The sequence below is a fragment of the Gymnodraco acuticeps genome, unplaced genomic scaffold (genome assembly GCF_902827175.1).
Source record: "Gymnodraco acuticeps unplaced genomic scaffold, fGymAcu1.1, whole genome shotgun sequence".
NCBI classification, from domain to species: domain Eukaryota; kingdom Metazoa; phylum Chordata; class Actinopteri; order Perciformes; family Bathydraconidae; genus Gymnodraco; species Gymnodraco acuticeps.
Window position 1 is genome coordinate 30363 of NW_022989767.1, and position 72089 is coordinate 102451.

At 41.1% G+C, this 72089-nt stretch overlaps 4 protein-coding genes across 11 annotated transcripts; 3 read left to right on the forward strand and 1 right to left on the reverse strand.

Moving 5' to 3' along the window:
* Nucleotides 1–10897: 10897 nt before the first annotated feature.
* On the forward strand, nt 10898–16026 carry LOC117546316 (enteropeptidase-like). Its single transcript, XM_034216507.1, has 6 exons — nt 10898–11014; nt 12572–12595; nt 12704–12866; nt 14196–14452; nt 14540–14673; nt 15332–16026. Exons 1-6 carry the CDS (start codon nt 10996–10998, stop codon nt 15674–15676), a joined length of 942 nt encoding a protein of 313 aa, XP_034072398.1. The 5' UTR covers nt 10898–10995; the 3' UTR covers nt 15677–16026.
* A 9777-nt stretch (nt 16027–25803) lies between these two features.
* LOC117546329 lies at nt 25804–34836 on the forward strand. Of its 4 annotated transcripts, none has more exons than XM_034216534.1 (12): nt 25805–26273; nt 27290–27344; nt 29548–29750; nt 29921–30032; nt 30424–30572; nt 30734–30787; nt 31504–31560; nt 31979–32038; nt 32398–32552; nt 33108–33337; nt 33793–33952; nt 34479–34836. In XM_034216534.1, the coding sequence occupies exons 3-9, from the start codon at nt 29549–29551 to the stop codon at nt 32547–32549; spliced, it is 786 nt and encodes a 261-aa protein (XP_034072425.1). In that variant the 5' UTR covers nt 25805–26273; nt 27290–27344; nt 29548; the 3' UTR covers nt 32550–32552; nt 33108–33337; nt 33793–33952; nt 34479–34836. The 4 variants fall into 4 exon arrangements, with proteins under 4 accessions (XP_034072403.1, XP_034072425.1, XP_034072431.1 ...); XM_034216540.1 differs by having other exon boundaries at nt 27290–27339; XM_034216512.1 differs by lacking the exons at nt 30424–30572; nt 30734–30787; nt 31504–31560; ... (3 more) ...; nt 33793–33952; nt 34479–34836 and having other exon boundaries at nt 25804–26273; nt 27290–29750; nt 29921–29975.
* Nucleotides 34837–51584: 16748 nt separating this feature from the next.
* Nucleotides 51585–64238, reverse strand: ccnb3 (cyclin B3). Of its 4 annotated transcripts, none has more exons than XM_034216548.1 (11): nt 63698–64238; nt 63494–63612; nt 63205–63288; nt 61533–61808; nt 61354–61452; nt 59863–59955; nt 58123–58260; nt 56699–56854; nt 54629–54778; nt 52420–52550; nt 51585–52196 (listed from the first exon to the last, which is right to left on the reverse strand). In XM_034216548.1, exons 1-11 carry the CDS (start codon nt 63870–63872, stop codon nt 52127–52129), a joined length of 1491 nt encoding a protein of 496 aa, XP_034072439.1. In that variant the 5' UTR covers nt 63873–64238; the 3' UTR covers nt 51585–52126. The 4 variants fall into 4 exon arrangements, with proteins under 4 accessions (XP_034072439.1, XP_034072457.1, XP_034072452.1 ...); XM_034216566.1 differs by having other exon boundaries at nt 63494–63609; nt 63810–64228; XM_034216561.1 differs by having other exon boundaries at nt 63810–64228.
* Nucleotides 64239–67034: 2796 nt separating this feature from the next.
* Nucleotides 67035–70857, forward strand: si:dkey-171c9.3. Of its 2 annotated transcripts, XM_034216610.1 has the most exons (4): nt 67042–67130; nt 68319–68425; nt 69154–69451; nt 69702–70857. In XM_034216610.1, the coding sequence occupies exons 1-4, from the start codon at nt 67073–67075 to the stop codon at nt 70205–70207; spliced, it is 969 nt and encodes a 322-aa protein (XP_034072501.1). In that variant the 5' UTR covers nt 67042–67072; the 3' UTR covers nt 70208–70857. The 2 variants fall into 2 exon arrangements, with proteins under 2 accessions (XP_034072505.1, XP_034072501.1); XM_034216614.1 differs by lacking the exon at nt 68319–68425 and having other exon boundaries at nt 67035–67130.
* Nucleotides 70858–72089: the final 1232 nt, after the last annotated feature.

Consider the following 72089-nt stretch of genomic DNA (forward strand, 5'->3'; position numbering starts at 1 on the left):
AAGTACATTATTGAAATGAAAATACTATTTATTTACTTTTACAAACAGTGAGCAGCTGCAGCATGTGTATTGCAGGACATGTGTAAGCGTATTTGAGTTGTAGAAAAGCGCTAGGCCTATACATCTAATGTGTCATTATTATTAGGTTATGTCCTATGTGTTGGACATGTGTGGTTGGACTTTGTCTCACAGGCAGGTTGCAGTGTAACATCAGAGGAGACTGGGCCAATTGTACATTCTCAAACTGCACCACTTAGAACTAACTAAACAATGCAGAGATTATTTTTATATAAATTGTATTCAATAACCGTAAGAAATGCAACAGTATGAAGTGATTTGTAAATAGGAATACAGATTTGACTTAATCTTTTCATAAATATATTTTTCTCCCAGTTTGACTTATTTTTACCCTCTCAAAGAACCGAAAATAACCGGAATCGAAAAGCAGCACCAGAATCGATCAAATCCAAACGATACCCAACCCTGTGTGATGCAGTAAAATCTTACCGCTCACTTACGTTAGCGGTGTCGTAAAAACCGTGGGAAAATGTAAAATACGATGACGAAGAAGAAGATTCCAGTGGCCCCAATTTTTGTCCATTCTGGACAAGTGAAAAATGTATTCGGACAAGTAAATTGCCAAACTCACTTGTCCATGGACAAGTACTCTCTAAAAACTTTTTCTCACACTGCACATGGCTTATTTTTTCATCAATGCATACATGCAGTAAATACATATGAACTCTCTTTTTATTATTTAGAAAGTGCTTCAGAAATCAATAACATAAATGTCTTGACATTCATTTATAAACCAAAATAAATGAATTGTATAGGTCTAGCCTCCCTATATCTGTGTGTGAAATTGTTCCATCCTCAAAAACCCAAAAATAATGCTTCTGCAGTCTAGCTGCAGCTTCTAGCAACGGTCTGCTGTTAAAAAAAGGACACTGAATGTCCTGAATGTGGCATCACACACAGGACTTGAGTCTGAACACAGAAGACAACATGAGTATTTACAACAGCATATAACAACTAAAATACTGCATGTGGGTGCACACTTACATTCTCTGTCTTACTGTTGCATACATCCCATGAATGTATGAGATTAAATTAGCTTCATTATATCTCAGTGATTAAGTGAATAATAAAGTTTCTATCGGGCCACTATCAGCCTGTCACTCATTATTTTCAGGGAGGGGGCGGGGTTTGGAGGAACGGAGGAGACGGTGATCGCGGGAGCTTTTTTCCTCCTGCCTTCACAAACTTTACACACGTAGGCCTATATCGTCTGAAAATTGCTAGAGGACATTCATACTCTGCAATCCAAGACTTAATTAAATCCACCAAAAACCTGACATGATTGTAACGCGATTATTTTTGAAAAACATAAATCCCTGTGCCGCAGCGACACGGAGTGATTCAGAGCGGGTCCTTCTGCTGTTGGTTCTGGACTGGTGGTGTTGGGTTGGTGGATAAAGCAGACTGCTCCGTGTTTGGTGTTGCTGTGCCGCTGTCACGTCTGTTCCCTGATCTCTGCGTCACCGACCGATTTGATATTAAAGTGACAGAAAAAAAAACGTTATAGTAAAGCCGCGGCCAGAAAATCAGGAAGCAACGTTACTACGCTATAACCGATTATCTTCCGTCACTGCATCGAGACCGAATCGTCCACGTCCGCATCGCAATGCATCGTAGAAACGATTATTTTCAACACCCTTAATGTGCAGCAGGTTATATTGTTCTGTAATCCATCAAAGCAGTGTCTAGAACAACGGCTTGTGAAAGACGAACCCTTGAACAAAGCCGTTTGTTATGAGGAAGGACTGTTCACTAGAAGCCTTGTGTGGACAAAAACAAAATTGTAGCATCCTTCCAGTAAGAGGAACGCAATTTATATATATAATCATTAGCCCGCATGGTTTTTCATACCACAGCTACGACACCCAATTCATTCTGTCCTTTCCCCGCTCAGAGACCCAGGTCGTCGCACGCATCTCTGCTTGTCTAGCTGACATCTCTCAGTGGATGTCTACTCATCACCTCAAGCTCAACCTTGACAAGACTGAACTGCTTTTCCTTCCGGGAAAAGATTGTCCCACTCTTGACCTGACAATCAACATTGGCACCTCTGTTGTTTCCCCGACTCAGACTGCAAGGAATCTGGGTGTGACCCTAGATAACAAACTGTCCTTCACTGCAAACATCGCTGCTACAACCCATTGCTGCAGATACACGCTTTACAACATCAGGAGGATACGTCCCCAGCTGACCCAGAAAGCGACGCAGGTTCTGGTCCAGGCTCTCGTCATCTCACGCCTAGACTAATGCAACTCCCTCCTGGCTGGTCTACCTGCATGTGCCATCCGACCTCTGCAGCTCATCCAGAATGCAGCGGCTCGTCTAGTCTTCAACCTTCCTAAATGTTCTCACACCACTCCGCTCCTCCGCTCCCTTCACTGGCTTCCAGTAACTGCTAGAATCCACTTCAAGACACTGGTACTTGCTTACCATGCTGCGAATGGATCTGGCCCTTCCTACATCCAGGACATGGTTAAACTGTACACCCCAGCGCGTGCACTCCGCTCTGCATCAGCCAAACGGCTTGCTGCACCCTCGCTGCGAGGGGGACCCAAGTTCCCATCAGCAAAAACACGTCGGTTTGCTATCCTGGCTCCAAAATGGTGGAATGAGCTCCCCATTGACATCAGGACAGCAGAAAACCTGCACATCTTCCGGCGCAGACTGAAAACTCATCTCTTTCGACTCCACTTCGAGCGATAGAATTACTAACAAAGAACTGCTAACAAAGCACGTATATACTAATAAAGGACTGGCTTATGTATATGTAGATGTAGATGTAGCGCTTCATTTCAGACAGTTTGAAACGCGAGGGCCGTGATTGGTACGTGATCTGCCCTCGCTCAAGGGAAAACCTCCAGCTTGACTTGAGACCTCCCCCGTGATAAATAAATGTAATTATTATGAAGCCAGCTGCAATGGATCATTGATCCACCAGGGGGTGCAGTGGGGTTCCACAGTGGAGCTCATGTGAAATAAAGTCAGATACAGTACGCTGGATGTACAGCGGAACTTTGTTAAGATCCATATGTCACGGATATCATACTCTGTGCTAAATAAGAGACATGTAATCATTTACAAAACATCACCATGTTGTTATTTAACTAAATATATGTTGTTTAGTCGAAAAAAACGAACGGGAGGAAATGCAGCCCGGCTCTCGATTTTGAATCCTAATTTAATCATCATCTTCACCACGATCATGTATGTTTATGTTCACCGAATTGACATGAAATCACTGACACATATGAATATACTGTATTCAACTTCATTAAAACGTTATTAACGTGCCTAAACTCAGTAATTCACTAAAAATATTTATATTTTAATGGAGCCTCGTCGGCAGGTCAGGATCCCGACGCGTAGCGGAGGGATCTTGATCAGCTGAAGGGTGTTATTTTCCCCATAAGGAACAAGTCGCTGCAAATTATCCCGCTTGACGACATGACTCCCAATATTAATTGAAATGCTTTTATGGATTTAGAAAATGTTTTTATTGATTTAAAAGATAGTTGTATTGATTTAAATTGACATGCATCCGCTAAGAACAATAGTCCGTTGTTACCGTTTTTTAAACAGTCTAAACGGCAGCTCTCAGCTGTGTGTTTACACACCTAATGGCCCATCAACCACAGATCTCTCCCCCCCCCCCCTCCCCCCTGATCTTTCTACTCCAGCAGCTAAATTAACTGTAGGTTACTCTTACCTCATTCACACCAACGGTGTTTCAGGGCCGGTTCGGAGCTGGAGCTTGAAAAGCACCGGGTTTTCCTCTTCACACCGCAGCGGAGCAGCCTCTTAACTCCGGAATCCGGTTCGTTTCAAGCACCAACAAATTGTCCGGCCAGAGCAAAAGCACCACATACGTCACGCTTACGTCGAGGCGGGGGCAGGGGCAGAGACACATCCATGGCAGAGATATATCAACTCCTGAACAACAACAAAAAGGCCGCGTTTTATCCAGTTTGTACACAACGATGGAGAAACTTAACAAGAGTTTCAGAGTTTCAGTGTTTCTGCCATAGACTGTATATATAAAGGTTTCTGCTCATGGTGAAGCAACGTGTCTGCGTGTTAAGGTGGAACCTGAGCATTCACGTTGATCACCTCTCATTATAACTCATTATAAATCTATAAAACTATAAATATTAAACTTTACTTCACGTGTTCATTTGAGAACAGCTGTTACATACCTGGGTGAAGGTTACAGTTCATTTAAATGAAAGAAACAACGTTACTCCACACTCATGGTTCAGTCCACCTTAAGAAATAAGACCGACCTCGGAAGCAGTTGTTTTAAAAAAACCTTTATTGACACGAGTACACTTTTTTATAAGAATATAACTAAACCACAGAAATGACTCCGGAAAAGCTGCAGATAGAGCCATAAGAAATTAATGCAACTGATTTCATCCGCGCAGTTTGGCTTTATGAAGCAGGCACGCAAACGGTTACGTCATGACGCAAACGATGACGCAACGATGCATTACCAGTCGGACTCTGGGCGGTGTGCAAAGAGCCAGAGCTAAACCGAAGAACTGGTTCTGAACCTGAAAAGCTCTAGCACAAAGCTTGAACCGAGTTGCGTTGGTGTGAATGAGGTATGAGCTTACAGTTAGACACAACACTGTCATTGCAAGTGACCCTCAGTTAGTTGACTTTTATGTTCAACTGCTAAATTCGTTACTGATAAAAAAAAAGGGCTATACTGTACCTAATTACCTTAACACTAGAACCGCCTGAGGTTTTTGTATAGGCCTACCTAAAACCGTCAAATCCCGCTATTAGAATGCAATTTTTAACAACATAAGGTGCTACATAACACACTTTCAGGAAAAGTCACGGACTGGGAGACTTTAATATTTTATTGAAAAAAAGTTACACACACACACACACAACACACCAGGGCTCTCGACTAACTTGTTTCCCCATCCTCCCGGAACCGTCCCGAAATACAATCTAAGCCGTCCCGAAATTAATGTGGACCGTCCCGAATTTAAAATGTTAATTTTTCTACATTATCATTAGTTAGAATCATTCAAAGTGACCTTTAACATAAATAAAACATCATACAAATCATTAGATGATAATTCATCAACCTTTTTATTTGAGTAAATCATTCAATCACATAAACAAAGGCCAAATATATTTAAACAAACACACAAACGAGAAAATTACTCTAATATTGAATCCAATCAAGTCCCTCCCATCCAATTAACAAAAAAATCCAACACTCTGTCCTGAAGAGAGACCCCAGAGTAACCACTAACCAGGAGGACAGTCTGTAACACAGTCAGGAGGCCTTTACAAACTGCCCCGCCCCCTCGCACACAGACGGCAGAGAGAGATCTCGTCTGGATTGGAAAGCTCGAAAATACATCAAAATGCATATTAGAAACGGAGTTGGTGAAACTAAAACTGCGATATAATGTGTATGTAGCAATAATACATATGTAGGGTTGGGTATCGTTTGAATTTCCACGATTCTGATTCCGATTCCGATTCTACTTTTCGATTCCGGTTCTTAACGGTTCTCAATTCCGATTCTTTGAGGGGCAGGGTAAACAAATTATAAATGTCTTCTTCCACCAAAAAAATTACATTTATTCGAGAAATGTTTACACAGGTTAGTTTACAGTAATATTCACATTAATCAGTCTGTTTATATTCACTGCTATGTAACTGTAACCTGAGAACCACTGAAGCTACAACAATGAAACAGTCCAACTTTTAAAGGAAACCCATTTAAAAACAGTTTTTGTTGAGAAAAACAAGCATATCTGCCTTCTCAGGCATACCGGGAAGAAATGTTTGAACATTTGAAAGTAAAATGCTTCAATCTGGTGCACTTTAAGCATAATTACTAGAGACTAGATCTAGGGGGTACAACTCTAAACACCCAAAGATCGGTTTACATTTTAATAATCAAATAAGTATGTGAACATAACCAGTAACTACCATAGCCAATAACAAATACATGTAACGTATTTTATTTTTGTTGTTCATTCATATCTTATTTTACTATTTTATTAATGCATATTTTTTTATCTCTCCAGTTTAAAACGATATGTCTGGTTTACTGTCCTATAGTATACATTGGAATGATTTCAAACCTGTTTTATCCCAATAATTATAAAGGAGTGCCTTGGAAATATGTGTTTAAATAAATTGTGATCAAAACGTTTGAGACCCACTGAGATAACTTAGACTAAAGTGAACTATCTAAACACTCAGAGTCAGAGTCTCACTGAGCTGAAGTTATCAGTCTCTCAGTCTGACTGGAGAGGACTCTCCCTCCATATCATTGTAGAAACATCTTCTTCTTCCGTTAGAGCAGCTAGCACCAGATGCTAATAACAACAGCGCCCTCCCTTTCTCCCTCGCTTGCTCCCTCGCTCACTCGCACTTTGGCTGTGAGCTGCGGGTGCCAGATAAGCCAACATCCCCCATTTTCATCATTTACAGCGCCCTTACAGGGCAAATGAAAAGTGTAACCGGGATGAAAAGGGTGTTACATTTACTTAATTATGAATGTTGTTACATCAAGGCCGAACATTAGGATGAACACCAACGGTCAAAACATTTTTTTTTCCCTCCCAGAACTGTCAGCGCAGCGCCTCCACAGATCTGGCGCCCTAGGCGAACATCTATAACGCCAGTGCGATGGGCCCGGATGGGCCGGCCCTGGTCTCAGGTTACGCTGTAGGAAGTGTAGGTACAACGCTACATTTCCCGCCCCGCCGCAGTCATACAGTGGGCTACGGAGAGCGGCGAGAAACATTTCCTCAGGCATCGAAAAGCGGAACCGAAATTCACATGTCTAAATGATGCCGTTGGAATCTAAATGTTGGAACCGGTTCCGAACCGGAACCGGTTTGGCAGTCGGCCAAAGGCAAATCACTCTGATTGGCTGTTCAGCTAGCGAATCAGTGCATGAGAAGCGAAACGGAAGTCAGGGACCCAAACAAACTATAAAGAAGGCAAATCTGAGATCTCACTTAACTCCAGCTCTCGACTCAGGTTCGGGAAAGCCCCGTGAGCTTCTCGCTGTAGAGTGAAAATGGAACGCACACGCTATTTGTTGTTTGTTTATATCACGCAGTCTGTTCTTCTTCTCTCGGTTATCACGCAGTCTGTCTTCCAGTTGTTGCCTCTTTTGAATGACGAATACACACTACCGCCGCCTGCTGGTAAGGATAGTTATTGCCACTCACGCAGGCGCAGTTCGTACTTGGCCGTCGGCTGAAGTCTTTGCGGTGTGTGCCAGAACGCAGAGACGCGAGGCGACGCAACAGTCGGGGTCCGTCTGTGTCAGAAGGGGACGGGTAATAACCGGAAAAGCATGACATCGGAACTTTAAGTAACATAACTTCCAGATAAGCACAGATACATCCAACAAATAGGTACATGTCATTAGACCAATGTTTTCAGATAAAAATAAATATTGTGGCTCAAAACTAATATCTGTCAAGCGCTCTGTAATAAAATAATATGGACCTTTTGTCATTATCCATAGCGCTCATCAGATAAGAATAGAGATTAAACTCTCCCCTGGCCTGCAGGATCAATGGTGTGAAAAATAGCATGCACTGATTCTAAGGGTTTGTGAGCAGTGTTTATGTGCGTGTGTGTGTGTGTGTACATTATTATTTCATTCCCTTTTTTACTCTGAAAACGTTCATTTTCAAATATTCACACAGGAATGCGACTCCTATCCCCAGCAGGCCGCCGCGCATCGTTTGTGAAAAACCTGCAATATGTTCTGCGTGGCTGATCGAAAAACTAACTAGCAAGCAGCCCGGAGCGACAGTCTCATTGTTATTCCGTGGATGGGATTACTTTAGTCTCAGTGGTGTCAATTGTAAATCGAGAGAGCTTTCTATTGGTTTAGAATAAAATCACCAATTTTGCACTTGATGCTGAAGATTCTCACTGAATTGAAACTCCTAACAGGCACAAAAAAAGGAATTTGTCGATTAACTACAGCAGTGGTCATCAACTTTTTTAAGCCCAAGATCACCGACCTCGGCCTAGGTGAAAGGCGAGATCTACCTATTGCAGAATTGAGTGAAAAAGACGGCCCAGACAGTGCTTCCAATTTGAGGCCTTTTATATAGGCTAATTGCATCTGAATTACTGTTACAATGAAGGCTCCATAATCAGCTCACGGCATATAGGCAGGAGTAAAGTGCTATTTTTTATGAGTGGGGGGCGGACCTCACCTCCTCTAGCGGGGTCCTCACCTCCTCTAGGGAGGTCCAGGGGGATGCTCCCCCGGGAAGATTTTTTTTTTTAAATATTGAAGTTGAAAGCATCAATCTGGTGCACTTTGAGAGCAACATCAGGAGATCTATGGATACATCTCTCAACACCCATATGAAACAGAACTGTAAACAGATTTTCTTTTTCTTTATGGATATTTTACAAATCACTCCCCTTTTAAACTGTATTCTTGTTTTACTGCCATATAGTATTTCATGCCTGTTTTTCATTTATTCTCTTATTGTTTGTATAACTATAATGATCATATGAAGGTGTGCCTCGGAAATAATCTTTTGAATAATTTGTGACAAAACCGTTCTAATCACTCAGTCCTTTAGTTCACCTGAGCCCCTCAATCTGACAGGGGAGGACTCTCCTCCAGCTTGTTGTGGAAACAGCTCCTTATGTCCGTTAGTGCAGCTAGCTAACCAGATGCTAACATCACGGTCCCCGCTAGCAGCGGTCCCTCTCTCCCTCTCTCTATCACACTAAATGCGCTATTGCCACACACACACAGAGCCGAGCTTGAATGACACAAGCACATGTGTATTTCCATGCAACTCTCTGATTGGTCTGGTGACTTGCCTCTGTTGCATTCACTGAACACGGGAAATCGCAATCTTGCCGTCCTCTCTTGTGTCATGATGAGGTTCACGTAAAGCACGGTTAATGTATTATATTATTGAGGTGTCTCAATATATACGTCAATCAAGTGGCACCTGCTAACGGGGTGGTGGATGATAGGTTTACATCTAAAAACGTATTTTTCAAACATTATTATTTTTATTTTCTTTCTTGTGTTACTTTTTTTTTTGTAACGGTCCGCGATCTACCCGCACCACACTCGATCGACTGGTTGGCGACCACTGAACTACAGTCATTAAACGCATAGAAATAGTCAGCCATTACAAAAGAAATACCTATAAGCTTGACAAACATTACGCAACACTTTTTATCTACTAAACTTGAATTATTGAACAGTGACGTCCAATAGAGTAAAAGATGGAAGAAAACAAAGGTCATGGTTTTTTACTTACGCTTGTATCTCGGCCGCGGATACAAGCGGCCGAGATGGGTTTTCTCCGCAGGGTGGCTGGTGTCCAGGGCCGCCCCTGGCCAACTTGGGGCCCCAAGCGACATTGTGAGATGAGGCCCCCCCCCCCAACCGACAGTTGTTTTTGGAAACAAAGTAGGCTACTTTGCAAATATAATTCCTGTTTATTATTATTATCAACACAGTTACTTTTTTATACAGTGAGGTAAATGGTAAATGTGCATGTATGTCATGCGTTTACAGGTGAATACGTCTGCATTTCCTGCCAAATACTAGCCTCAAAAAGATTAAAATATAATGAATGCAAATAAACTACTTCTACTAATAATAATAATAATCATAATCAATTCAATAATATAAATACTATATTATTTTATTATAATTTAGTTGTAATATAGTCAAGACAAAACATGCTTATGACATGCTCAAAAACTGATATTTCTTAAATCTGTATTCAAATGTAGTTCCCTCTGTCAGCAATGTATCAACAACTACACACACATTTCTATCAGTATTTCTCTGTGTTGTGGTTGACATGATGATGACTGTTAGGAGTTAAGGGGAGAGGCTGAGCATCACCATGAAATGTGCAAATTGACATAAAAATGAATAAAAGGAAAAAAAATGCTCCATATTTTTTAAGCTGTAAACTTTAACTGTTACATAAGCCAACTAGACAGACAGTGTATCACTCTTCCTCCTGTATATTAGCAGATAAAAGGCATAACATACTTGAATGAATGGTAAATAAAGAATGCTGGAAATAACTGCATCTCCATTAGCCTGTATGCTCTGCAGAGACTGCCTTCTTCATGTCGTGAAATGCAGCTGATGTTTTAATATGGCAATTGGCAATTTGACTTATACAACATTCGCAAGTTGTACATTTGACTCATACAATAACCCACCTTCGAGTGATGCTCTAGTTTATTCATGTTTTGTTTTTTTTCCCCCCTTGTTTGCGCCGGACTGAAACTGTCTTTTCATCGACATCTCTTCACCTGCACTAGTGGCCGTATCAAAGCCGTGATTGGTCAGATGTCGATTCATTGCAACGGTGTCGGGTTACAGACGTGCTCCCCTTGTCACCTCTCACTCTCGCGGGGGTTGCACGGAGAACTGAGTGGAGAACTAGGCACAGCAGCTGAGGCCCTCTGGGCGGGGCCCCCTGCACAAGGCGGGGCCCCATGCAGCCTGCGTGATTGGCCTGTAGGGAGGGGCGGCCCTGCTGGTGTCTCACAGAGCCATATAATGGCTCTGGTGTCTCCCTTAGGGATAAGTTGAGAAGTTCAGTCATCCGGGAGGGACTCGGAGTTGAACCGCTCCTCCTTCGCGTCGAAAGGAGCCAGTTGAGGTGGTTCGGGCACCTAGTAAGGATGCCACCTGGGCGCCTCCCTAGGGAGGTGTTCCAGGCACGTCCAGCTGGGAAGGGACCAAGGGGTAGACCTAGGACCAGGTGGAGGGATTATATCTCTATGCTGGCCTGGGAGCGCCTTGGGATCCCCCAGTCAGAGCTGGTTGAATGTGGCTAGGGAAAAGAAAGTTTGGGGCTCTCTGCTGGAACTGCTACCCCCGCGACCCAAGCGGGAGAAGATGGATGGATGACTGAACTTTCTAATGGTGAGAATTATTGTTTTTTTCATGTTAGACTAAAAGGAATCGTACAAGTTAAAACACAAAACTGGTGAAATTAATATGAACCATTTCATTTATATCTGAGTGAACACTGCAACACTGGGAGCTTCATGCATGCTGCAGACACAAAGGCATCAAGAAAAACAAGTTAGACTCAAGTTAGGCATGAAGAAAAACAGGTTAGACTCAAGTTAGGCATCAAGAAAAACAAACAAGTTAGACAAAATGGCAGTAAAAGGTGAACGGTTTAAAGTTGTGGGCGGAGTATGAGGTTTAGGGTATTAAATGATGAGCACAGAGGGAAGAAGGCACAGTGAAAATGGCTCTCTACCAATTTCTGTGTGGTTCAGCGGTGATGATCATCCTGTGCTGGTAATCAGTCGCTAACCGTGCGGCTTGATTTGGATTTTTTTTCTTGCACGACATTCATTGAATCTAGTCTCTCTCTTTCTTTATTTAAAAAAGTATTAATAACATGGTTAGCAAAAGTATTGGTACTTTGATTTGGATTAATCTTTGAAATAGTTTTGTCTGCTGGAGAGGCAGTGCAGAAGTGAAATATTTCAAACTACGTTTACCCATCTGGGTCAATGGACCATAAAGTAATATGAAACCCATTGTAGTCATTGTGTTTTGTTTTTTTAAATCCTCTCAAAAACACAACAGGAATATTTGTTGTCAGCAAATTAGTCGAAAAAACCCCCAAAAGAATGGGATTTAATAGAAAATGTAACTGGTTGAGCTGATTTTTTGTTGTTGTATTTTATTTTGCACTTATGAGTTCTCTGGTGTTCTGGTGTTCACTTGTTCTGCTCGATTGCTGAGAAAAAAAGTGTGTTATTGGACAAAGTGTGAAGTTTATCAAACTAAAGTCAAAAGTAAAGCATTATCAGTAAGTACATCAGGAGTTTGGGATGGGCTAGACTGCAGATTTGGTGACACGACAAGGCAGACTTTAAAGTGAACTGATAGGATTTGTTTTAGTTTTCAAAATATTTTGGAAGAGTCCATTTCTGCCTTCAATAAAGCAGACCCTCTGTTAAACTACCACATCTCAGGTCTATTGTTGATGTGTGCTCATAAAGGCATGCAAGGGTGGATCGTAAGTGCATTTACTGAAGTACACTGATGAAGTACTTTACTTGAGTATTATCTTTTCATTCTACCTTAAACTTCAACTCCACTACAAATCAATGGGAATATATTGTGTACTGTAATACTTTCACTTATCTAGATATTAGGTAGTTTACAAAATAAGATTTTTAAGATAAGTGAATTTATTTAGGAACTAGCAAAGTCAATCAATCAACAAGCCATGTTCTATGAATGATCAATTACACATTCATCTAACTATAGTCAATCATCTGAACTCAGTAAAATGCCAATACAGGAGCTATGCGTGTAGTTTTTTCACAGTGTGGTATTAGTAAGTGTACTTTAAAAAAAAAAATAGTTGTTGAAGATAAATTGTTCCACCACTAAATGCTTGCCATCCTTGGTTTCAAGCAAGACGTTTGCATAACATTTTGTTCTCAATTTCAGGATGTCATTCACAACAGCAGCCAGGTAAGCGTATATGAGCAACATAACAAGTTCTTCAAGATTCCTTCAGTGAGTTATGAAAAGGACTGGTTCTACATGTCCATGTCTAATCTGTTCTCTTTTCTCTGTCAGCATGTGGCCGGGCACCAACAAAAAACAGAATTGTGGGAGGTCAAAATGCGGCTGCAGGAACTTGGCCCTGGGTAGCCAGTATACAAGTGAATGGCAAGCACCGTTGTGGAGGGTCCCTAATCAGCGCTATGTGGGTTCTGACCGCTGCTCACTGCATCTCAGAGTAAGGAATCACCATTGATCAAGTTTTCTTTTAGATGTTTTACAGGAATTGTTCATTTGTTGCTTCCTAGTTGAGAGCGGGATAGTGTTAATTTCGTCAGCTATTTTTCTGTTTAGTTTTAGTCCTGTGTTAAATTTCCTTTTTAGTTTTAGTCATATTTAGTCACCTTCATCCTGTTTTTATTTAGTCAAGTTTTAGTCGACTAAAAGTCTGAGCATTTTAGTCTTATTTTAGTCGACTAAAACAGTAAACATTTTAGTCAAGATTTAGTCGACTAAAAGTCTGAGCATTTTAGTCAAAGAAAACTAATTATTTTAGTCTACTTTTTGTCAATGAAAACTGTTGAGTCTTTTTTTTGTCATCAGATTATATAGAATATTTCAGTCAAACTGGTCTAGCCAAAACCAATCATTTTAGTCAAACGTATTTCACAATAAGATTATATCTTGTCCTTATTTGATGAAAAACACAGGTTGAATGATTAAGAATGCAGCTTTGCAGAGAGTATCTGCTCAGCTGTGTTATGGCCACATTGCTTCCCTTCTGATAAAACAATGCATTCGCTTTTTTTCTCCGCCTCATTGTAGCGAAAAAGGGCCCAAATATCACATTGTTTCTTTCTCCCAAGCAGTGGTGGGTTTAGACTTTTTCGTTGTAAGTCATTTTGACGGACAGGATCGTAACATTTCCGTAATAATCCATTATTATCCGTCGAGTGCACAATTTATCACTCACTCGCGCTGACGGGGGGTATTCGGTTAACGCGAGTGCGACCACTGCTCCCAAGCCCTGTTGCCATTTTATTTTCTGTTAAATAAGGTTAGTTAGACCATGAGTTAGATCCGAGTCTTCCTGACAGTTCATATTTTTCCGCTGCCCGGTGTAATTCAAATCTACCGCCGCGCGCAGCACAGACACACAGCTGCTGCCCAGCCGCAGCACCGGAAATGGAACTGCTGGGAGAAAAACTGACTATCAGAGATGTAACGTTATCTTTGATAATATTTCGTCTCCTCATTTTTCGTCAACGAAAGTAAAAGAGAGATTTTGGCATAGTTTTTATTTAGAAAACTACATTTTCGTCTCGTCACTTTTCGTCAACGATATTGCATGATGATTTCGTTACAGTTATTGTTTACTGCCGTCGGTGCCGTCTCGTCATCGTCTCGTTTTCGTCATGGAAAAAAAGGTCGTTGACGAACATATTTCGTCATAGTTTTAGTTAACGAAATTAACACTAGAGCGGGATGAGATAATTGATATCAATCAGTACTCTGGATGCTTAAAGTCACAAAAATACATTTACCATGTTGATTCTTTGTCTTCAAGTCGCAACATGACGGTTGTTCTGGGCCTCGAAAGCATGTCTGTTCGAAACTTGAACAACGTGTCAAAGGCAATTGATAAGATCATAGTCCATCCTATGTACAACTCCTTCAATTTGGACAACGACATGGCTCTTCTGAAGCTGTCGAGCCCGGTGAACTTTACAGACTACATCCAGCCGGTGTGCTTGGCCTCTGAAAACAGCACCTTCTACACCGGTGTCAACAGCTGGGTCGTTGGTTTTAGTTTTACATCAAGTGGTAAATTCACTGACTACAGACACAATGATGTCTTTTGTCTTTTTCAACACCAATTGTAATCTTAACGTTTGAATCATCTCTGATTAGGTGCCAAGGCCGACACCCTGCAGGAAGTGAGGGTCCCAATCGTGGGAAACAATGAGTGCACATGTGCCCACCACGATCTCACAGACAACATGATCTGTGCTGGGTTAAGAGCTGGAGCGAATGATTCATGTCAGGTAACCAACTTTTTGTGTATTTACTTTGTGACACTTTCTTCAAAAATGTATTGTACAGGGGGATGAAAGAGAGAAAGAAAAAAAAATGTTTTATTTCATTTCATTTCAAACCTTTATTTAACCAGATTGGTCCCTTGAGATCATAAATCTCTTTTTCAAGGGAGACCTGCAGCAATTTCAATAGGTGTGTGGCTTTTATAACCAGTAGATACGTTTCAAAATAATCTTAATATGCATCCCTGAATTATGATCTGTAATATCACATAAATGAGCTGCAGGTCATGCATGTTTATAAGCTTGACTTTTTACTTTTGCTCTAGTTATGTTAGAATTACTTTATTTACAAGAAATGTTGACTTAAGTTTAAGCAATATAACGTCACTGAGGGAAAAACCTCCAGACTTTGTGTTAAGCTAGGCTAAAAACATCAAAGACACAGCCAACAAATAAACACACAAAGTTGAAGCCAAATGAAGTTCTCGTAACTTTCATTCAGACATGGAAAAAGCCAGCTTTCGACATAATGACTAAGATAAAGCTTCATACATTTATTTTAAGTCAGGTTAGACTGAAACAAACAAAGAGCCTTAGGGGAATCAAGCTTTAGCAGGGTGGATGCTTCTATCATATAACCTCAACCATCAATTTCTTTCTACAGGGAGACTCAGGTGGACCAATGATGATCAAAAAGGGTTCAGACTGGGTCCAGAGTGGCGTCGTGAGTTTTGGAGAAGGCTGTGCCTTGCCGAAGTTTCCTGGAGTTTACGCCCGTGTGTCCAACTACGAAGATTGGATCAAAAATCACACTGGCTCTAGCCAACCAGGCTTTGTTGACTACATGTCCTCAGGAGTTGATAGCGACTTGGACTTTGTCTGTCCATCAATCCCCACCCATCACCCCCACACCACAGAGGACGGCAGTGTGTTTGGCAGTGGTGAGAGAGTGATCTCCTCACTCGGTCTTCTCCTTATGTCTTTCTATGCGCTGGTTGGAGGCATATAAACATGGAGATCTTGAAGCAAGACAAGTTTAGGGTTTCTGTGTCCAAATGGCTCATTCACTTGATTTGAAATGAGCCCTAATTATTCTTGTGATTTAAAATAATATAATAATTCAAATGTTATTTTCCTCATTTGTTACTTTAATCAAAGTGTTACATTTATCTTGATTCCATTTCTGGTGGAAAGTCAATCATTTTGCAGATGACTGGATTAAGATTTTTAAAAAAAATTCAAAGATTTTGCATTGTCTTGTAAAGATTGTTTTCCATACATAACGGGATAAAAATAAATAAATGAAGAATTATCTTTTGTGTAATAAAATCGTTTCATTTTTGGGTCAGAAGCCCTGAATAAGGCGACTAGTTTGGGTTGATGAGAGCCTTGAGAATGAATCAAAACAGTAAAGTTTGGGATACCAAAACAGTGCGCTGACAGACACTAAAACTCTAGTGCTAACTCTTTCTAGGTTAATTCCTGTATTGTATTATGTAGGGCTGCCCTCGACTAAAGATTTTTCTAGTCGACCAATTAATGCGATTATTCGACTAATCGTGTACACATGATACATTATGATTCTAAATGTTTTGGTTTTTTTTTCTCCCAAAATGGTTTCAGTCTCAAAGGCTGATAAAGAGCGTTATTATAACAGCATGGTACGTTGTGCTGCGCATAAAATATAAAATAAAACTGTAATAATCAACAACAAGCATTGAGGACACACACAGAACATTTAGTTCTAGTTTCTATTAATCATATCTGATTATAACAACCCAATAAGAGGAAACAGAAACATTGAAAATATGAGCGTCGGCAAAAATCCCTCCATGCAAGCTTTATCGTTTTGAGGTCAGAATGATTATATTGTAGCGTCTCCCTATAAGAAAACAGGGAGGCTTTGTATGTCTTTTATCCGGGAGTTTATTAATAACGATCACAGGTTACTGTTGGCCGTAGCCACGCCAAAACAATGAAATTACTCGGTTAAATCCTCACTCACATACTCCGTCAGCTCTCTCGTAGCATTCCCCAGCTCTCTCTCTAGGAATCTCAAAACAGTGACACATTCGCTGATATTCTGAAAAATGTAGGTTTTTAAAAAAAATGTATATCATTTTTATTTTTCAACTAGGTGATTGTTGCTATATGACAGATGTGTGATATTTAATGCAGCCGAACCATTTATTACAATGCATTCATGTGATGACTTTCAAAGAGTAAAGCAAGCACTGCTGAATAAAGTATGATTTTATCTTTTACGAAACTTTTTTTTTTTCATATGGAATGCAGTTGGAGGTCAACCAATCACAGAGCTTGAGGCAAAGCGGAACAATAGCTGAGGATTCTGGGTAGTGTAGTGTCTTCGGCCATCCTAAACTCCGAAAAAATATTTGTTTCTCCAAATCGAAGGGGAAAAATACAAAAGCATTGTACACAATTTAAACCAATCAATGTTGTGTAATTAACAAGGATAATCTGGTGTTTTTGAGTTGATGAGTAGTTCAGATATCACTGTAAAATCAATCGACAGTAAAGAGAATACTCCGTTATCCAATGGGAATGGACGCTCACATTGCCTTGAAGAAGAAGAAGAAGAAGAACCTTTCTTAATCCCCCGAGGGGGAAATTCAGTTTCCACTCTGTCGTACACACACATGCGTTTTTATACAGGTCATGCAGTACACACAGTACACACTTTTTAGAATGCCGCCAACATGGACCGATGCGGTGCTTCCCTGATACCGCCGCCGATGGGAATACATTGCAATCAGTTGAAAGCTCTTTGCGTCCGTTTATGAAGCTGAAAGAGACTCGGCGCGTCACACCTGCACGCCATAGGACCCTGACCAAGCGTCGCTCCTGGACGTTCAGGGAGTGAGACTGTGTTGCTCATTGATGTCATCAAGAGCCATTGTGTCTACCTTTTGTAGTCGGCCTCTTAGAATGTTTATAATTTCTTTGTCTCTTAACATTCCTATAATAATTAGTTTTTTCATTGTTGATATTGTTTTGTTCTTTATGTTTGTTGTGAGAATCACTTTGCAATTGTGTAAGTGCTATATAGATAGTTATATTAATATTATTATTGTTACCATCATTACTATCATTACAAATGTTTTCCTTGTTTTCTTTATTTATCGCTGCAGAAAGGATCATGCCAGCCCACATCAAACACCTGATCAATAACTTGAGAATCTTCAGGCAGAAAATATGAAAACACCTGTTCAAAGTTCCAGTTTCCTGTACATCGAACCATGCCTGTGCTCTGTTCCACATGTCTTCAGTCAGTTCTGGACCCCATGACTCGGACACTAGTTGTACCAAGGCTCATTAGAGGTAAGCAGTGGTAGGAGAGTGAAAGTTATCTTTGTATTTAGGCTGCAAGTCGACAAGAATAGATTACAAATCGCTTAAAAAATGGTTCAGACAAGAGGCACCATGTGTTACGCAGGTGTGGCGCTGATATAGTTTATATAATATGCGGTTGAACTTTGCAGAACGGTGCAGAGACAAACACTTGAGGTGGATGTATAAAATACATACTGGTGTTAATCAAATATAGCGTATTTCTCGACAATAAGAATGACAATACATTCCGGGTATAAATTCATATATCTATCAAACTGTAGATCCTACACATCCACTGGAGGTAGATTCTGAAAGTAATATACACTTCTCACTAGAAATGTAATCATAAAGCATTATTATGGCCAAACTATCCTACAATTTAGGATTTTCCACAGAAAAAAGTGTTGGATTCAAGATTCAAAGGTTTTATTCTCATATGCTCAGCAGCTACAGTGTAGAAATGTCAATGAAATTCTTCTGACCTGAGCTCCTCCAACAATGCAACATATATAATAAAATACAAAAATACAAAATAAAAAGTAGTGCAAAAAGTTTATTTACATAGAATATGATATTTACAAGAACAGAATATGAAATTAAATAATGTAAATTAAGAAAAACATTAAATACGGTGTATTGCGTGGATAATAGACCCAATCACAGTGAATGTTCAAGACTAAATTATTGTTCATCTCACAGTGCACATATTTAAGTAATCACAACACAAAGCTAAAAGTGAATCTGTTTTTCCTTTCTCTTTTCAAGAGTGCTTCAGAGGATGGCTGAATTCACAAAAGACCGAGAGGGAGAAGCGGAAATATAGGACCTTGTGAAAAGCGGAAAGAAACAGTTGAAGGAAACTGCTTAAAAATATGAAGTAATGGGTGTTTTGAAAATGTTTTCAAATTTGTTTTAATGTTCATTGTGTGTTATAAATTATTTTCCTGCTTCTAATCATTTGATGTATGAGTATTTATTTACAGACAATACATTCTATACATTCTGGTACCTTTCTGGTAAGGTAGGTGCTTTGATCTGAAATGATAGATGTTCATTGAGCTACTGCAATTGGGTGAGAGTGTTTCATCATCATATATGACCAGCTTAACCATCAAGTAATCCCAGTGAAAGTTCTACTCAAGATCATACCAGTCTGACCAGCAAATGGTGACCAACTAGACCACTGTGACCACCAGCTTTTACCAGCTAAACCAGCTATCCCGACCAGCTAATGGTGACTAGCTACTAGACCACTGTGACCACCAGCTTTTACCAGCTAAACCAGCTATCCCGACCAGCTAATGGTGACCAGCTACTAGACCACTGTGACCACCAGCTTTTACCAGCTAAACCAGCTATCCCGACCAGCTAATGGTGACCAGCTACTAGACCACTGTGACCACCAGCTTTTACCAGCTAAACCAGCTATCCCGACCAGCTAATGGTGACCAGCTACTAGACCACTGTGACCACCAGCTTTTACCAGCTAAACCTGCTATCCCGACCAGCTAATGGTGACCAGCTACTAGACCACTGTGACCACCACTAGACTAGCTACTAGACCACTGTGACCACCAGCTTTTACCAGCTAAACCAGCTATCCCGACCAGCTAATGGTGACCAGCTACTAGACCACTGTGACCACCAGCTTTTACCAGCTAAACCAGCTATCCCGACCAGCTAATGGTGACCAGCTACTAGACCACTGTGACCACCAGCTTTTACCAGCTAAACCAGCTATCCCGACCAGCTAATGGTGACCAGCTACTAGACCACTGTGACCACCAGCTTTTACCAGCTAAACCAGCTATCCCCGACCAGCTAATGGTGACCAGCTACTAGACCACTGTGACCACCAGCTTTTACCAGCTAAACCAGCTATCCCGACCAGCTAATGGTGACCAGCTACTAGACCACTGTGACCACCAGCTTTTACCAGCTAAACCTGCTATCCCGACCAGCTAATGGTGACCAGCTACTAGACCACTGCGACCACCAGCTTTTACCAGCTAAACCAGCTATCCCGACCAGCTAATGGTGACCAGCTACTAGACCACTGTGACCACCAGCTTTTACCAGCTAAACCAGCTATCCCGACCAGCTAATGGTGGCCAGCTACTAGACCACTGTGACCACCAGCTTTTACCAGCTAAACCAGCTATCCCGACCAGCTAATGGTGACCAGCTACTAGACCACTGTGACCACCAGCTTTTACCAGCTAAACCAGCTATCCCGACCAGCTAATGGTGGCCAGCTACTAGACCACTGTGACCACCAGCTTTTACCAGCTAAACCAGCTATCCCGACCAGCTACTGGTAAGCTAGACCAGTGATTCTCAAATGGGGGTACGTGGACCCCTAGGTCAGGCTGGTTGTTGGTCTAAGCTGTTTTTTTCAGCAGGGTTCAGCAGGATGTCTGCTGGAGGCTTAGAGTAAAGTTGTTATATATATATAATACATATAATGGCACTGTTCTAGTGGTAAACACACAGAACATGTCAAGCTATGTGCTATCAGAAACAATGCGTGTTTTGGGAGTAATATGCTGTGTGTTTACATTAGCAAGCATGCTAACACTCAGAGCTAACGCTGTATAGGCTACTGGAGAGAATATGTGTAACGTAAATGTCCTTGTGGTAAACCCTGCGAGAGAGAAAGGTTTGAGCTCCATACTGTTTCAGAAATAAAGCTTGAAGTGGTTAGGAGCATAACATGGTATCACCGAAGCGTTTAGCTGAGATCTCCCGGTAGAAATCTCTCTCTAGCAGAGAAATAAGAAGAAGACATAACTTCCAGCATGTGTGCTGAGCTACATATGTAGCACCTCATTTCAGACTCCAGTTTACAGCTTCCTGCCTACGACCTGCCCAAAACCAGTATCGAGGAATGTTAAGCCCTCCCACTATTTTCCAAGAGGGCGTTGCCAGATTTTCAATTTCAGGTTTTAACCAGGAGATGGCACTTCATTCACAAATACAGAAAGACAAGTTTCATGGACTTTCTGTTGTGTTTTGAAGAGCATTTGAACACATCAATATTTTAGATCAACTAAAGTATATCTAATCTTGTAATTCAATAATATATAGTCTTTATATATTAAATAATCATAATAATAATGTAAATGTTTACATTACACTTCTTTATTTGTTATGCTCATACTTTTACCTTTACAATCGTTTGCTTTATATGCAGTATATTTTTTGTATATTTGTGTGTTTGCTTCCTCCTGCTCCCTTTCGGACACATACTGTATGATTTATTATTATTATTAATATGAAGATATTATTAAGATAAGATGTTACTTTATTGATTGAACATTTTAGTTTAGAATGTCCCACGGTAATTCAGAAGGCTCACAGGTCACATTCCGACCATTATTTAAAACAATAGGTGCTTTCACACCGTCTACAGTTTGATTTTGGGAGCTCTGTGGCTGAATGGCCAGCGATTAGGTGTGGCGCATTTATCATAGGTGATCAGAGCTAACTGCCTGCCGTCAGATTTCATTTAAAAAACAGGTCTGATTTTAAGACTATTTCTGCGCTCATAAAGAATGATAAGAATAAGAATAATGCGTATTGAACTGGTTTCATTCATTAGTGAGTTTATTTAACACTAGAACCGCCAATCGGGTCAATTTGTGTGATGTGTGTTGTGTGTGTGCAATGTAACTTTTTTCAATAAAATATTAAAGTCTCCCAGTCCGTGACTTTTCCTGAAAGTGTGTTATGTAGCACCCTATGTTATTAAAAATTGCATTCTAATAGCGGGATTTGACGGTTTTAGGTAGGCCTAAAAAAACCTCAGGCGGTTCTAGTGTTAAGGTAATTAGGTACAGTATAGCCCTTTTTTATCAGTAACGAATTTAGCAGTTGAACATAAAAGTCAACTAACTGAGGGTCACTTGCAATGACAGTGTTGTGTCTAACTGTAAGCTTGTCACTCAGAGTAACCTACAGTTAGGCCCCGGCCACACGAGGACGAAAACGGTCGTTTGCGTTACTGTTTAGTGTCATATAGACCGTTCGGCCACACGAGGACGACCGAATACGGCACTAAACGACTGCGGAAACGATAACGGGTCCCAAGGTGGATAGAACGGCATACACAACGCTCTGGGGGGTCCAACGGCTCCGTGTGTACGCCCTATACGATCATTTTCTGATAATGATGAGGCAATAGCCCCGCCTCTCCCCACCTCTGCTGCTCACTCCCGCGTCAAAGTAAACTGCACACTGAATTCAGATTATTTATCTTTCTCTCGATATGGACATAAACGCGAGTGAAGTCTAATCTGACAGGACGGAGACACGCAGCTCTGCTCACCTGCAGCTCCTCCCGCTGTGATTCGGCGGTGAACGGAGTAAAACACACACTTCAAGTCAGATCATCACCCTTAGCTATTTTAATTACCTCTCAAACTACCTAAGCTAGTTATAAATATGTTTATTTTTACTGTCGGCCGGGTCACTCATTACTGGATCAGCTGCTGCATGAGACAGACACTGACGCTGTCCAAAGAGAGGGAGGAAAAAGAGAGGCTCCGTGTATTTTATTATTATATTATATAGAGTCGTTATTCATTTGTTTTAAAGCTCAATAAATAACAAAGAAGACCTTTGACCGGCACTTTTATAATTTTGTCGGAAGGTTTAAACTTTAATTCACGTTGACTGGCGAAAAACTCTGCCCGGTTCCCTCGGCCCCCACCGCGGAGAATAAACAGAAGGGCAACCATGACAACCATGCTTCTTCGCTGCTTTTGTGGAGGAAGTTACAGCGCCACGTACAGGCTCCTGCATATGTACTGCAGCTTCTCCAGCGGTTGGAGCTAAACAGAGCTGTCTCGTGTGGACAGACACTAGGGCTGCTTCTCAGGTCGACTATTTTCATTTCCTCGCTCCTCGGTCCTCGGTCTCACCGGAAGTTGATTTGCCTGCGCCATCTTGAGTACCGTCCCATGGCTCTTATTTCTGCCGGAGGACCGAGGATCGAGGAGCGAGGAGCGATCATGGAGGAGCGATAACCGAGGAACCACCAGACCATCCTCCGATGAAATCCTCAGATACTCACCCCGCCCCCTTACTGTGTATCGCTCACTGATTGGACGAAGCAGTGCATGCACTGATCTGATGCTTCTTGACATGAGAGCAATACCCCAGCGGAGTGAAGAAAATACATGAACCTCACGGGACTCACTCCTCAGTTTATACTGTGTTTTGTTGCAATTCATGTATCATTTAGTTACAAATATGTGATATATCTGAACAACAAAGTGGTCAAACATTTTTTTATTCATTTATTGGAAACATTTTCATGATCGCTTTTTTCATTTATACATTTTAAGAATGGCGTTTATCTTTTTTGAGAATGACTTCTTATTTTATTTCATGTATTTGGATCTACAACAGATGATACTAATGTTTATGTCAGTAAATGTGCACTAACAGAGGCGGGGGTGTTTGTGGAAATAACAGGTACAGAGCTGGCTGCTGCCAGACGAACAGCTGTGCAGCGTCATCACAAACGGACGTCGCTTCACGTGACGCTCCGGAGGAAAGGACGTCCCATTGCTCTTAAAACTCATTTCCCTGCTTCTCGTGGTTTCCTTGCGTCCCTCCATGCTTCCCTGGTGGGAGGGACTAAACGCAGGGAAACGACGCAAGTGAGGGAAGCAAGGATTTCATTTAATCGACCTGAGAAGCAGCCCAGGCTTGTTTGAGACAAGCGAGACCTGCACAATTTCGATCAACGTCTTGCTCGTGCGTTGCATGATGGTTAGTCATTGTGTCCGACTTGCTCTGGAGGCTGGCCTACATGAGACGTTGAAATCTCGCGGGACAAAGACGCCCGCAGCCTTGAGAGCGAGGTGCGGCGAGGCGGCGAGGCGGCGCAGTTCCTCTCCACGGGCTGCGGAAGCGAAATGCTTGATGGGAAACGACTCGCTGGTATCTCGAGCTGAGCGCTCATTGGTGGTTTTTACCACGTGCTGGTGATGAAACTCTCCAATTGGCTCGGCAAAAGTTTGTTGTTGTTTTGTGTCAGTTTTACGTCGCCACTTCCATTCACATTTTTCATCATTGTTCCACAATGTTTATCATCATGAAATTAATATCCATATATTTTATACTATACTTGCACTGCTTACCGTTTTCATACTTTATATATCTTAGCATATTCATTCACACTGTTCATACTGCTCTCAGGCTGCTGTGTATATCTAGTGTATTCATACCCCTCACTGTTTATTCATCATTTAATTCATTCTATATTTTATTCTGTAGATTTTGTACATTACTTTTCACTTTACTGCTTGTTGCACCTGGTTAGAAGCTAAACTGTATTTCGTTGTCTCAGTACCTGTAATATGTGCAATAACAATAAAGTTGAATCTAATCTTGAGCAGGAACAAATGTATTTACTTAGTACATATCTGACATTAACGATTAAACACATGTGTGCATTCTTTATAAATGCAAACCGAGTCAAGCCGACTCCGGAGGTGGCGGTATGCACCTTAAAGTTGTTTGCAATCCGCCAAAAAACCGAGAGAAGAAGAAGAAGACGAAGCCGACTCCGAGCTGTCCGACTTCAGGCGAGCTTTTTGAGACCTCCCCCGGCTGCGATCGGCTATTCTCGTCTACTTTCGAGGCGAGCCGCAACGCGTCTCAAACAAGCCTACTATCCGGTGAATATTGCGTGTGGACCGAAGCTTTTTTGCGATTGCGTTTGCGTTAATCCTATGCGTTTAGCCGACTATTTTTCTTAGCGGATGCATGTCAATTTAAATCAATACAACTATTTTTTAAATCAATAAAAACATTTTCTAAATCCATAAAAGCATTTCAATTAATATTGGGAGTCATGTCGTTACTTTGTTGAGAATGTGGCCATGTAATAAGCGGGATAATTTGCAGCGACTTGTTCCTTATGGGGAAAATAATACCCTTCATGCCGATCAAGATCCCTCCGCTACGCGTCGGGATCCTGACCTGCCGACGAGGCTCCATTAAAATATAAATATTTTTTAGTGAATTACTGAGTTTAGGCACCTTAATAACGTTTTAATGAAGTTGAATACAGTATATTCATATTTGTCAGTGATTTCATGTCAATTGTGTGTGTGTGTGTGTGTGTGTGTGTGTGTGTGTGTGTGTGTGTGTGTGTGTGTGTGTGTGTGTGTGTGTGTGTGTGTGTGTGTGTGTGTGTGTGTGTGTGTGTGTGTGTGTGTGTGTGTGTGTGTGTGTGTGTGTGTGTGTGTGTGTGTGAATCTGGCCTTTTTGTATGTATACATCACATTGCCTTTAAATGCCTTTCAAGGTTCACAAACTTCTGATGATTAAATGAAAACCTAACTTGCTTTAATCTTCTTATGTGCAGCCTCAGCTTCCTTGTCAGGATAGTGTTTGCCATAAGTGTCTCACACACACTCGCACACACACACACAGGTATGCTCATTTTACTCTTCAGGTTGCTTTGTGATAAATCATACCGATCCATATTGTCTAAATTCACTGAGCAAGGCTACAGTTTTCAGGTATGCAAGCTGACTCCGAGACCTTTTAGCAAACACCTCCCATGTATTCAAGAAAGGGTTCGCACACAATTAAAGAAAGCCTCTGCAGTGAATTAAAGGAATTACAGTGCAGCTGATTCTGCTCAACATTTATGCGTCTGCACTTCGGTTTTCTCCAGATACATACAATTGAAAAGCATTACATTCTTTACTAAATGTGCTTTATTGTCTGGGTGGCATTGTCCACATAACATACCCAGATAGCAAAAGATATTAATTCAACATTGGATTTTGGTTAGATTGGTTATTTTTGGTTGAGGTTGAAAAATCAATGTTGATTCGATGTGTTTTTACAAATACCATTTCAACGTTTGAAAAAATGTTGTTGAATCAATGTAATATAGATGCCGGTTTTTCAACGTTGAAATTCCCTACATTGAATTGACATTGTTTCAACGTGTGGCGCTATCCCCTCTCGGGCGAGATCATGATCCAGCGTCGGAGGCGGGGTCTGGTTCTTTCCTATGAGAGCTGCTGTGCATGAAGACAAAATGGCCCAAGTTTTGAGAGAGCGAAACGTCACAGATTACCCGTCATGCCTGTTGCACGTTGCACGTTGCACTTAATCTTGAAAGCACGTTGGTCACGTGAAAGAGCGAAAGAGGGTGTGGAGGAAGGCAGGCAGTTCAGTTGCCGTCAAGCCGCCTGAAGAGAAGAGACAGATATCACAAATCGGTAAGAAATGTAACGTGACCGTTGTGCATGCCTACTCTATATGTTCACCTCAGTTACACCCTGTTATGTTTTTTTAGGCTATTCAGAGCGCAAAAGTGGGAACTAATTACTTATAATAATATATATCATCAACGAATTTAACGTCGTTCATCCCATGACGCAGTTGATATTTTATTGCCCTGACTAGCACCTAGCTAACGCAGCGCTAGCTAACATAATCTGACATTAAACTCTACCATCCTACAGAAATTACATAAAGTGTCCACTGATGCAGTCAAGCTAAAGCATTATTTAGGATATTTGGGTGAAATTGTGCATATTTTTTGTTATAATATAGCCTATATCATAAATTAATTAAACAGTTCATCGCATGACGCAGTTGATATTTTCTTGCCCTGGCTAGCACCTAGCTAACGCAGCAGATACACTAGCTAACACAATCTGACATTAAACTCTACCATCCTACTAGGGATGCCAGCGATTAATCTATTATTCGTTACAGTCTCCATAATCGAAGATTATTTTTAAAATTCGATTTTATTTATATATTTTTTTATTATTTATGTTTTTTTGTTTTTTTTCTGGCTTAGTTTCAACCAAAATATAGACTAATAATAGTAATAGTATTAATAATTGTAAATGGCCATTGGTCACAACACCAGTTTTGACTGTAAAACTTGGAGGAAGCCAGCAGCGCAGACTGCTGCTGCAGCTTGCTACACACCGACCCCGCCGATTTTGATCATGGTCAGTTTCTGGCATCCCTACATCCTACAGAAATTACATCAAAGTTGGTCTGATACAGTCAAGCTAAAGCATCATATAGGATATTTGGGTAAAATGTATGTCCTAGGGGTCCTGGACTCCTGGTTGAAGACCCATGGAATAAAACGTGTAATTCTAGGGAATTTCGTCAGTACAGTTATATTTGCATTGCACCAGGAGGCTGATATATATTTGTACTGTTAGTTTATGCATACTGATTTTTAATCTGCTTTGTTTTCCTCCATTTTCAGGATTATACTACAAGACGAGTCAAGGGGATCACTGCAATACACAAGGCCAAGTAAAGTAATTATAGCAGTGCCACCTCTCTTTACCTAAGATGGCTTCTTATTGGTCTAAAAGACGTAGAGTCATCAGAACTGTAAGGGACATGGAGAAAGATATCCTTAAGGAATACGAGGAAACTCTTTATAATAACAAGTCACATTTAGACCCCTGTGTGAATAGGGAACCACCCTTCAGAATCTCACACGTTTCCCAACTAGATACACCACTAGCTTCCCATGTACACATGGAAAATGATCATACTGATGGTAGTTTAGCTGGAGATGATGACGTTGAATCAGATCATGTACAAATGGGAAATGATCATACTGATGGTAGTGTGGCTGGGAATGTTGAATCAGATTCTGACTCCGACAGCCATGACGAGCATCAGCTTAGTCAGGATCTGCTTATGAGGAGCCTAAGATATTGGGCAACATCCTACTCAATCAATCTGGTTGCTTTGTCTGCTCTGCTGTCCATCTTAAAGCTTTTTCACCCTATGCTCCCTAAGGATGGAAGAACTCTGCTTAGAACACAACATGATGTTGCAACCACTCAAATGCAAGGTGGCGAGTACTACCATTTTGGATTGGTGCAAGGGATACTTTCACGATTGAAATGTTTGAGTTTACCAGTGAGCCTCAGAACTCTTACTTTACAGTTCAACATAGATGGTCTCCCTCTCTTTAAGAGTTCAAGACTTCAATTCTGGCCTATACTTGCAATTCTGAAATGTGATTATACTAAGTCCCCATTTATTGTCGGTATCTTTTGTGCTTTAAGCAAGCCCAAGTGTGTTGTTGAGTATCTGCAGCAATTTATTAGCGACCTTAAAAATGTACTGGCTAATGGCGTTGTTCATAATGGTAACCGATTGAAAGTACTGGTTTCCTCATTTGTGTGTGATGCTCCAGCCAGAGCCTACGTTAAGAATATCAAGTCACATAATGGCTATTCAGGGTGTGACAAGTGTGATCAACATGGTGTGTGGAGGAAGAAAATGACTTATCCTGAAACAAATGTCAGGCTCAGGACAGACTCAAGTTATTGTGATATGATTGATGAAGAACATCACTTGAAACAGACACTCAGTCCTTTAACAGGGACAGTAAAGATGGTTTCTTCATTCCCAATAGATTATATGCACCTCTGTTGTCTTGGTGTGATGAGAAAACTGTTGAATATGTGGTTAAAGGGCAATCTAGCCACTAGGCTTCCTTCACAAACTGTTAACAGTATATCAAGCAAACTGCTGGGGTTACATTCCCACACCCCTTGTGAATTCAATCGCAAGCCAAGGGGTTTGAATGAGCTGGATCGTTGGAAAGCTACAGAGCTCCGATCCTTCATACTGTACTGGGGCCCTGTAGTTCTGAAGGATTGCCTTCCCAGTGAGATTTATGACAACTTTATGTTGTTTTCAGTGGCCATGTATTTGTTTTTGTCTCCTGGAATTTCTGGCCAAAAGGTTGAATTAGCGCATAGATTGATGATTTCCTTTGTGGAACACTTTGGACAGTTGTATGGCAGGGATCAGATTGTGTTCAGTGTACACCAGCTTATACATTTAGCCGATGAATACAAACAATTTGGACCTTTAGATAATGTTTCAGGATTCCCTTTTGAGAATTATCTTGGCCAAATAAAGCATCTTTTACGCAAGCCACACCAACCTCTACAACAGGTGGTCAAAAGGTTGTCAGAACAGCCACGTTGTGAGGTTCCATTACCAACAGATGAACCAGTCTTACAGAAAATCCACACTGATGGTCCACTCCCTCAACATTTCGGTGTTGCTGTACAGTACACAAAGGTCTCCAGTAGTCGTTTTACTTTGTCTACAAAGCAGGGGGATAATTGTATTGAGGTGGGACATAGTATTGCAGTAGTGCAGAATATAGTCCAGGAAGAAGATGAGGTATATGTGATCTACAAAAGGTTCAGACACCAAGAATCATATTACACTTATCCCTGCGAGTCCTCATGCATAGGTACATACAAGGTTAGAGAGTTGTGTGACAATATCGGGGTTGGTAAACTTGGATGTATCAAACGTAAATGTGTTCTGTATCCAGAGTCAGAAGGAAATGGCCTCATAGCTATTCCAATAGCTCATATGCAGTAGCATACCGCTCATACTGCTGGGCGAGTAAATGACATCTTATGATTTATGAGCAGGTTTTTTTTTAATCATTTACATTATTTCCTTTATTGTATACAGAATGGAAAGGGAGGTGGTGCTTTGGGCCGTTGTACTTTTTCCAAATGGCGGAGCTGCAACAGTTCTTGCCAGCTGGTTCAGTCTAAAGGAAGGTAAATTGTTATGGCCCCCAAAAAACATGTATTTGAAGGCCCTTAAAGAACACATGACGGCCCATAAAGGATGGACCACATATGCGAATGTCCGGCTCTTGATTACTTGTGGTAAGTAGTCACTGCATTACTATTGTCTATTTTCAAGTATATAGGTATCCACACGTTTTATGGATGGCAGTTTGAATGTGTGTGGTGCCATACCACATATGACATATGTGTCACAAGTGAGACTAGTCAGTAAAATGTCATCCTATTATTTTATGCTTTTTCTTTTACAGACTCATTGGAAAAGGCCAAACGATACGAAGAAAAGTATGTGAATACTGGATGTCCAACCACTGATCTGAGCTCTGAGGACGAAGCAGGTGCACGTGGGAAAAGAAGAGTAAGGTACAGTTGAATTCCTGTAGGAGGTCAGGTTCCATGTCTGGCCTGACTTTAACCCTTATCAAACAACGTCGCATTGATAAGAACCAGTATGCGTGCATAGGCAGGAACCAAAAGAACCCAACCGCTCATAAGATGCAATGGAAAAGTGGTCACAGCACTCCCAGTGTGGAGGAAGCAGGCTTAGGATGTTTACTTTGATCGCTCCCTCTTGAAATATATAATCCTTGGTTTCTGTGTAAACAATAAGTAAAAACCCCACCTCCAGTCCTGTGATAGACTAGTGTCATCTCTGTGTACCTGTACGTCAAGCGGCCTCATTCTACAGAAATGGGCCATGGGGCAAATTAGTTCAATTAATGGGAATGTTGAATGTTTCATTTTTATTTTCCAGACCAAATCCTGTGTACATGGAGTCAGATGGGGAGTCAGAAACCAGCTGTGTGAAGAGAAGATTTGCCAAGCCACCTGATGTTCATTGTCCTACAGTGCTCCCAGAATCCAGCCAGTACCCCTCAGGACCAACCCCAAATGCAAGCAGTGGTATGTCATTACTTATTAAAATGGCAGGAACAATATGTAATTGCATGTGAGCTTTAATTTACAAGCATTTAGTTCCTCCAACAATACATTCAAACATCAGTCATGTGATATGTGTTCAAAAGTTACAGCATCCATTATTCCTGTCTTTTGTTCCCTTTTAGCCTCTGGAGGAAGCCACTCGGAGGATGTTCTGTCAATTCACCAGGCTGACAATGGTAAGTGAACCACTTCACACTAGGGATCGACCGATATGGCTTTTTCAAGGCCGATACCGATTATTAGTAATCAACGAGACCGATAACCGATATTTGGAACCGATATACATTTGCAGTAATATCAGAAAATCTTGGTCTCAAAATGTAGAATAACACAAACTCCAACACAACTTCTTTGAAATGCCTTTTTATGTTTGCTGAACTTTTCAACATCTTAAAACTGGTTTCCTCTCTGTACCCTGAGTAAAGTCAATGAAATAGAAATAAAATGAAAACTACTAAAACTTGTTCTGAACTTCTGATATTTGAGTCTCACTCATTTAGTAGTCCCAATTCAGCAGCACCAGATTGTGGTGCAGAAAGCAGAGTTGCTGCGAGGCTCCACTAGCAATCCCCCCCCTCACAGTTTATCCGCTGCGAGACGCTACCCTGTGTAACTGGGAAACTGATAGAATTGGATCGGGACATTGCTTGTGTACAGAGTGGTGACTGCAACCAGAGAAACGGCCGCATCAGATCCAAAGTTTTATCGGCAATTTGATTTAAAAAAAAAAAAAAAAAAAGGCCGATAGCGATAATCTGTAAAATGCGGAATATCGGTCTGGATAATCGGTCGACCCCTACTTCACACTACTACCTCCGGGCGGACAGTATGTAAATGTGCTTTGTCCGAGTTACAGCATTCATAGTTCATGTTGTGTGTTCTCTCATTGTAGGCTTTTGTGGAAGCTATTTGGCGGAGTTGGACCAGTCAATGGACCACTGTAATGATGGTAAGAAAACTAATGGTGTAAAAGTCAGGCACATTCATGTGGCTGCCGATGACAATTTATTCAGGACACCGGAAATATGACCCAATGTTTCAGTCTCTCCGAAACGTTGGTCATATTTTCTGTATCCTGAATAAATTGTCATCGGCAGCCACTTGAGTGCACCCCTCGTTATGAAGTAGACTAATAGGCTATTATGTCTTTTATCTTTGGATCACAGGAATTATCAGCACCTTAGGTGGGAAACTATTCTTTAATTACTCACTCTGTAGCCAAGTGTGTTCATCCCTCAGGTCTCCTTTATCTAAAGTTGGAAAGTAACTATATGGGGCTAGCTAGGTGCAATTGCTATATGGTGCTCATGGATAACAACTTTAATAGTGCTCATTTGCCTTATTTAGTTATTTCTCTCTTTTTCTAGGATTGCCAACATATAACTCCAGCCCCTACCACGCTATGCCATTAGAGAAAGCAAGGAATGGTATGTATTTCTCATCTTAAATGTTGTTTTTTTTTGGAAAATTCCCAAATTCATGTTCAATATAAAGAATGAATAGCAGCTCAGTGGCCTCGTGGTTAGTGTCCGCCCTGAGATTGGGAGGTTGTGAGTTTGATCGCCGACCGAGTCATACCAATGACTGTTAAAAATGGTACCCGATATCTCCCTGCTTGGCACTCAGTATCAAGGGTTGGATTGGGTTAAGTCCCTGCGACATACTAGCATCATGTCCAGGGGGTGTACTTGTACATCATGCTGCGGAAACAGGATATCGGCTCCTATGGGCCAATGGTTCTCATGGCTTACTTATAAACAATTAATAATGGTGTCTTGTCTTTTAGACGGCGGTGCCAGCTATGCACATGGCTCAAGATTAGCTGACTTCAGCGCACTGGGCTTGGCTCACCTGACCCCGCAGCACCCATCCCACCCCCTTCAGCTCCAGAAACACCACGGGGGAGATTATATGGAGAGGAATCAAGCAGAGTGTTGAAAGGCAAGTATCATTTTCTGAGCAGGTTCTTAACCGTACTGATGCCTTCTGAATTGAGAAACCTATCCCTTGTGACTTTCCCATCTTTTCATGTTTTTTGTCATGGTGTTAAGGCTTAAAATGTAAGCACTTAAACCTGCACTATGTAACCTTTTTGTGATTACAATGTTATTTTGTCCAATCTGTATGGTAGTGTTAATACAATATAACTTAAAATTGGGGTGGTTGATTTTGGTCTCCCTGCTCTTCTATTGAGACATTTAGATCCTTTATCTAGGTGAGACATGACCTTGGTTTGACAAAAATTATGACTTTATGGTCAATTTCTCCCCCGAGCAAGCAGGCAGGCTCTATAAACTCAGTGGTAAATATTTCAGCAGTTGTGCTGGAGACCTGTGTTCAAATCCAGGGTAAATAGGAAAGTTACATAGTGCAGCTTTAATGGTTACTGTTGGCAAACACTTATCAGTGAGTTACTTAGTGTCATTCTAAATTATTGGAAATTAAAAATCTATCCTTGAAATGTAAATTAAAACCTTTATTTTTTTAATTTTCAAGACATTGCTGCCATGAGAACCACGAAGATGCTTACCGAGCTATGTATGGAGGTGAAGCAGATCTCACGTGACATTAACTTTATAAAGACGGAACTTGCTAAACTAAACATTCATGGAGCTGGACCAGAGTCACAAGAAGACAACTTCCCCATAATGCTTCCACTCACCAACGAGGAGAAGTTTGATGAGACTGAAGCTGCTTTGAGGGAGGAAGCAGTCCGTCGAAAGATGGTGAACAATTTTTACACAAAGCATTTTCTCTATAATCTGTCGAGGCTTCTAATATTTTCTGTATGCATTTGCAGGTATCCTGTGGATCCTTATAAGTTTTAAAAGTCTTACATTTCTTGTTTGAAATCTTAAGGGCTTATGTCTGGAATTGTAGGAGTGGATGCATTACATTTCTTTTTCACTTGGATGTGTGTTTGACAGAAATATTGTAAAAATACGCCTCGCGAATCACGATAATATTTTTCTTAATCAATATTTGACCATTTCTTAGGATTGCCAATTTGGTTGTTGGCATTGTTTGTCGATTAGTTTGGACACAGTAGTGGTCTTATTTCTTCCTTAGAGGTAATACAAATGTGTTCAAATTCATTACATTTGTATTTATTTATAAATGAGAAGATGTCTATTTACATAGTACACTGTAGCACACTAATCATTTTCTCTCGTCTGTTAAGATTACCCGCCTGGCATTAGTCGGAGGGACCAACTCGGAAAATATGATCCGGCGAATGCTATCCGCTGCCATGACAAACAGTCTAGCCTGCATCTTCAACTGGGTGGGAAAGGGAGAGAAGAGGGCCTTCAAGGACACGCTGATAAAGGACTGCATGTTTGGTGAGCCTGCACCTCAAAATACTAGGTTTACTACTTTACAACAGATTTGGCAAATATTGAATTTAATTCATAAGTCTTTTACATTTCTTTCTCAAGTTGATAAGAATGGATGCAAAATGCATCCATTCTTATCCTTATCTTCATATAAGTGGTCCTCATTAATGCTCATAATAGGATGGCAGCATTTCTGTCTACTCGCTCTGCATCTCAAAGGTGGGCTGTGGACATTTCAGAAACCTGCCTACCAGTGACATTATTCCTAGCTAATTGGAAATGACCATTGATGATGTCACTGATGGGCACGTTTCTGAACTGTCCACTACCGTCCTCTGAGACACAGAGCGAGTAGACAGAAATGAGTAATAGTGTGAATCAATTATATGAAGATGTGGTTGATGGGTGAATTGCTCAATTAAGGCCGCCTGAAAACCTAGTACACTAAACAGTACACACTGGAACGCATCCATTGCAGCTTTCTTCTTCTTATTATTTCAATAAACAAAAAATGTAACTTCTTTTTTTTCAGCTGCTGCTCGTCAATTTGACCGCAGGCTGACGGAATTGACATTCAGGGTTGGAGTGCAGAAGTGGCTACGTTACGCACCGGAGAGGAATGGCGGTGTACCAAGGAAAAAATAGTTAAACAGACATTGTTTAAAGTTGGGGTGTTTTCGTTCATGTTGAACTGGGGTCTTATAGATCTGAGTTTATAGTTAAGACTGCCTTTCCACCGAGTATGACAACCCTGTTTGCAGTTGCCAGGTTTTTATGTCATCTGGAGTTTCAGAGCAAATATAATTTGAACTACAGTTGATGGCCAGATCATTGTCTCTAAGGAGCTTCCTCCACTTAAAGGTCCCATGTCATGCTTTCCCGGTTATTACCCGTCCCCTTGTGTGTTATGTAGCTTTTTCTGCATGTAAATGGTCTGCAGAGTCAGAAACCCTCAAAGTACACCCTGTAGCGAGTAAAACTCTAACACAGAGAAGACCTGTCTGTGCTGCCCCAGAACTTCTTCCTGAGTAAAGTGACGTAACGGGCATAGTGGGGTAACACACACACTCTCACTCAGCCTTATCTTTTCTCAGCTGCGGCTCCGTGGATTTACACACACAGCCTGGCTGTGAGTGTGTGTCTGTGTGCTCAGGCTGAGTTCCTGTGTCTCGCTGATGTACAGCTGTAACGGTGGTGAACCTCAGTGATTATGTGTTACAATGGTGTTAGCAACCAGAAAATGACACCAGTAATGACAAACTGATGAGAATGCTGCGTGGGGTCTGGGTACCGTGTTGGCGGGATGTTGCGGGGCTCGCTGCTCGGCTCGAGGAGCAGACAGTGTGAGCTGGATTACTGGTGTTGTTTCCTGGTTGCTGCGTGAAGTCTGTGAGACAGCGAGACACAGAGGAACTCAGCCTGAGCACACAGACACACACTCACAGCCACGGATGAGAAAAGATAAGGCTGAGTGAGAGTGTGTGTGTCACACCACTATGCCCGTTACGTCACTTTACTGAGGAAGAAGTTCTGGGGCAGCATAGACAGGTCTTCTCTGTTAGTTTTACTCGCTACAGGGTGTACTTTGAGGGTTTGTGACTCTGCAGACCGTTTACATGCAGAAAAAGCTACATAACACACAAGGGGACGGGTGATAACCAGGAAAGCATGACATGGGACCTTAAGAGACAATGTTTTTCGTGCTTGTGGACAAAAGATGTTAAAGATGTTCATATCATTGAATCTGAATAAATAACTGAATAAGTAATTGGCTCTTTTTTTTTTTGTTCATTTTAGTTTATTTTCAATGTCCGACATCAATTGCAATCTTCAGCATGACAATATCTCAATGTTGATTCAATGACTTTTTGCAATCTGATAATAACATTGTTTCAATGTATAATGCAATGCATAATATAGTTGAATCAATGTTGATCCAATTCTACATTCTTTCAATGTTGATCATATCGTAATTGAATCAAGGTTGATTCATTGTTGGGATTGGTTGAAAATTCAATGTTGTTTCAATGTTGATCATAACGTAATTGAATCAAGGTTGATTCAATGTTGGGATTGGTTGAAAATTCAATGTTGTTTCAATGCTGATCATAACGAGCACATTCACTATTGTTTCAATGTCTGACTTCAATGTTGAACACAATCTTCAGCGTGACCATATCTCAATGTTGATTCAATGACTTTTTGCTATCTGGGTATGTTGTGTATCCATCTTTACACGTTTAAAGGCTCATATCTGTGGCTGTGGCGCAGTGGGTAGTGCTTTGGTGTTCGGATCAGGGGATCACAGGCAGGGTTGGGAGGGTTACTTTGTAAATGTAATCAGTTACTGATTACTGATTACATGGCTCTGAAAGTAATCCGAATACAGTTACAGTTACGTGTCTTAAAAAACGTAATATCTCCGGAAATATCTCCGGAGGACAACAGCAAATCTAAGAAGACACTGTAAGGGTTTTAAATGAAATAGAGAACAAGATGCCAAGAAGAAGCTGAAGAAGAAGCAGAGGCCAAAAAGAGAAGACAAAGACAAATGAAGAAGGAAAAGACAGATGACAGATTCTTCTTAGCCACTTGGGGGCAGCAAAACAACCGTCACCACCTTAATAGTGAGGTTGTACTGTGATATTGAATAAAAAATATAAGAATAATTTAAATTCATCCTCAGCGAAATCGAGTTTTGTGAAAAAAAATGAAGATACATTAAAAACTAATTATTAAAATATTCAAACGAGCACAATAAGTTAAAGTAAGACGTCCAATAAAAGATAAATACAATAAAAACATTTATATAAAATATTCATTAAAAAAATTCCAATAAAGATCAAATAAAATAAAGTAAATCTATTTAAATACCTTTGAAAAAAAGGGCACATTGTACTACAATAAAAACCATGATTATACAACAAATACAGTGGTGTATTAGGATTATTATAATAGTGCTGAATTGCACAATTTGAATTTCTATGGAAATCATCATATCAATACAGTAAAGTAATGTACTTGTTATCCAAATTGTTATCTCTCGTCATCCTCCCCATGTTTTAAAAGGCTGACATGCACTCGTCATCAGTCCGTCTATATCCCCTTGTTCATTTGATTTTCCATGTGTCAGCGCTTCGCTTGGTTTCCTCTGCTCTTTACATGTCCAATAACAGCGACTCTGTTTGTCTGCGGCTCATTAGACAAAAGAGCTCTTGAGATTGTTTCTGCGTCCTCTTCCTCTAAGAGTGTGTTCCCACGCACATTGTCTTACCTACTTTGAAGCTTCTTGCATAATTTGTCTAGCTGATTGTGGCTCTTTCTGCCACATGGATGAGCACAATCACACGCTGAGGCAACAACTCCTGCAGTAGTTCGTACTGATAGCAGCATGTTGGTGTTAATGTGTCCATGGTAGGACTACACTTTCTATTTCTGAAGCATATTAAAAGTAAAACAATGGATGGTGATCCTGCGGTGTAGGAATATGACTAATTTATAAGTGTTTGTGTTGATATTTCTACACAGTCTCACAAAAAACATGTAATAGCTAATAGCTAATAGCTAATACCTCTCAAGACGTGACATGGATACAATATTTTGTAAAAAAAAAACATGGAGATCAAATAATCTTCGTAATATCTATCAAACTATGGATCCTACACATCCACTGGACATAGATTCTGAAAGTACAATATAAACTTCTCGTTACAAATGTAATCAAAAATTATAATGGCCAAACTATCCTACAATTTAGGATTTTCCACTAAAAATAAATCGGGTGTCCGCCATGTTTTTTTTTCTCATGCTGGGAAAGTTTACGTGACAAAAATATTGTGTCCATGTCACGTCTTGAGAGGGTTATTTGTGAATATACTACGTTTTGCCCTGTGGAGTGGCGGTTCTAGACCAATTTGACTGGGGGGGCCACTGGGGGGCCAGTTATTTTCTGAGGGGGGCACAATAAATGCAGGACGAAAAAGAGAACTAGACAGTATGAAGTAATTGTGCATAAGAAAACAATGCAATACAGTTATTGGTATTTGTTTCAGTACACTTATTTATTTCAGATAGATCTTATAGTTATTACTGTTAGCTTCAGCTTAAGTTATAGTGCAATGTTTGCACTAACACATTTAACATTTAAAAAAAACACTTGTCATTGTTAGGGGGCACTGGCCCCCCCCCTGCCCCCCCTAGAACCGCCCCTGTGTGGACCAACGTAGCTATTACACGTTTTTTTGTGAGACTGGGTTGGATATTTTGAGAGCAGCTCGAGAGGTAAAAGTCAGAAGAGGATGAAAGAAGTCCCGCTGACATGACCAGAGGAAAACAAACACAACAGCAGCGAATCAAATATTAAAAAAGAGGTGTGAGGAAGGGAGGGAAGAAGCTGTGAGGTGAACCTGCATTGAGATCAGAACACACTCATTTAATCTCTTCAGCATCATTTCATGTTACAGGAAAAGTTAACAATACATGGCTACGTATTGAAAGCGTAAAATGTATGAGAAAAGAAGCTTATAGATTATGGCTGTGTACACTGGCTTTATCTCAAAATGAACTCCACAGACTACAGTGTCTGAACCCAAAATGTAAAGCAAACAGTTTGTGGGTCAGACTCGGGTCGAGCGGTTCCCTCTCCGATGCTTCGGGGACATGCATCAGTCAGGAAGTTAATGTCAGATATTGATGCTTTGAGGGCTTTTATGTCCAAATGCAGGCCGATCTGACAGCTGGCTGTGATGAACACAAAGGAGGACGGATGGAACAAAGGAGAGGAAGAAGAGGAAGGCAACAATTCCCAAAACAGAGAGAAAAATGGAAGTCGCAAGAGAATGAGAAAGGGAGAGAAATGGCAGCTAACAGGATGAATTACATAACAATTTACCGTATAAAAACTATAAGAATGTAGTGTTGTCACGATACCAACATTTTGGTTTCAATACCAAGTCAAGAATTGCGATTCCGATTCTTTTTCGATACTTTTCTTAAAAAAAGGGAAACAGTCGTAAATGTAATTATTGGGCTTTATTTCACACCAGAACCATAACACAAACTTTTAAACAATGAGAACAATAAACAAAATAAATGACAAGAATTCGTATTAAATAAAATCATCTCAAACAACTTTTTTGTTTTATATTTTATTAACATGTAATAGTACAGTAATATAAATAATTATTGACAAAATGTACATTGCTGTTAGCCACATTGGTAAGTTAGCTAAAAAGATAGCCATATTAGACAGTTATCATTTCCATTAATTGCCTCGTCAAACTACGAAAAGGTTCGTTTGTCACAAAATAAATTACACTTGTTTCACATTTGCTAACCTGTCAGTCTTTACATTCTTTAAACAGCTCTGGATGCCGGTCGGCGAGGTGCTTAGCCATGGTTGATGTGTTGGCTCCCTTGGTTTGCAGGGATCTAAAACATGTCTTACAGACAGGCCTCGTGGTGTCGGTAGGCTTGCCCTCACCGTCAGAGATATAGCTAAAATACTTCCAAATTTTGCTTCTGGCGTCTTTTTTGTCAACAAGCCGAGAGAGGGGAGACACTTAGAGCGTGCTTGAGAGGGGAGGCACTTAGAGCGTGCTTGAGATGGGAGGGACTGCAGTGCAGGGAGTGGAAGCAGAGCGCTGAACACACACGGCTCTTACTAAAACAGCGCTTTCTCACCGGAGTACTTTTCCCCGTCATTCTTAAATTACGATACGAATGAAACGGAGGAATCGTAACGTTTTTAACGGCAGGGCATCGCGGTACCTTTCAAGTATCGGTACACCGTGCAACACTATAAGATTGCCAGTTGTTTTCCAAAACTATGGGCTACGGTGTCAACTTTTGGGTTATAACACCAACATTTCATTCTGCATTGCTTTCAAATTCCTTGTACACAACGTTGCAACAAGCTTTTCCTAAATTAGGAACTAAGGGTCCGTCACATTAAGAGCTGTTCCCAACCAACTAGTGGGGAGTTTGAGTTATTAGACCCTCCCATAAGAATTGTTCAAACCCTTCAACAGGAAGTTATTAAACCCTCTAACAGGAAGTGTACATCGGTCCTGACTTAACCAGCTACATGACCATAAAACATTCTAGAAGTTAATTGTGAAGGTTTGTGTATTTACAGGGACTATAAAAGAACCAAGCAGCCCGCAAAAATTAGATTTAAAGACAATAAGACGTTAATAAAGAAAGAAACAGCCGATTATAAACAATACTTAAAATGCGGAATTGGGTAATAGTTTATCTGAATGTATTGCTGGAGAAAAACATGGATGTCAGCTGCTTGGAAAGACAATTTAAGCCAGAGATTTCAACGTTTCGGAGCCTATGGTAAAGCATGAGCTCCAATATGTCCTAATTTAAACAACATGTGTGGCAATATGGATTTTCCCCCTCTTAGTTTCCCATAGTTTCTAGGATTTCAACCCCTGCGGTCTCTCTCCACAGCCTGAAGCACCTCCAGCGGCTCCTCTCGATGTGAAGAACCAGCAGAGGTCTTCTTCAATCGGCGAGCTCTTCGCCCCGGCATGAAATGCGAGGTCAGCCGAGAGAGAAACCTAATTTCAGCTCATTTTTAAATCATTGTTACTCATTACTCATTGTTTCAGCCGCTGACCATCAGAGAGAGTCAGGATGATGCTGACCTCTAAATCAAGGGTTCTGCCGCTCGGCTCGGCTCTCACTTTAAGGACATTTCATGGATATGGAAGTTATTTGGCACAAGGCTCCACCCCCTAATAATGCTTGGATAGACTTTTACAAACATATTTTTCTTGCAAATCAACACAAACCACTCTTTTGCACAAAAAGCGGGCAGCCTAAGTTCCTTCTCTCAGATGGGGAATCCAAAATGTAGGATTGTGTTTTGTTTGGCAGCATTTTTTGAGGGCATCCCCTTAAAAAAAATCTGTTTCTGTAACTCACCCTGAAACACAAATTGTCATGAGCTCATTAGACACAAAACACCTTCTAATATTAATAACAGCCCACTTTCAACACCACAAGAGTCTTTAAAATACAATTTGTTTGTCTAACGGTTATTTTTCTATCACATAAACGTAAAAGGTAATGACTTCAGTATCATAGTTTCATTCCGCGACACTCACACCAGGTTTGAAACCCATCACAGTCGAGGCTAAAACACCAATTTATCCAGCCACAGAATTCAATTCAGCCACGAGACAGGGACACAGCTGCAATCAAACCGGCGATAAAATGATCATGAACCGGAGACAGTGGGCTTTATTACCAGACCAAACACAGCCCTGAGTGAAAACAATAGGTCTACGTTTATTAAATTGCATTGTGGGTTGATGGGGAGCATCCTGGGAAATGTAGTGAATCAGGCACCACAGATGTTGTTACTTTTACATTGAAGAAATTGTAATATACCAAGCTGAATCTAAGAATGTACTTGTTTTAATTTACAAAAAAAGGGAATTTTGACAAGATTATCAACAGCTATGGGCTTTACTCATACAGCAAGAGAACCAGGGGGTGGATCAGTATTGAAAACAAGTCAGCTGGAAGCGTTTTAGGAGCTACTTGAGGACAACAAAGCATTTAGACGAAACCGATTTCGAACCAAAGTCGATTTCAAAAAAGTCTTCCGTCCACACGGAATCGGCTCAAGAAATATGTCCGTCCAAACGAAACCGCTGGAAACGCGGTATATGCCGGGCCTGTTAGTGGCGCTGTACTTCCGCCACTAAATACTAGGGGTGTTGAAAATAATCGTTTCTACGATGCATTGCGATGCAGACGTGGACGATTCGGTATCGATGCAGTGACGGAAGATAATCGATTATAGCGTAGTAACGTTGCTTCCTGATTTTCCGGCCGCGGCTTTACTATAACGTTTTTTTTCTGTCACTTTAATATCAAATCGGTCGGTGACATAGAGATCAGGGAACAGACGTGACAGCGGCACAGCAACACAGCAACACCAAACACGGAGCAGTCTGCTTTATCCACCAACACAACACCACCAGTCCAGAACCAACAGCAGAAGGACCCGCTCTGAATCACTCCGTGTCGCTGCGGCTCAGAGACACAGGGATTTATGTTTTTCAAAAATAATCGCGTTACAATCATGTCATGTTTTTGGTGGATTTAATTAAGTCTTGGATTGCAGAGTATGAATGTCCTCTAGCAATTTTCAGACGATATATACGTGTGTAAAGTTTGTGAAGGCAGGAGGAAAAAAGCTTCCGCGATCACCGTCTCCTCTCCGTTCCTCCAAACCCCGCCCCCTCCCTGAAAATAATGAGTGACAGGCTGATAGTGACTTTATTATTCACTTAATCACTGAGATATAATGAAGCTAACTTAATCTTATACATTCATGGGATGTATGCAACAGTAAGACAGAGAATGTAAGTGTGCACCCACATGCACTATTTTTGTTTGTATATGCTGTTGTAAATACTCCTGTTGTCTGCTGTGTTCAGACTCAAGTCCTGTGTGTGATGCCACATTCAGGACATTCAGTGTCCTTTCTTTAACAGAAGACTGTTGCTAGAAGCTGCAGCTAGACTGCAGAAGCATTATTTTTTTGTTTTTGAGGATGGAACAACTTCACACACAGATATAGGGAGGCTAGACCTATACAATTCATTTATTTTGGTTTATAAATGAATGTCAAGACATTTATGTTATTGATTTCTGAAGCACTTTCTAAATAATAAAAAGAGAGTTCATATGTATTTACTGCATGTATGCATTGATGAAAAATAAGCCATGTGCAGTAATATAGAAAATTGAGGATGCAACGCATTGGTATGAATCGTGATGCATCGGGATATCGAATTGAATCGAATCGTTGACAGGATAATTGTAATCGAATCGAATCGTGAGACCAGTGAAGATGCACAGCCCTACTAAATACACTAAAAGCAGCGAATAAGACCCTGAGCATTGGCATGAGGCATAAACAAACAGTTGTAGATTTTGAACAAAAATCTGTATCATGGTCAGTAGCATCTGGAGCACGAACGCAACCCTGTGATCTGCCATTGTTGTTGTTGTTGGCGAAACGCATCAGCAATGACGCGGGGGTGAGCAGGAGAGGTGGGGAGAGGCGGGGCTATGGTGTCATCGATTCAGGAACAGATCGTATAGGGCGAACACACGGAGCCGCAAGCGTGTCGTCCTCAGACCTACCCACTTTGGGGGCCGGTTTCAACGTTTATCGGTTTCGGGCTCCGAAGCCGCGGTTCCGTTTCGGCTTCGTGTGGACGAACCCTCTATACGATAGAGAACTTTAGCGGATACAACTGAAATTGTCTCCGTGTGGACGGGGCCTTCGATTATGCTGACTGGGAGGTCAACATTGTGAATAATTTGAATTCGCTCAGTGGGATCCGAATGTGTTGCCAAGAGGAGGAAAATAGAGCATGCCAATTTCTGAGGGGATGAAAGAACGAAGACAGGAAAGTGTGCGATGACTTTTAAACGACTATATCTCGTTCTTTGCTGCTTTTGATCAGGCTACAAAAAGCACAGACTGAGAAGAAAAGCTAAAAAAAAAAAAAAGGCAATATGGTGCCAGAGTTTGGAGAACAAACTTTATAGAGAATAGTGTGGAGTGTGATCAGAGGCAATGAAACTGTCCCGTGTTGAAGAGTGAAGATGAGGCTGCGATATTTCTTTGAGATACAAAGAAAAGTGAAAATGACAGGGAGATGACGGTGGAGGAATTTGTTCGGCTGCGCAGCTGGAATAACCTTTCAGAGGTGGTTACAGTACAGGCGGAGAAGAAGAGGAAGTACCCCGGTTTGGTAAAGAGGAGCGACAATAACAGATGATAAATATCCAATTTACCTTACAGAAATGAAAAAGAAAATGGGCAAAGGTACAGAATAACCTCTCCTTATACTGACACACATTCATGGATGCAGTGAGAATGCAACCAACTCAGAAATAATAGGGGATAATCAAACGAAAGAGTGATAGCTAACAAGCTCACAATAGTTCTGAAAATGTATATTGGATTTTTTCCACTTTTAAGCCATTTTTAAAACAGTGTCTGATACAATGTATGATATTAAAATGGACTTTTAAAACTTGCTTGATGTGCGACAGAAGCAAATAAGTGAATGCAATTTAAAAAATCCAAGTTTCAGCTGGAATTGAAGCACCGAAAAATATTACAGTTGAAGTGGAAAGAGTAGTGGAAAACTACACTAAACTAAAACACTGTTAACATTTACTACATAATAGTACAGTTACATTTAATAAGGTCTTTAGGCTAAACAAACAAGATGCATTCAATGTAAAGAGTAAACATTGGCCAAACTTTGATAAAAAGGATGCTCACAATAAGCATGTTTATCAGAGAAAATATATTTGTTTACAACCTTTACAAAACCATATCCAAACTGAATATTGTTTTGGTGTTTTAATTACAGATCTAGGTTAAAAAAATGTCTGAATTGTTTTTGAAATCTATCATTTTTGTTATTCTTTTGAAGCTTTCTGCCGTTTTAGTTTGACCCACTAAGCAGCACTAAAGTAACCTTTTTTAAGATATTGCTATATTTTAAACTGCTCTGTGTTTGATGATGTATTCATTGGCTCTGCAGCCCCGGCCTCTGCATCCATGCCGCTTGTTTCGACTCTAAAACATTTGGCGCACAAACACACACACACACAATCACAACGACCGGGAGCAACAACTGCCAAATCCAAGAAGCTCCATTGTTTTTGGCTCATCCATTTACCGTCGTCCTCCCCTCAATCCCTCTCTCCTCTGACGGGGTGAGGATGCCCTTTCCTCTCCGTGCAGCTGGGGAATGCTAATGGAGACTAGCGAGGCCAAGACAATGAGCCAGACACACACAAGAAGACCCAAAACACAGAGTATCAGTGTGCAACACCGCGACACATGGATACAAATGCAATGAAACGCACAATGAGAGACAATTGCTATGGTCTCGCTTTTGTTTTGTCACACTTCAGTCCAAGAAATGGTCACGGAAAAATAGGTGCAAGAGACACAGGTTTGAAATTAAATGAAACAGGAAGCGAGGCGTCAAAAACAAAAAAAGTCACGTCTCTACCGACAGACTGTAATGTAAATATTGATTAAAGACTTCTTGATTTATACTCAGGAAGGAACAAGTATCATGTAACACCATCTAATGCAGTAGTTCCCAACCAGGCCTCAGATGATTTGAGGCCAAATATCATATTTAGACTTTTTTTTTTACATATAATTGTAAGGCAATACATGATTGTCACTAAAAGCCTCTTCTCTACATTACAATAAAATATAAAAAATTATTGACTAATTAATTTTAATAAAAATTCAAGTTAGTATTAAACGCCCCCCCCCCCCCCCCCTTGTGTGTGTTTGTGGAGGGGGGCGCAACTTCCAACAGGAGTCATTTGGGGGGGGCTCTTGGGAAAAAAGGTTGGGAACCACTGATCTAATGCATATAAACCCCAAAATCCCAACCTTAGAAGCAGTAAAAACGGTGTAAAAATGGACCCAGAGATGTGCATCGTGGATCACGTGATCGAAAATCTATTCTGTCTACCTTGTTTTTTATTTGAGGTTTTGCTGTTTTAAACTGTTGGAGTATTTATTGTATTTATTGTAAGGCAACCTTGGTTTCCTTATAAGGAGCTTCAAAAAATAAAATGTATTATAATGTATTATTATTACTATAAACATGTGTGGTCTTATGATGGACAGTTCAAACTAAATCAATACTGAAAAACAAAGATATCAGCTTTTTCATTCCAAGTGTACTTGTTCCTTGTCAAAACCTGGGGCCTACATTACCCATAATGCAACTCAGTAAAGTTCAGGTGTGTTGTTTTACTAGTGTCTCCTCTGGTTGCTAGCTTCAAGCAGAAATGAGGAGCCGCCTGCTCAAGTCTTTCAAACTCCACACCCCTGGATTTCGTTTTCTAACTTCTGGTTTTCATCACCAATAAAATGACATCACTAAAGGTCATTTATCAGACTTCACAGGTCTCCCTCTGGAAACAAAAGCTTATGCAGGTTTCTTTTGAACTGGCCGAGCTCAGCCCATTAAATAACAAACGTGTCCCGGAGGTCTGTACAGATAAAGAGGACGCTCAGATCTCACTCATCAGTCGAGGTCTTTGTTGATTACAGAGAGAAAGAGGACTCCACACAGAGAGGGGAGAGGGACATGAAGATACAACTCAACAATTATCACAGTTTGAGCCGCTGGGTTCAGAACAAGTTGAAAGGTATTATAGAGCTGTATTCATAAATGGTTTTCCAGCAAAAGGAAGTCAAACACAGATGAAGCTCCTGACTTCCTTTATAGGCCAAAAAACATCCCTGAGCACAGTTTGAGCTTCACTTCAAATGTTCATGAACTTTGGAGAGAGTAGAATACTTTCAAGAGGGAGAAGAGCTGATACCTTAAATAAGTTTACTCAAGCCTAAGTAAAATTGGAAAAATGTACTTATATAAAAAGGTCAGTTAAAACAAAAGTGTAAACATGTATACAATAATGATGTAAGCCTAAATCACACCATAGAGTCCTTGTTGAACCACATTGATTATTTTTATTTTGAAATTCAGTTCCTGACGGACGCCAAAAAAGCCAGAGATTATGGAATTAAACCAATAAATAAAAGCAAGGATAATTGTGTGTTATTGGTGTGTAAATAACAGTGTGTTATTTTGAAAAGAATAACAAATTAGAAGGAAAAAAAGATTTTAAAAATACAGATTTCAGTATCCTGAGGCTCTGAGCCCCATTTATTTTCCTCACAGACGGCAACAAAAGTCCGAAATTATACGATTTAAAATAAAAGCAATAATTGTGGCTTGATATTGAGTAAGAACATGTTTTTATGAACCACACAGCTTCCGGTCTTCCACGACCCGACCGGACAAAAATACGTGTTGCAGGCACGAAACACATTACCAGTAGAAATACATTGCTTTTAAAATCGTGCAACACGAAAAAAAGGGGAAAATCGTGTTGGTGAACACGAATCAATAGATTAAAAATCGTGTTGGTGAACACGAAATGCCGTGAGACTGGGTTGGCAGGACACACCTGCAGCTTCTGCTCTGACGCAGCTCCTTTCTCACATTTAATCATGACTTTGATTTGTATTCATATGGATGCATCCTCTCATTTTATGCTAGTTAATTCTCATTTTAATATTACAAGTATTTTAAATATTATTCTATTCTGTTTTTATTTTTATTCGATTTTTTTATTTTCTATAAAGAGTATGTTACGTTTGTGTAACAGGAAGGGGCCACAGCCATGTTGTAATAAGACAAATACCTTTACTTCACAACCTTAAATGTATTGAAGAACAATAGCCTATTAGAAAGTACAGGTACAATTATTTAATTTAGTTACAGTCCTTACTTCCACCCTTGATCTCCATTGCTGCAAGTAATTAAGAAATATGTCTCACTCTAAATGATTGAGCCAACTTCAGTATGAGTGTTGATCGGTGCTGATGTGTAAATCCACTTTTCTGATTGCTTACTTCAACAGAAAGACCCATAAGTGGGAAAGACATCATTTGAATGTCAGAACAAGTTTCTTGTTATTGTGGATCCAGCCACACACTCATGACTCTGCATGAAGTCTGAACCATAATAGTATACATCTGAGCTCATTTGAAATAAACTGGCACAAGTAACTGCTTCAAAAGTGCATTGCAGGGACTTGGAAAGACTTGCAAGCCTTCATGTGACTGTGAAGTAATTGGAACAAATGGAAAATCCCCCCAAACAAACTCTTTATTCTGAGTTCAGACGTGTTGAGCAGCAGCTGCACCTCAGTAGTGAGAACTGAAGCTCACAGAGTGAAATGGAAACATCTTTCCCAGCATGCCGCTGATCAATAGTTCATACGCAGCATTGCAACTCCAGTTCTGATCCGTATCTGCCTGGACTGAATGGGCACTATCTCCACCAGCACACTTTAATCAGACTGAGTTATTAGGATGTGTAGCTCTGAATGAACTGAGAAACTCACTCACACACACACACACACACACACACACACACACACACACACACACACACACACACACACACACACACACACACACTGCAGCCAATCAATCACTTTAATTGACCGAGTGAATAACAGAGCAAGAATGGGCTCAGAAGTCTCCAGGCGCAGCAGAGGGGTGTTTGTGCGAGATGATGGCCAGTGAATTGATTTGGCATGGATCCATCTGTGTGCCTTTGTGTGCGTGTGTGTGTGTGTGTGTGTGTGTGTGTGTGTGTGTGTGTGTGTGTGTGTACTAACAACAGTGAGTCTATGTCGTGGGCAGCTCATATTCTCAGAGTCAGGGTCACTATATATGTTCTACTTCCACCTATTCATAGTTTTTTATATACATCTCATCCATGTTTCTGGGGATTCACTTTAAAAAGGGTAATACGCTACATTTTAGAGACATGGTCCAGATGTTCGCTAGTTTTCTGAACATCTGTGCAGGTAAATAAGTAAACCTGAATTTCTTCAGAGCTTTCAGTGTTAAAGGAGACATTTCGTGAAAGTAAAAATGACCTAAAAACCTTCACAATGGCTAGGAAAGAAACCAGATGGGCCCAAATGTTATTGTATTTGAATTATTAGCTTAATTAACAAGCACTTCCCGAACAGTTGGAAACAGTTATTAATTTAAAAGCAAGTCTTGCTACTTTAACAGTTGAGTTGACATCAATGCAATGTCAGGATGTTTTTCAGCAGGTATACAAAGCTTATCCATCGTGGCCACATAGACGTACAATTCTTAGCTCAATGCAAAACCATGTAAGTGTTGAATTCACTGTTGAAAGTCGTTCTGGGAAATATAGGAGGTGGGAGGTTGGGGGGAAATTTGAGTCGACAGAATGTCTGCTCTCCGAGGTATACTTTGTGCTGGTAAAAGTGAAACTTTAAGCAATGTGTCGCAGTTTAATCTGATGACACAAAATCAATGTCCCCATCTCTCCCTGACTCTCAGGCTGTTTCTGTGGACAGGCAGCAGGAGGAGGATTCAGGAATCAGAGCTGTCATCTGGTCAACTTATTGATCTGAACAAATCTGTGAAGAGGAGTTAGCAACGTCTGAGGATTTTAGAGGGTAAGCCTCAAGAGAAAGTTTGACTTCCAGTAGGAGTAGATCAAAGTTTTGGTCTGTCTTGTTTGGTCTGTCTTGCCTCAAAACAAATGTCCCTTTTAATTCTGTAAAAGCACCACAGGATGTTAAGGCACATATTTAACACAGACCTTAGTTTAACTGCTAATTTTTAACAATTCATGGATGCCTTTGGATCATGGTTATAGTTTGATCCTGTAAACACTCATCAAATGATTCAATATTGCCATTCAACCTTAGCTCAGAAGTACATTTAATAAGAGTCTGACCTAAGGCATGTATTTGTTTCTAACTTGCACTAAGTGGCAAAAAAGTAAATCCTAAACCTCTGTATCTCTGCAGTTTCACGTTACCCAATTAAACACACTTAGGCTATTTTATGTGATTAGAATATTTAAGATGTAATCAAAATAGTAATATTTCAATTCCATTTGTTGAGCCTCCTGTGAGAAGGCCCTTTTAAAACATTGGAAACCCCTGATAAGACATGAAAAGTGACAGGATCAATAAGTCGATAGTAAACACACTATTTGAGATCCACAACAAGGATTAAGCATGTCGTTTTTTATCAAGTCATTCAGAACTGAACAAAATGCAGGGATCTTATTCATTCTACATTTAATCTTAACCTACAGTCCTTAACTCAAGGTCAAATTAGATTATAGTGGTCTTTAAGTTAAAGGTCCCATGTCATGGCCATTTCTACTGATCATAATTCCATTGTTGAGGTCTACTACAATAGATTTACATTGTTCAATGTTCCAAACTCACATTGGTTTCTCACAGCATCTCTGTATAGTCTGTGTATTCACTCTCTGTCCTAAAGGCTTGTTGGAGCTCCGCCCCCCCCTCCCTGTGAGCCCAGTGTGCTCTGATTGGTCGGGACGTTGCGAGGCTCGTTGCTGCGAGGAGCGGACAGGTTTCCGGGTCGGCGATACAGCGAGAACAAGCGAAACTCATCCTGAGCACACACAAACACTCACAGCCGAAGTAAAAACAATAAGTGTGGCTTGATATCGAGAAAGAAAAAGGTTTGTAACGCTGTGAGAATGGGTCTGCGGAGAGCATTTCTCCGTGATCCCAACTAGTCCATTACCAGCGTTCAGGGAGCTCTATGCAAGTCAATGGGGACTCCCTGTTAGTTAGCCAAGGGATCCTGGCAGGGACGTGCAGAGACATTTGGAGGGGCTATTGCTCTAAACTGGAAAAAGGGCCTCCCCCCCGAAAACAAATATAAGACCAAAACGATTATTACATTAACTAATTTGAACAGTAATTCACATCATCATCTCATAACAAAATAAGCTAAAGCAACTACTTGCATTCGGTGACTTGATTTTTTTTAAACGAAAACCAGGGACATTTTTTAAATCATTAAAATATCTAATGTTAGAAACTACTAAAGAAAAAATGGAGAAAATTCAATGTAGTTTGACCTTTGCAGACATTCTGATAAAATAGGGCTCCTATAATTATCTTAAATAAACTCACCAATTAATTAAACCAGTTCAATACGCATTATTCTTATCATTCTTTGTGAGCACAGTAACGGTACGGTATATAATCAACTATTTATTTAGTATTCCATAACATAATAACAGAGATGGTCAAATTAAAGTAGAGACATGGCAGAAATCCTACAATGAACCGAGCAGTGAAGTGTTCTCCTGTGAGAGGGCGATCAAGAGAAGAGAGCGAGCGGCCCCGTCGAGGGAGTTTACCATGCGGGCAATTACATGTAAGAAGAAGAAGAAAAAGAATGAAGCTGGTGTTTCCCGCAGCGAGACACTACAATACTAATTGTGGGCTTATCATGTTGATTCGACCACAACAGAAAAGAAAAACTCTCGCTCTCTCCAGAGGAGCAGGTCAGCCAAAAAGGGCAACAATAGCCCGTACCTGTGCACGTCCCTGGGTCCTGGTGTGTGAGGTGCTCCGCAGATTGGTCCATTTGGGCCAATCCGGTCATTTGTTGTTGATCTGGGTGTTCACACGTCACAGAACCCAGGAAGTAAACAATGGAAAAAGAGAAATGTCCAACGAGGCGTTCTGGGGCAGCACAGACAGGTCTTCTGTGTTAGAGTTGTACTCGCTACAGGGTGTACTTTGAGGGTTTGTGACTCTGCAGACCGATTACATGCAGAACAACCTTCATAACAACAAGGGGATGGGTAATAACCGGAAAAGCATGACATGGGCCCTTTAAGACTTTTACTTCCAACTATTCTATGTTTTTAAAAGGTAAAGCTTCAGGACAGCAGAGGGATCAGGTCACAGTATTAACGAAAGTCCAACACGGCTTCAGCAGAACAACAAGAGAATTTGAAGAGATAATGATCCGATGGTATAAATATTTCAAGTGTGAATTTGGAGATGAATCAGTGAGGAACACGGTGCATTATTGACCTCTGGTGGCCACACACCAGTATCACACCCATCACATGTTAAAGACACTCTTACATCAAGACAAGAAATGATTTAATTGAATAAGAAAAATCCAGCCGTTTTATCAAACCGATAAAAAAAACAATGTCTTTATTTTAAGAGTGCGGATTGACAGCCATTTAACAATAGCACAGCATCATCCGGTCGTCTTTTATACAAATAATAATTAGCATAGGGATATAAACATGATAAACACTGTACAACGTATGGAAAGAAACATACCTGCCAACTATAACAACGTAGGAACACTTGTAAAAACACGCAGGCAGGTTTCGAATCCTCTCAACTCTACCATTATCTTAAAACTTTTCAAACGACACACAAAAATGGCTGTTTTTCTTTTCTCTTCTTATAAAAAGCTATAAAATGAATGCCAAAACGACTGGAATTAAGTGCTTAAAATGCCATTATTAACAACCTTAACATCGTACACTGGCAACCCTTAACAAATGCCCACAGGAGGACTACATTTATTTAAAATATAATATAAAAGACAGGCTAGACGACACATATAAATATTCCACATATTAACAACTATGTACAGGGTTGGAGGGAACTTTTTTTAAAAATACTTTCACTCACTGGCAAGATTTTATTTTTGTAGTAGGCGACGTCTCACTGAGATAAAGCTTTCTCCAGGATGTCGGCGTCGACCAAAGGTAAGGATGCAACTTCGAAAAACACCCTGAGAAAAAGAAAGAATGGATTAATGATCGCATTAATTTAAGATAAGATAAAGCTTTATTGTCTCCCTTAGGAGAAATGTGTCTTGGGCATCGAGATAATACACATAAAACAATCAGGTCAATCAGTCATAGATACAGAACAGATCACATGGCAAAGAAACACATTTAAATCTAAAGCATGTCATCACTTTTTTACACATGTGCTGGTTTCTTTCAACGTACTTGTGTGAGTATTTGTTCCTGATGGCTCGCAGTTTATCGTCCGCAGGAGCTAAAAGCATCTCGTAGAGTTTCCTGACGACGGGCGCCAAGTCTGTCGTCTGATACCCGGAGTGGAACTGCAGGGTGGGACACTGCAGAGACGAGAGACACGTCAGTAGGTAGCCATGTTGGATTATTAAAGCTCCAAACATATCTTTAGTAGTTGATAGTTCTTCAATAGGTTTCCTTTATTAGAGCCGATTCTAAAGTCAGCGCAGGAACCAAATGAAATGCAACGATAACTCACATGGACAACTATTTGCATTTAAATTGAACAGAGGATTGTTCTCTTCAGAGCGGGAATATAGACAGTGACAAAGTTGCACGTTAACTTTTTAACGACATCAGGAAGTGTTTCAGTTTGAGCAAATATAAAAAGCCTTTAAACGATAAATGAACAGGAACTAAATCATTAAGTCAAATATCCTTTTGTGCTCTTACCACACCGACGTAACTACAAAGCTAAATATAAACTACTTACGAAGCCATTTTAATGAGTTTTCCTTAATGCTTATTATTACTATAAATCTGTAACCAAGTTGTCCCTAAATCAATAAACAATCCAACATAGTATGTAGGGCTGGGCGATTTTTAACGATTAATTTGCATTTTGACTTTCCTACGGTTTGTGAAATGGCTGAACCGAAAAATCGCGATTAAAAAAATGTCTAGACTCCGCAGATTTGTTTTGCTTTAAGGGACTCCGTAGTAGCTTACTCTCTCACTTTCCACAACGCGCACAAAACTCAGCCACATTGCCTGTGACTACCCGATCTGCAGCTCTGCCCGATCTGCTGTGTTCGTTATTCTCGCGTCCAGGAGAGAAGCTTTAAAAGGAGACTAAATGGAGTCTCTGAGAAGGTTCAAATGGTGCTTTAATTAAAAAAGGCGCGGGTATGTTACAAGCAGGATGTTGTTCAGTCAGAACAACAGCTGTGTTCTGGGTGAGCGAAGGGAAGAGAGCGAGCTCCACCTCTCTAGCAGTTATATCTCCTCCGCTGGCTCCTCCCTATGTGCCGGTTGGCGCTGCTGGGGGCCGGCCCTCCACGTCTCCAATGTTCGTTGTTGAGCATAACAGAGGACTCCGACATTGTACATTAAATATATAACTAAACACGTCTGTTCTCCTCCTTATCTCTTTCATGACTTTTCATTTAATATGGTTTTGAACGCTGTAATCAATACTCCAAAAAATACAGGAAATACTTCACGGCTGGTTTCATTTCCGGTAGTTCCGGATGTTGTCTCATGCTACCCAGGTCTGTAAACAAACGACACTGACAGTGTCGTTTACCTCCCAGTCAGAGCAGGACAAAATTGAAGCTGAGCTGTCATCGTCTGAGACAGACCCTGATACAGACCCACTGCAGTGGTGGAAGCTACATGAAGCTAACTTCCCAAGACTGAGTAATCTGGCCAAGAAATATCTCTCCATTCCTGCCACAAGTGCCCCTTCGGAGAGGGTTTTCAGTACGGGGGTAACATTGTAACATGCCAAAGAGCATGCCTCAAGCCAGAGGCAGTAGACGGGCTTGTCTTCCTCGCGAAAAACCTGTAGACAACTTCCTAGAAAGTTAAAGGGATGTTATTTTGTTTGAGGGTATTTTTTTATTATTCATTTCATTATCATTATTTATTATTTGTTGTATTTCATTTTACAAGTTTTTTCAGGGATGGCCTACAAGAGATTTTTTTTCAGTTTGATTTAAAAAAAATCTTTGCACATTAATGACAGCCAAGTGCCGTGGTGCTGTTTTTATTTTATTCTTGAACAACTGATTTGTTCACATAGGCCTAGACTACTTGGTAATCTCATTTATTTTTATTGTGTTAATAAAGAAAATATGTATTTAAATCTTGCCTTGGTTTGTTTAGAAAAAAACAGAAAAAAAATCGAGGTTTAAATCGAAAATTGTCCATTAGTTAGAGAAAAAAAAATCTTGATTTTATTTTTAGGCCAAATGGCCCAGCCCTAATAGTATGTGTATTTTGTAATAACATTTGTTGTATCTTTAATATTCGTTATGCATGCTTCTTAGTTCACAGTAATCTGTCTTTGGCCTTTCCTCTCTGTGGGACAAGTGTTCTGATTCTGATATAAAGACGTGTTTGAAGGGGGACAAACAGATGAATATATATATAATAATTTAAAGTGTTTTAATGAACCTACCCATCCTCCCAGGTCTTTGGAGATGAGCGCCAGCAGCAGGCAGGCGGAGGCGAGCAGCGAGCCGCGCTCCTCCACCAGATCCATCTCCATCAGACTCATCTCACAGAAGAACCGCGCCAGGGTCAGCGTGTCCATCCCCGCGCTCACACACTGCAGAGAGAGAACACACACACTCAGTTAGTTAGTAAAGGGAGACCTCACACACTGCAGAGACAACACACACACAGTTAGTTAGTGAAGGGAGACCTCAACACACTGCAGAGAGAACACACACACAGTTAGTGAAGGGAGACCTCAACACACTGCAGAGAGAGAACACACACACTCAGTTAGTTAGTGAAGGGAGACCTCAACACACTGCAGAGAGAACACACACACAGTTAGTGAAGGGAGACCTCAACACACTGCAGAGAGAACACACACACAGTTAGTGAAGGGAGACCTCAACACACACACACTCAGGTTAGTGAAGGGACACCTCACACACTGCAGAGAGAACACACACACACTCGGGTAGTGAAGGGAGACCTCAACACACTGTAGAGAGAGAACACACACACTCGGGTAGTGAAGGGAGACCTCACACACTGCAGAGAGAACACACACAATCGGGTAGTGAAGGGAGACCTCAACACACTGCAGAGAGAACACACACACACACACAGGTTAGTGAAGGGACACCTCACACACTGCAGAGAGAACACACACACACACTCGGGTAGTGAAGGGAGACCTCAACACACTGTAGAGAGAGAACACACACACTCGGGTAGTGAAGGGAGACCTCACACACTGCAGAGAACACACACACTCGGGTAGTGAAGGGAGACCTCAACACACTGTAGAGAGAGAACACACACACTCGGGTAGTGAAGGGAGACCTCAACACACTGTAGAGAGAGAGCACACACACTCGGGTAGTGAAGGGAGACCTCAACACACTGTAGAGAGAGAACACACACACTCGGGTAGTGAAGGGAGACCTCACACACTGCAGAGAGAACACACACACTCGGGTAGTGAAGGGAGACCTCAACACACTGCAGAGAGAACACACACACTCGGGTAGTGAAGGGACACCTCAACACACTGCAGAGAGAACACACACACACTCAGGTTAGTGAAGGGACACCTCACACACTGCAGAGAGAACACACACACACTCGGGTAGTGAAGAGACACCTCACACACTGCAGAGAGAACACACACACACACTCTGGTAGTGAAGGGATGAAGGGAGACCTCAACACACTGCAGAGAGAACACACACACTCAGGTTAGTGAAGGGACACCTCACACACTGCAGAGAGAACACACACACTCGGGTAGTGAAGGGACACCTCACACACTGCAGAGAGAACACACACACACTCGGGTAGTGAAGGGACACCTCACACACTGCAGAGAGAACACACACACACACACTGGTAGTGAAGGGAGACCTCAACACACTGCAGAGAGAACACACACACACTCGGGTAGTGAAGGGAGACCTCACACACTGCAGAGAGAACACACACACTCGGGTAGTGAAGGGAGACCTCAACACACTGTAGAGAGAGAACACACACACTCGGGTAGTGAAGGGAGACCTCACACACTGCAGAGAGAACACACACACTCGGGTAGTGAAGGGAGACCTCAAGAGACTGCGAGGAGGAGCAAAAGGTGCTCCATCAGAATCATGTTAATTTCCAGGGAACACATATGAGGAAGTTTACTTGGTGTCGTGGTGCATACATCAAATAAAACAGATATAAAACTATTTGAAGAAAACTATAATAACATTAAAAAAATAGCAGTATTAACATTGAATGTATAACTTTTTGGACTACTTTTTATTTTATTATACATGTTACATTGTTGGAGGAGCTCAGGTTAGAAGAATTTAATTGCCATTTCTACACTGTAGCTTTGAGCATGTGACAGTAAAACCTTTGAATCTTGAATATGGTTGTAATCCTAGATATTGTATGCCGTGTGTGCATCAATGTAATGCATCTATGGCTTTTGAGGAAGTGCAGTTAGCCGTCTGCAAGGTGTTGGAAGAGACAGAAACCACACACACACCTTGGCATAGCGTCTGAGGAAGCGGTACGGGATGGGGATGTTGATGTCGAAGGAGAGCGCCTGCAGGATCTTGGCCTCCGTGGCGATAAGCTCCTCCTTCTTGTACGCGTCATCGCAAATGTAGAGGAAGTCGTCGACGCACGGCGGACTGCGCTCCTGCAGGACGGTCAGAATAAAACATTGAACAAGTGCAAACTCTCTCCTTCATTGTATTTGGGATATTTAAAGTCCTGTGGTCAATTCTGCAAGCATGGTCTGTTCGACTTTCTCGATTTAAAAACGGCATTTCATCTTCGATTCCACTTTTACTTACCCGTGAGCATCAAATCAAACCCACTGGCCATGTTTAATAAAGTGTTTTTTATATATATTACTTACGTTTGTTGTAAATACTTGATATCCACTGTGATAAATGATAGTCGAAAAAGAAGATTACACAAAAAAAAGGAAACTTAGGAAAGACTGAATCCAAAGATCTATATTTCCAATTTAATGCATCTTTTGTAGTGAGGTGTAATGTGTCGTTATTTGGTGAACTGACCTGGACCTACGGAAGAGGATTAGTCAGAATTCTGACTTTTTCCTCAGAACAAAAAAACATCATTTTCCAGAAGGTTTGCGTTCACACGGGCAAAACTCAAACGGACTATAAACACAAGTCATGTGCACGGAAATGCAGTTCAACCATTGGTCAGACATTAAGGGGGTAAAAGCACAAATCCCGGCAATTTCTACCGGAGCCTCCGCCATGGAGCATCGGCAGGTAATTCTCATGCTGCTGTTAATCTGGAGATCAACAGACTTTAGCGGCCCGCGCATATGATTATATAATCAGACAACGTCCGTTAAAAAACATTATAACATAATGAGACGTTCTGCAGTAAGGAGGGCGTTTCACCGACGACAGGTGTTCTTACTTTTATGTAGTTGACGGAGAATTTTTACTTTACACGACACTGTTCAACACTTAATTCTGCTTCACTCTTTAACTAAACAACCGCGGATGTCTTGAAAGACTCTTTCGCTAAAGATTTTTGAAGATATCCGCGTTCTTGTGACACGTAAATACTACGCTTCCTATGTTTGGGTACGGATCGCGTTCACACCAGCAATGAACCGCTCCAGAGTTCGCACGCAAGCGCTCCGAGACCACTTATTTTAGCGGATCAGAGTCCGGTTGTTGAGTTCACTTCAGAGGTCTCGGGCTGCGTTCACACCGCCCCAAATGAACCGCACCAAGCGGCTAAACGCACCAGGGTTCGATTCAACCGGACTAAACAAGGCTGGTGTGAACGCGACCTAAATCTCAGAATTCTGACTTTTTTCTCAGAACAAAAAGAAAAACCATGTGGCCCTAATCCTCTTCCGTAGGACCCGTGTGTTTAAAGTATTATTTGTATCTGTATTGTATTCTGTGTTTTTACCTCAAACTTGGAGGCGATGAGCATGGTGGTGGAGCCGACCAGCTGCAGCAGCTCCCTGTGGACGGGGGTCTTTGAGAGGTAGTGGTCCGCCATCTTCACAGCCAGGTACAGAGTCTCATGGTACAGCTCAAAGTTCTCCTGCACACACACACAGTCAGGTCAACTAATGCACACACACACACAGAATAAATGAAACTGGAGAAGCAGCATGCGGGTGAGATACACACACACAGTTTTGATGTCATTTAGTTTCTGTCATCCAGCTGAGCAGGGAATGATTTTTATAATTACACGCTTACAATTAGTGCTGCGTACCGGTACGCCGAACCGGTACTGGACTTGTAAAAAGTTTCGGTTCAAGTCCGGAACGACGCAAAAATACTAGCACTTACGGATATTCTCCTTTTTGTTCTAAACCATCTGAAACCTCCCTGAAGGCAGGAGAGACTGAAAAGAGTCAAGGGAAGCTTATAAAAGTTAACAGCATTTAATTACACAAAAGATGCAGTGGTGTACAAATGAAATTGCAAAAGGAAGCGCTCTCCTCATCTCCCGTCAGCCCAGGTCATGGCCCAGGTCAGCAGGTAGAAGAGATCAATTATTCGCTTGCTCTTCCTGTTGTCATCTGAGGTCTTCTCCTATTGGCCGGTGTCGTCGGGGGGCGGGTCCAATGCAATTCCTGTCTTTTTCTGTTGCTAAATTACATCATTCTGGTGTCTGTGGTTATTTAAACATTCCCTAATAAACGTTATTCAGCGTCAATAAATGAGTGCTAATCCCAGTGTGCTCAGTGTACAACATCACATGTCATTTCCCCTTTGATTCACGGTTTGAAAACGTAGAATTTCACCACATGCTAATGCTAACCGGAAGTGAAGAATTTTCAGAATAAAAGTATTACGTTAATAGTTAGTGAACTTCAGGTTTTTCAGAATAAAACTGATTTAAATTAAATAGTGTATTTAATTCAAATTACGCCATATCAACATTGATTTTAATTTCTAACAGTATGTATGTACATCACTATGTATGTAGTATGTACTGTATAATGTACACATGTAGAGTTGTAGAAAAGACATGGTGTACAGACAGTACAGTACACTCTGACTGTACAGTCAGTCACTACAGTGTAGCCTATACTGTATAGTAGGTGTGTAACAGTGTAATGCGTATAGTCTACTCTACACTCTACCTTTCAGCAACGTTTTAGGGATTTAGGCTCAGGCAGCTCAGGGACTGTTTGGTTACTTTAGTTTGGTAAATGAAATAAATGTTTGAACTTTGTAGTAGTTCACTGTAGTTGCTGTCATAAGTCATTTGTAGACTAAGTGGCAAAAAGTGTTTTTTTTACATTTGTACTTTGTAGAGAAATGTAGACACAAGTTGGAAGGGAGCGCAATAAACCTGATGGGTTTGAATTTGAGTTGATTATGAGTTAATTTTCAATTGATAATTAGCTCACAATAAGTTCACTTTAGTTACTCACACAACTTGACACAAGCCATGGGTTCAGGTCCGGACTTATAAGTCCGGACCTGAACCTGAACCTCTGGACTTGAGTCCAGACCTGAACCTGAATGTGAGTCCAGGTACGCAGCACTACTTACAATTGCTGTTTATTTGAACCCTCGAGAATGGTTTTACTTCGATTTTTCAAATGGATTCCCTCACTCACTTTACCATTCTAAAATATAATCACTTATTCTTGCAAATGCACGAAATGCTAGCAGGAAAACCCACCTGTACTTCCACCAGCCAGTCGATCAGGATGGCTCTCATCTCTGGGTTGAGGGTGGGCTGACTGGGCATGTAGTTACAGAGGACAAACTTCTCCTGCAGACCATAAAAACACAAGAGGGGGAAGATTACCCTCTGCATTAAAAGATACTTTAAAGGGGACATATCATGCTATATTTGAACAATATATTGTAGGGCCATACCTATATAAAGTATATAAAGATTGGTATTTTGAAAAAAAACTAAACAGATCCTGCATTTTAGCCATGCCTCATTTCGCTCTATTTGCTCTTTCCAGCGCTGTTTTTGCAGGGGGCTGATTCTGTGAGCTGCAGCTGACCACGCCCCCCCTGCAGGAGAGGGGAGCATGCTCTGAGATCAGCTGCTGGGCTCTCAGAAGAGGGGGAGAAAAATAGATCTCCGTCCTCCGTGTTTTATTCTTATAGAAGTAAGAAGAGAAGTAACGGGGCAGAAACCCTCCTTTTTACGCAGCGGTCCAGACATAGACATCAAACGGCGACACATATTCAGTTGGCAGTTACTTTGGCATTAGGGCAGGGATATCTAGATACTTTCCAAAGTTTGACATCATGAATTGTGCTACTTTTAAAGCAAGCAACGATGTTTTCAAATCTGTAATCAAAAAGCTCCTCAAAACGCTATCGAAGCAGTTCCTGCCGTTGCTACGCTAGTTCAAACGGTAACAACGAACTATTTTTCTTAGCGGATGCATGTCAATTTAAATAAATACATACAACTATGTTTTAAATCAATAAAATCATTTTCTAAATCCATAAAAGCATTTCAATTAATATTGGGAGTCATGTCGTTACTTTGTTGAGAATGTGGCCATGTAATAAGCGGGATAACGTGCACATTGCATAATGTGCCTTCATGCCGATCTAGATCCCTCCGCTTCGCGTCGGGCTCCTGATCGGCCTGTCGGTGTTCTTTTCCCCATAATGACCGCGTCGCTTACATATGATTATATAGAGTCATTATTCATTTGTTTTAAAGCAGGAGGCGCAAACGCTTGCCTCGGGGAGGGAGAAAAAGAGCCACAGCGGAGAATAAACAGAAGGGCAACCATGGCAACCATGCGCGGGAAGTCTGCTTCGCTGCTTTTGTGGCAGACTACAGCGCCACTTACAGGCCTGGCATATGTACTACAGCGTCTCCAGCGCTTTCAAGCAGCAATGGCCGGCCGTCGCCCAACCCCACATTCCCCTGATAGGTGGAGAATTGACCACTAAGCGGAACACCCCTTTTGTGACGTAGAAAATAATTCAAATCTGGATCAGCCTGTATCAGATCCGTTCCAGACCCTTTTTTAGAGATTTGGGTATGGAGGAAAAGAGAGAGGGTTGTGTTTTCTGACACTTGGTGAGGTCCCTGACACACCGGGGACACGTATTCATGTATAAAAGACATACGAGAGTGCGTTTTGCATGATAGGTCCCCTTTAAATACTAAGTAACAGAGTTTTTGTCTCACCTCTCTCTGTTTAAGGTAGTCGAAGATGTCCTTAGCGTACTCGGGACACATGTAACAGTCTTCAGAGTTCTCAGAGTCAATGTCAAACTCCACTGGGATCTAGAGATCAGAGAACATTTGAGTTAGTTGCCCTATTGCAGACATTAGAACAAGTCCAAAGCTTCTCCGGGTTCCCTCACCTGTTGTTTCAGGAGGTGTGCCGGCACCTCCGGGGCAGCAGGGGGCGCAGCCCGGGGCGCAGCAGCCTCCAGCTCTTCTACTGGAGCTGCTGCCCCCTGCCCCTCGTCCTTATAAGTCTGTTCTTCCGTCACAGTCCCCTCTGAGCTCATAGATGAAGACTTTTCCAGGTTTGCATGGCTCTCCGTCGACACTGAAGTAGCGCTTGTTTTCTTCGCCTGCTTCTTCGCCGCGTTCTTCTTCTTCCTCCCTGGAAGGCTGATCGTAACCTTATGAGCCTGTGAACAGTCAAAGAGACATTAGGAATATAAAATCACCGCCTCTAGAAGGGATGACATGGCGATGTCCGAATATCTTTAAAATATGTTCGGGATCAGTGTCAAGTACTTTGAGAAACTAGTCAAAAAACGTTCATGGCCCAAGCTGAAATATCACATTCTTTGGCATCAACACATCATCACCGATTCGGTCCATTTCACAGATGCCAAGCTGTAAATCTCACAACATGGCAAACCAACATGGAGCTGGTTTCACACTGAGGTGAGGTGCAGAGCGCATCAATTCACACCTCAGTGGAGAAGCACTGGGAGCAAGGTGACACCTTCATTCAAAACCAAGGGATGAAGTGACACCCACACCTTTTAGTTATAAGTGTACACATCCTGTTGAGGTGTGATAACTGAAGCAATAGGTGACTTATTTTTAAACTTGCCGACACATTTAACCTCCTGATGAGTGCAGTAATGGTTTGATTTACAGAGGCCAGCAGAGAGACACTTTCAGGAAACGTACCAATACACTAGGTGTAAATTCAAAATGTAAACAGTAGAGATTAGAGTTTCAGTCAGGTTGCTGGAGGGGGTCAAGTTAGATGACTGATACATAAGACTTGAAATATTTGAAATTTCACGCAGCAGTCAGACACAATGTTGGAAGCGGAGGCGTTTTTCTGTCACATGAATATGGCTTTTTGTTCCTGTTGTACTCATTATCAAGCCCTATTGTTGATGCTGTGCTTCTCTCACTGTCAAACAAAGTCACCTGGGTCACGTAGGGCCAACACAGACTGACTGATAGCCTTTCTTTGGACGGCACACAGTGGGAGATCATCCAGAATTGAACCAGGATCATTCTGCATACAGACAGCAGCTAAAGAAACAGACCCTGTTGTTCTCATGCTTATATTTTAAGAAAAACAATCACTGCTGGAAGGTCAAGGACTTGTGTCGTAAAGAGCTCGGCTGCACGCTGACTGATCTGACACTTTTACATTTGAAGTACTTTCCAGGTCAGCAGTGACTAAATGCCAAAAATCAATTTCATGTTGTGGTTCATCCAGTTTTAGAGACACAAGCTATTGTATTCCTGTGTGTGTGGGATCTGAAATAGGACATATGTTGTGGAGAAATAGCAAGGCGCCCTTTGATTTTAATCACACATATATATATATATATAAAAAGATACACTCGAAGCCATGTCATCTCTGAAAATGTGACCACAGGACCATTTCACTCATGCACCATAACAGATCATCACTATGTATTGCGATGTACGAAGTGAGAGAATACAAATGGTCTCCCTCCTGGAATCCATTGCTTCATCTTCTACGTTTAAATCGCTTATACCCTGAATTTTAGTGCTTCTCTCTCCACAAAAACCTCAAGCCAGACTCACATTTGTAATGTCGATGAAAGCAGTCCTCTTCTTGGGGGCTCCATGGGGAGGGGATGAGGCCCTCTTCACCTGGGGGCCCTCCATCTGCAACACAAACACAGGGGACTGTAAACACACGATAAAATCATCCCGTGAATGCACACAAAATATATTGTTTAGCATGTCAAGCCATTTTAAACATTGCCCTGCAGGCGTCATGCAGGAACATCTGCTGCAATGCTGGCTTTGTTTACAGCCTCTCTCCTGCAGGAAAGGGGGTTATTTATGCAAAAAAAGATGCACAGTTTACCTGGTTTTCCCTCGTTGTTGCATTCAGTTTGGGCATCTTGCTCCCAGCAGTCACTGCTGGTTTCTTCCCCCTTACTACCGGCATGGCTGCTCCTTTAACAAACTCTGCACTTTGTTCTGCTAGATTAAAAAAAAAGGCGGGTTGGTTTCAAAGGAGAAAAGTCAGGCTGCATTTGGTGTAGTATTTCATATTTATCCGTTTTACCTGGCTGCAGATAACAAGCTGTAAAACTTAGTTTACGTATTTCTGTGTTTGCTGGGTGGGGTTTCCACACGTGACTAAGCTCAACATCGTCCATATTATAGTTTAATCTTACCGTGTTTAACAATTCCGTCTCGTTTGATTCAGTGGCTGGGTTTAGGAGCATTAAACACCGCATACAGCTTCTTTATCTCTTGTAAATAGTCCAGGTTTGCTGTAGTCCTTCAGAAGCGAGAGCTCAAACAGAAGTGATTGAGCTGAGAATTCAAATCTCCTGCGCTCCGTTCTCATTGGCTGGAATTTGAGCGGGCGGACCAATCACACACTCGCTAGGGATGCCGTTTCCAAGAAGCGTTGGTTTTGATATAACGGCTCCGCCCGCTGAATGTTTCGATTATTAAACGTTACAAAATATCCCATTATACACGAATATATTCGCATATTATATTAAAAATATTTATAGAGTAAGATCTATGACATTTAAAAGGATCATTTCAAAATGTCAGAGTAAGTTTATAGATAACCCCGCTCACCTCACTTCATTGAAAAAACAAATCCAACGAACCTTGGAGGATTTTCAAACATCCTAACAACCCATAGCATTTTAAACGGTAGATATTTTAATGTTGTTTTCCCAGTCTATGTGTTTTACTCATGACTGAAGCAGAGCCCTAGAGAGCCTTTGACGCAACTGACGGGGATTATTTCAAGACAGACACGTGACATAGATATGTTATGTAAACAAGTGCAGACTAACTCTGTCACGCATTTTCTTCTTTTAGGGTAATTGTACTTTACTATGCATGAACAGTTTATGTTATCCTAAACATATACCATGTAGGATAAATACAAATGATCTACACACACACACACACACACACACACACACACACACACACACACACACACACACACACCACACTTATACACAACAGACATGGAGGTAATGCTGCATTTTAGCCCCCTTGAAAATATTTGTGTTTTTTAAAATATAGAACCATGTTGTTTAGACCACAACTATTTTAAGATGTTAATTTCTGCAGAATAATTGAAATGATTGTTTAAATGTAATTTATTATAAAGGTATTCGGCAGGAAACATGTTGTTTTACAGCCTTTTTTTACAAGGCTCCCTTCCAATACAGACTATCAGTAGGCCTACATGAAAACCCAATTATTTTAAGCAAAAGAGTCCACAAGGGATCCCATTTAAGCAGCACTGATAGTTTCCCTCTAACTGTTAATAAGACATGACGTTTATGTGGCATAACATCCTCACAAACACGCAGAATAAAGCAAGTCATAATTCTTGTAGAGGATTTAAGTGTTCTATTTTTTATATGCCCTCGTGGTGCAGGTCTAGCATGTAATAACTTGTCTTAAGAAAGCCACAGGAGACTGAAATGACCCTTAAAATCTATTTAAATGATCATGTTGAGCAATGAGCTCACTGACACTGAGAAAAGTATTTCCTGATCTGGAGCAGAATGAGCACAGCGGGCCTGCTGGGGATTCAGCAACACACAGTTACTGCAGCAACAGTTTGGATAATAGAGAAAACCCACATTTGAGAGAGTGCAGGTTCAGGACGGACACCGGGGGGAAGCTGTCAGCGAGCGTCCATCCAGCAGCCAGCAGAGATTCAGCTGTGATACTAGTCTGAGTAACGGGAATAAAGTATTATAAAGTGTAACTCGGTCTTGTTAAGCGAAAAAATACATAGAAGATTATTTCTTTCATTTTTGTTCTGACATGAAGTGCGTCATCTCTGAATACACCCTTTAAATTCAGTCCATTTAAACATCAAAAAATGTACAAACATACCTTGGTTATTTTTCCACTACACGTACATGTGCATAGAGGTGGGAAGTACTAAGTACATTTACTCAAGTACTGTACTTAAAGGTGGGGTAGGTAATTCACTTCAGAAACACCCTTTTTGTTATATTCCATGGAATGCTCTTAACATCCCGATAGCAATGAATACATTAAATGCTTTGACAATAAATATATACAAAAATGTCATCTCTGTAAAAAGCACGACCAATCATCTGAGCCGGCTAAAGTAACTGGATGGCCTACCTGCCTGTCAGCCTTCCATCTCGTGCACAAATTTATCTCGTGCCCTCATTGGTCATGTGCGCGTTCGTGTGTGTTGTGAGGAAGTGGCAGATTTGTTCCGGTTGTGTATTTTCAAATTCTAGCTCACTCGAGCTGGTTTCTCCAAAATTACCTACCCAATTTTGAGGTACTTTTACTTTACTTGAGTATATCCATGTGATGCTATTTTATACTTCTACTCCACTACATTTATGAAAACAGCTTTAGCTACTTTGAACAAAATTAAACTCTAAAAATTAAACTAGTGGACGAACTCCTAATTCACAGAATAGTCAAATTATTCAATCAAGTCAATCAAAACTTAGATTTTCTACAACGGTATACTTGATGAAACAATATTATCTAGAAATGTCACATGTATATAATTATATACACACATAAAGGCCATTTCTCTTCACTCTGCTTACTTTTACTTTCTTACTTTAAGTACATTTAGCTGATACAATTTTTCTCATTTGACTAAGATTTTGAATGCAGGACTTTTACTTATTTTGACAATAATGTATTGGTACTTTAACTCAACTAAAGCATCTGAATACGTCTTCCCCCTCTGCATGTGCAACAAAACACTCGTACTTAAAAAGTCCCCCCACGTTCACTTTATTTGAACATCTCAATACTGCAGCGTTGGAGGCCGGCAGTACATACCGTCCAGTCTGGCTGTAATGAAGTCATCAGAGAGAGATGTCATCTTACAACACAGCTTTATTTCACCTCCACTCCCTGTTTACATCATCCAAAACACAAAATGCTTTCACATGAGAGCAGCTTCAACCAGATTTGTTACGTCTCCTCCATCAGGGCTGTGATGAATTGTTTCATAAATCTTAGGATTTGCTGGTCATTGGGTTGGGTTTGGACTTTACATTAAGGGTGTCATGGAGATCTACACACACACACACACACACACACACACACCACACACACACACACCACACACACACACACACACACACACACACACACACACACACACACACACACACACACACACACACACACACACACACACGATCAGCTCATCGAAACCGGAGTCAAACCACAAAAGTAATGCATTTCAAAAGATGTCTTGATGACTTGATGACTTCTCCTTGGCCGTTCATCTTCTTTTCTTCATCATTTTGACCTCATGACAACAGAGAAGAATGATTTGGCGGGTTTTGAGTAACACTTGTCATTTCCTTATGCTGTCAAAAAGGTAAACAGCTGCAACACACACACAGGAAGTGGGTGAACTTATCCGTCAAAGCATTTCCGTATGAACTCATTCGCCCCGCAGACACTAAACCGTGAACTATCGCCCCTGTTACCAACTGGTAAGTGGATCTACAGACATTAAAAGCTTCCTGATGTTTCCTGTATCTTGCTTTCATATTCTTTTGGTACATTTACGTAACCTTTGGCTGTAATCTCACCCTCTTGGCCCTGGAGATGCCTTCTTCCTCCTGCCAGGTATCACAGTAAATCAGGAGTTGCCCTTTTTTATGGGTCGTACTTCATAAATCTTAAAGTTTTATGAAGTTATGCAAGTTTATTAGCCTCTATTTGGTCTGCAAACCTTTAAATATGTTATTGTTTCGTGTTATCTGTCTGGTTTTTTTGGAGGCTAAGAAAGGTTAACTCCTTTTGTGCAATATGAAAAAACTGAAGATGATATATTGTGAAGACCTTTTGGTTGTTTATCCTCATAAGGGGTAATACAACTTTAAATACTCCCACCCAGAAGGCTATCTCTTTGGATTTGGATGGGTGTGGAGGGAACACTGTATATTAATGGGTCAACTGAGGCTTGTTTGTGTTGAGATTTTTATACAAACCTTATCTTGATCTAAGAGAAAGTAAGGTGCGTCACCATTATAATCAAAGATGTTTAAATGGACGTACAGCCAGGAATAAAAAAGATTGCTTTGCTCATCAGGATATCCAAGTTAGACTGCCAATAGAAGACATTCTTTGTTTGAGCTGTAATTTGTTCCACATTTGTGCTTCATTCTCTATCTTGTCCCCCTCTCTGGGCTCTGACCGTATTGAACTGTGATCCACTGAGTGAGTACTGGCAGCACACTATGGTGACACGTCGTATAATATAACGTTTGTTAAACACACAATAGGACTGCAGTGGTCTGGTGGAGTTTCATTGGGAGCGTCATTTGCTTTGGCTGAACTGAGGGTGCTTGGAAAGGAAGGAGAAACTGTCTGAGTATGTTTGGTTTACAGAGGAAACCATTACCACATGGCGAGCGAGAGGTCATAAATATGCTTCAAACCTGATTTGAGTCGCATTTTTACCTGCATCAAATTATCCTTAACCAGGATCAAATGTAACCATTATTTCTGATTCACAAGATGGCCATTAAGTGCCAGATGAAGTCCTTTTACATTACTTTCAGTAAATTGCAGTCGTACTTTTAGAACCAGAGAGGTAGATAAGGAAGTTGTTATATCATGTTCAGTTTCACATTACTTTCACACTGTCTGCCTCATCTGCTTCTCTAATTTCTCAGTCAGAAAATACAAAATACAACCAACTTATCAACTGCCGTATGAAGATACATTAGGATGGTCGAATACATATTTTTATGTTTGTGAATCAGCGTCCTGGAGAGCAATGGTAGCTATGAGTTTCCAATATATTTCATAATAAAAACAGTTCGCTCTAGCACCCCTGTTAGCTTATTCTTTGAAATGAAAAAGTATTGCATGCTGAATCAAATTTAGACAGACCCTTTCTAACAATCACAAGTCAGTACAAAGCGTTTTTTCCTCGTTTTGTTGAAATGGCTACAGATGTGTTCGCGTTAGCATCCGTTTGTGGCGTCTCAACTTGAAATGACACAGCTCTAAATCTATTAAATACACAAAAACAATGCGAGTTTAGAGAAAGAGGTCAGGTAGCTGCTTTGGACCCCAGCACGTCCTACTTGAGACTTCCTGTTGGCTCATTCGGTGAGAGGCTGTGGTCGACGCCTCAATCTTACTTTCCATCTGATCTGTGCTGTGTTTCCTTCCTCTGTGAACATCAGTGCTGATAACTCTCTCTTTTGCCGTTTTCCGATACATACAGTATAACATTCATCCCATTTGTAGCTTATCTTTTTCTTCTCTAATCTAAAACAGGTGAGGAATGTAGGAATAATAATCCTGCACCATTTAGGAGAAATATTGATGTGCTGCCTGGCATTTTTTGCAAGCACTCATGTAATAAAAAGAAAATAGCTATTTATAGAAAGGAGGCAATGACTTTTCTGTACTTTTGAGCCTTCTGGCGTCGCAATATTCTCCAGAAAAGGCAAAGATTTCCTTTAAATTGTACTTAAAGTATTGCTTTCATCCATACAGGATCCGATGCAGGCAGTGAGTGCAGATCTGAGGGCGCCAGAACCCACTCCGGGGGACCTCAAGAGAATCAGCCTAAACATCGAGGTTCTTGATGAGTTTGCCCAAAATATGTCCCGGAACATACTCCAGTCTTTTGTGAGCCAAATGGAAATGGAGGAGGACTGCATGACGTCCACATGTATTCAAAACCAGTTGGTTGAAGAGTTCGCCTCAGCTGTGGTTGATTTGAGAGAAGTTTGGAGAAGTCAAAACGTCGAGGACCACCAAGATGGTTCCAAGAGTTCAAGATCAACTGTGGGTATGTATTATTTATTATGTACACTTATTTGTCTTTTTTTGTTTGGCCGCAAGTGTATAGCCCGTTCAGCACTTTACATTTCATGAAGTTATGAGCTGTTTTGTTTTCTTTTATGGATGTTTTATGTGTATGAGGACCCCAGGAAGAACACCCAATGCTCATGCTAGTGCTAATGGGGATCCTAATAAAGAATAAGAATAACTGGGTGGAGGACAGGTTAAACATCTGTCTTTCTTGATTGAATCCACAGAGATGGATCCAGACCTCCAGACCTCCAGAGAGACTTCTCGCCCACCTTTCCCCCAGTCAGGGCTGCCCATCGTGGGATCCATCGATTACCCCGACGCCCCTCCAACCACGCCTCTCCTCCCAGAGCTCGAGAAGAACCGACAAAGTTTCGACAGGAAGCTAAAAGGAGGCTTGGCGAAGGTTTTCCTGCCTTCACCTCCACCCACTACCCCGAAATTCAAAGACTCTGACGGAGAACCCAACGACCCCCAGGTGGAGTTGATGGAGCATCTGATGCTCTCGCTGTCCACGGATGACTTGGAGAGAGATTATTTACCGGTAGGATCTCAACGTGGAGCCAAGATGGAGGCTTTTGCGGAGGGTCTTTCATGTGACATCATTGACTGGGTGTTGAGCGATGAAAACGAAGAAAACAGGGACGACGATAGCGATCTCCACGTGCTCGCCCACCAACTGGCTGAAACCATCATCACTTCCTCCCTTGATGAAGCTAAGACGCTTGTGTAGTATTTTAATGTGATTTATGGCATAGATAAATATTGAAATCAACCCACACATTACCTCCAGGCTGACTGCCAATGTCTCGTTGAAATGTGATTTACTGCGATAATATTGTTTTATATTATGATTTAAATTGTCTGTCAGAGTTTACTCCCAAACATAGTTCAGGTAAAGCTCATTCAGAGGAGAGTGAAATATTACCCGTAGTTATTACAAAAAGTGAGCAGAGATCCAACAAAAAGACGGTTTAATCGTAGGTAAAACGAAATCTGGCACTTTTAATGACGCATATTTCCTGGATGCTGTATAGAGGCTGAATGAAGAACCTGAGGTAAGGGTTTGAGTGCAAGATGGATCAAAAAGATAAATACATTGGCAGTAAAACTCTAAGAGTTGTTTATGTCATTTTGACTGGGATCCAACAACAATACTCATAAATGTCCTGTAGATGGCGTCACAGGAGTAATGGGTTTCTTCAGCATGAGGTCAGTGAGGGTCAACTGAGGTATTACCTATCAACAATTGGATATAAATCAGTGTTGTATGTGTGCCAGATTGTTGAATGTGTCTTTTAAATAGCTTGTGTTTTCTGCCTGGGTTTGTTTTTTTATTTATATAGTCAATGCTGAAAATAAAAACGTTATTTTTGAATTCATTTTTTAAATGTATTTATTCGTTTATTTGGCAGCGACATTAATGAACACTTAAAACATGAAATATTCCAAGTGTAAATATGCCGGATTTAGCTTTGAGCTACTTTCCATCCGCTGTCCCTCACATTAAGAAAATGAAAATTAAGATGATTAAGACGGACTTTTATTAATCCCTCGTGGGGAAATTGTTTCTCTGCATTTGACCCATCCTGTGTTAGGAGCAGTGTGCTGCCATTTTGAACAGCGCCCAGGGAGCAGTGTGGGGAACGGTGCCTTGCTCAGGGACACCTCGGTAGCACTTGGTCTTGCCGGGACTTGAACTGGGAACGGGACTTGAACTTTTATCCATGTATTTTTTCTTTTAATGTTTATTTTATTAGCTTTTCTTTTTAATGACTGATTTTAAATGCCATTTTCTTAATCTCTTTCATTTTTTGTAAAGCACTTTGAATTGCCTTGTGTTGAAAAGTGCTATATAAATAAACTTGCCTTGCCTTGCCTTGCCTTGCCTTGCCTTGCCTTGCCTTGCCTTGCCTTGCCTTGCCTTGCCTTGCCTTGCCTTGCCTTGCCTTGCCTTGCCTTGCCTTGCCTTGCCTTGCCTTGCCTTGCCTTGCCTTGCCTTGCCTTGCCTTGCCTTGCCTTGCCTTGCCTTGCCTTGCCTTGCCTTGCCTTGCCTTGCCTTGCCTTGCCTTGCCTTGCCTTGCCTTGCCTTGCCTTGCCTTGCCTTGCCTTGCCTTGCCTTGCCTTGCCTTGCCTTGCCTTGCCTTGCCTTGCCTTGCCTTGCCTTGCCTTGGTGACCTTCCAGTTGCCAAGCCAAGTCCCTATCGATTTCGCCACCACCGCCCTAACATAGCAGTACAAATACATAAAATGCAAGAAAAGTGTAAGAGTAAGAGTAGAATACCCAAGTATTTAGGACATGGTGATACACTATAGCAGCATTGTATTGCACTTTAATGAAAATGCATCACACCACAAAGGAAATCCTACACCGCAGTATAATTGAGTTCGATGCTGGGAAGTTATTAGGTTATTTCCCTTGTCAACGTCTTAAAACTCTTTCTAGATTCAGTGATTCATCCTCCCCTGGACGAAGCTGAATGGTGGCATTCGGGATGAGAAATTGGTTAAAAAAAAAAAATGTTATACTCACTTCCTTACTGAGATGAGATCAGAAAAGAGGGAGCCATTGTGCTTAAACGAAACCGTGTTGGATCCTGCAGAATGAAACACTT

Bases quoted from the DNA above. Each gene is read 5' to 3' on its own strand.
- ccnb3 (XM_034216548.1), bottom strand. From the start codon at position 63,872: ATGCGGTGTTTAATGCTCCTAAACCCAGCCACTGAATCAAACGAGACG. The intron at 63,613-63,697 runs GTAAAACGGATA...TTTTTAATCTAG, and splicing joins AGCTTGTTATCTGCAGCCAG to CAGAACAAAGTGCAGAGTTT. The intron at 61,453-61,532 runs GTGAGGGAACCC...TCTGATCTCTAG, and splicing joins CACACCTCCTGAAACAACAG to ATCCCAGTGGAGTTTGACAT.
- LOC117546329 (XM_034216512.1), top strand. From the start codon at position 27,379: ATGGCTTCTTATTGGTCTAAAAGACGTAGAGTCATCAGAACTGTAAGG.
- si:dkey-171c9.3 (XM_034216610.1), top strand. From the start codon at position 67,073: ATGAACTCATTCGCCCCGCAGACACTAAACCGTGAACTATCGCCCCTG. The intron at 67,131-68,318 runs GTAAGTGGATCT...CTAATTTCTCAG, and splicing joins ATCGCCCCTGTTACCAACTG to TCAGAAAATACAAAATACAA. The intron at 69,452-69,701 runs GTATGTATTATT...TTGAATCCACAG, and splicing joins GAGTTCAAGATCAACTGTGG to AGATGGATCCAGACCTCCAG.
- LOC117546316 (XM_034216507.1), top strand. The intron at 12,596-12,703 runs GTAAGCGTATAT...TTTCTCTGTCAG, and splicing joins TCATTCACAACAGCAGCCAG to CATGTGGCCGGGCACCAACA. The intron at 14,674-15,331 runs GTAACCAACTTT...TTCTTTCTACAG, and splicing joins GAGCGAATGATTCATGTCAG to GGAGACTCAGGTGGACCAAT.